The sequence below is a fragment of the Lygodium microphyllum genome, chromosome 17 (assembly GCF_053477565.2).
Source record: "Lygodium microphyllum isolate KBCC chromosome 17, Lygodium_microphyllum_v1.1.10, whole genome shotgun sequence".
In the NCBI taxonomy this organism is placed as follows: Eukaryota; Viridiplantae; Streptophyta; class Polypodiopsida; order Schizaeales; family Lygodiaceae; genus Lygodium; species Lygodium microphyllum.
Window position 1 is genome coordinate 93106006 of NC_141151.1, and position 72089 is coordinate 93178094.

General features: G+C 41.8%; 1 protein-coding gene across 3 annotated transcripts; it reads left to right on the plus strand.

Moving 5' to 3' along the window:
* Positions 1–30427: 30427 nt before the first annotated feature.
* Positions 30428–54403, plus strand: LOC148022147 (uncharacterized). Of its 3 annotated transcripts, XM_087697783.1 has the most exons (5): positions 30428–31178; positions 31297–32977; positions 34510–34982; positions 52958–53240; positions 53367–54403. In XM_087697783.1, the coding sequence occupies exons 2-5, from the start codon at positions 31813–31815 to the stop codon at positions 54401–54403; spliced, it is 2958 nt and encodes a 985-aa protein (XP_087553909.1). In that variant the 5' UTR covers positions 30428–31178; positions 31297–31812. The 3 variants fall into 3 exon arrangements, with proteins under 3 accessions (XP_087553909.1, XP_087553908.1, XP_087553910.1); XM_087697782.1 differs by lacking the exon at positions 30428–31178 and having other exon boundaries at positions 31188–32977; XM_087697784.1 differs by lacking the exon at positions 30428–31178 and having other exon boundaries at positions 31188–32977; positions 34513–34982.
* Positions 54404–72089: the final 17686 nt, after the last annotated feature.

The window sequence follows — 72089 nt, forward strand, 5'->3', positions numbered from 1 at the left end:
CCTACAGATGGACCAGTTGTCATTTATTGTGACAACATGAGCAGTATACACTTGGAAAATAACCCAATCTATCATGCTAGAACAAAGCACATTGATGTTAGGGTAAAGGCGCCTCTGTCGTGCTGCCCCGTGTATTACTACACTGATAGTACCCGCCACTGCACACTGCAGGTGGTGGGCACCCATCACGTCACTTTATTCTTTATATTTATTTTAGTGACTAGTAAATAAAGGAAGGCCCGGTCACACATTGTGACTGTTGGAGTTCCCATTTCTTGTCTCTCTCTTTCTTGTTCTTGCTCTCCCGCCATAGCTCGCATGCAAGCTTCGATCCTTCTCACCTTTCAACTGGTATCAAATCTTGGCTTCCTCTTGCTCGAGCTCGACTCGGTGCTTCTCTACCTTTGCATCGACTCCCTTCACGCATTGGATCTCCATCCCGGCAGTCATATCCGATCTCCCTGAGCTCCCGTCACTCCCCGATTTCCCGAGCACCTTCCCGGCCTATTGAGGCACCTTCAAGGCATTGGTACTGAGGTATTTGATCATTCTTTCAGGGTTTTATTTTAGTCTATAGGTTGCAAACAGCAAGGGCAGCCATGGCTTCAAATCCTTGAAGCTTATTCCCCTCATATTGTGCCTTACACTTATCAAGGCTCAAAGAGGCTTGTCATAGGCCTTTGATAGGCCCTTCTTGAGCGCCCCATTACCCCCTTTCAGCCCATGTGGAGCAGCAGCAAGTTCAGCACCAACAGGGCAGATTGCGCCATTTTTTCTAGGCTGTTAGTACTCGTCTACTTCAGCTCCACACTTGGCCATTGCTTCTTGCTCTCTACCTTGATCAAGAGGGCTATTAGACTTCATGTTTGATGTCATTCAAGCTTTGGGCATTGGTCTTGATCATTCGGGGATGATTTCTTCAGATTTGGGACTGTCATAAACTGTCATAACAGGCTGAAAACAAGGAAGCACCATTGGCATTAGCATTTGTTGCTTACACTCCATTCCGATTGTGCTATTTGATGCTCGTATGCGGTCTACTTGATCCCCGAATGCCTTGGGAATGTATGCACATGATTATGCCATGATTTTGGCCTGAAATATTGGCTGATTTGGGACTGTCATTTACTGTTATACAGTGCTGGAAATAGGGCAGCCACACTTGGCATTGGCATTTGATGCTTATACTATACTCCGGCTATCTTGTTTAATGCCCGTATGCGGCCTACATGATGCCTAGTGCCTTGGGAATGTATGCACATGATTATGCCATGATTTTGGCCTAAAATATTGGCTGAATTTTCTCAATTTTGAGAGTCAAACTTGGCTATAATAATAGTGGGCTGAAGGTACTTTGGATGCTTTGTCACTTACCTATTGGTACCGGATGTATGCTTTGGGATTTGCCATCATGTATCTGACATTTGGGGACGACTTTGAGCTCATGTTTGAATTTATGGAATGTATTTGAGCTATGCATAAGCTCCATCTTGATTGGTATTCATTGGCATTTGGACAGACTTGGCATGCTCTTGGACCGCTTATGTCTCATGTCTATGCTTGACAGTTAGGCTTCATACATTACATGCTTTGGTTCGTGATATATGCCGCTTGGTTCATCTATGCTTTACCGACATTGGAAGCTTTGCCTTGGATGTATTTGAGAATTTTCGACTCAGTTTGATCATTTACTTGGTTGCTTCCATCAGTTGCTTCATGTATGTCATGCTCTTGGGATGCGTATGATGCATTGACTTGGTCACTTGTCACTGGTACTTTGTCTTGGGTTGCTTGAGCCCTTGAGATCGTTTGTATGCCTTTTGTGCCAGTGGGAGCATCTTGCATGCTTATTTGACCTTGAGCAGGGATTACATGCTATTGGAGCAGTTACATGTATTAGAGCAGTCTATGTCATTGAGCAGTTATAGATGTATTGAGACTTTGGGATTATATTCCGACAATTGGATGTTGCATTGAGTATATGTCTTGGTTCACAGGATGCTTATGAGCTGAGTCTCAGTTTTGGATCCACTTTCCTTTTAGCAGACACCTATTTGTGTCAGGTTTTGGCAGTTGCAGGTACATTTTGCCTGGATTGTCTAGGGGTGTGCCTCTTACTGGTAGATACTATTTAACATCTCTCGGTGTTATGCTCATGTATTTTCACTGTCATTTGGCTTTGCTTTGTCCCCTTTATGCCGGCTTTGGACCTAGCATTGTTTAGTTGACATTAGATCCAGTTTTGGGACAGTTTGCTCTTATTATTGCAATTCTGAAATTTATTACAACAAGCATTTATTGGTGGAATGAGCAGTATTTTTTATGCTGAAATTTCCTGATTTTGTGTACCGCACCTAGTACTAAGTGGGCAGCATGGCACACTTTTCTTGCCATTTGGAGCTCATTTCAGTGGATTTTGGACATTTTCTACAGTAAAACAGCCAGCAATTTTACATTATCTGTGCATTTCCAGCTTGCATTATGGCATCCTCTTCGACTGATAATGCCATATTTAACATCACAAAGTTGGATGGTACCAACTAATCTTATTGGAAGAGTAAAATTTGGCAGGTCTTGGTGCAAAAATCTCAGATTAAGCCACTTCGGTTGAGCCGGAAGCAGCCTGAAACTATGGACAATGACGACTGGCTTGAACTTGATGAGCTATGCAAGTCCACGATTGTATTGTCTCTCACTGAACAGGTACATTATAATGTATTTGAGGAAGCACAGAGTGCATGGGATCTATGGAATAAGATCAAGAATCTTTATGATAAGAAAAGTCCGGCGAGTCAGATGTACTGGTTGAAGTAGCTTATGGATCTGCGCATGAAGGATAATGCGACTATGTCTGCTCACTCGAGCCAGTTCCATGCTATACTGAAGAACCTGACTTCGTAGGATATCACCTTTGGAGAGGAAGTAACTCCTCTTTTCTTGCTTGGGACTCTGAATGAGTCATGGGATGTATTCCGCACTGCCCTATGTGCCTCTAGTGCTACTCTGAAATTGAATGATGTTGAGAGTGCTCTTTTGCAGGAAGAGGTTAATAGCAAAAACTTGGATGCCTCTCGTGTTTCACATGCTTTGATAGTTAGAGGCAGGAATGACAGGAATGAACATGGAAATGGCCGTGGCTGTGACTCTCAGAAGGGTCGGTCTAAATCTCGTGTAAAGTCGCGTAGTAAGTCGCGTGGACACAACGCTAATGTCACTTGTCATCATTGTGGGAAAAAGGGCCATATCAGACCACAGTGTCATGAGTTGTGCAATGAGAAGTGCAAGGATAAGGGGAAAGAGAAAGTGCATGAGAAGTCCTCTGATCGCAGCATAGTACCTGATTCCGATGGTGGTGATGAGTTCATACTTGCAGCTAGTTCTTCTGATGCCTCACTCTTGACTGAGACACCTAGTATGTATGCACAGTGCTGGTTATTGGATTCAGGTGCGTCCTTCCATGTGACGCCTTACCGTGAGTGGTTTCACTCTTACCGTACTGTATCTGGATCAGTTAGACTTGAAGATGACAAGTCTCTTGATATTGTGGGCTGTGGAGATATTCAGTTGCTGTTTTCCACTGGCAATTCCTTTTTGCTCAGGGATGTACGTCATGTACCTGCACTTACATGCAGTCTTATGTCTGCAAGACAGTTGGATGATGCAGGGTTTCATGTCTGTTTTGGGGATTTTTCCTGGAAGATTACCAGAGGCAGACTTGTGATTGCTAGAGGCGCCAAGGCTGGAAGCCTCTATCCTCTTGTTGTATCTGGGTCTTCTGTAGACCATGTTTTGGCAGTGGGCTCTATCCCACATGTATCACTTTGGCATGCCCATTTGGGGCATATGTCTTTGAAGGGAATGAAAATGTTATCTGGTTTGCAGTATCTTCCGCCTTTGGACTATGCACGTTTGGACTCGTGTGATCGTTGTCTTTATGGTAAGCAGAATAGGTCTACGCATAAGAAATCGGGTAGGCCATGCATGAGTGAGCCCTTGGCTTTGGTGCATTCAGATGTTTGTGGGCCCATGCCGTGTATGTCTATGGGTGGCGCGAAGTACTTTGTTACCTTCATTGATGATTTTTCTAGGAAAGTGTGGGCTTATCCCATAAAGCAAAAGTCGATGTCTTGGCAGTCTTTCAGCGTTGGCTTGCTTTTGTTGAGAACCAGGCTGGGTATAGGCTAAAATGCCTTAGGACTGACAATGGAGGAGAATATGTCTCATATGCTTTTGAGCAGTTTTGTGATGACAGGGGTATTAAGCGTCAGTTGACCGCCCCTTACACCCCCGCCCAGAATGGTTTGGCTGAGCGCATGAACGGGACTATTCAGGAGCGTGTCCGCTCTATGCTTAGCCATGCAGGCCTACCACAGAGCTTTTGGGTTGAGGCAGTTAGTACAGCAGTGCATGTCATAAATCGATCGCCTTCTAGTGGATTGGATTTCCAGGTTGCAGAGGAAGTTTGGGCTGGTAAGCCACCCTCTTATGTGCATCTCCGTGTCTTTGGATGTGAGGCATTCTGCCATGTGCCCAAGGACAAGAGGAGTAAGTTGGATTCAAAGAGCATTAAATGCATCTTTCTTGGTTATGGTGATTCAGGAGAGATGGGCTATCGCCTATGGGATCCGCAGGTGCGGAAAATAGTACGCAGCCATGATGTAGTCTTCCATGAAGACAAGATGCACAGGCAGCCTGAGAAGGTGGTTGAGATCCGTAGTGATCTTTCAGGAGGAGCTTAGAGCTCCTACACAGCCAGTTGGACAGTCTACAGCTGCAGCAGATGCTCATGGTCAGGGTGTTGGACAGGCAGTTGGGCAGGCAACAGAGCCTGCAGTGAAACGGTATGCTAGAGACAGACGTCCACCTGATAGATTTCAGCCCTCTATGCATTATGTTTTGGTTACAGATGCAGGAGAGCCTTTCACTTATGATGAGGCTATGCGCAGGGGTGACAGTCACTCCTGGGAGAGGGCTATGCAATCTGAGATTGGCTCCTTGCATAAGAATGAGAATTGGGATTTGGTTGCCTTGCCTAAGGGCAAGAAGGCTTTGCCATGCAAGTGGGGTGTACAAGCTGAAAAGTACCCCTGGACACCCCAAGCCGGCATACAAGGCTAGATTGGTAGCAAAGGGTTTTAAGCAGGAGCATGGTGTAGACTTTGATGAGGTCTTTTCTCCTGTGGTTAAGATGACCACCCTGCGCTTGGTCTTGGCTTTGGTTGCTCAGCTTGACTTAGATCTATATCAGATGGATGTCAAGACGACTTTCTTACATGGGGACTTGCATGATGAGATCTATATGGAGCAGCCTAAGGGCTTTGCAGAACCTGGCAGGGAGCACCTAGTGTGCAAGTTGAAGAAAAGTCTTTATGGCTTGAAGCAGGCACCTAGGGAATGGTATCATAAGTTTGATGCCTTTATGTAGTCACAGGGCTACAGCAGGAGTGCTATGGATCCGTGTCTTTACACAAAGAAAGCATGTGATGGTTCATTGCTTATTTTGGTACTCTATGTGGATGATATGCTGATAGCAGGGAAAGCTCATGATGAGCTAGATGCTCTTAAATCTCAGTTAAAGAAGAGCTTTGAGATGAAGGATTTGGGACAGGCCTCTCACATACTTGGTATGCGCATTAGACGCGACAGGCATCAGGGACTCCTCTACTTGTCATAGAGGGAGTATATTCATAAAGCCCTTGTACGCTTCCGCATGCAGGACGTAAAGCCTATTGGCTATCCATTGCCTTCTTATGTGAAGGTATCACAGGACGATTGTCCGCAGACAGATGAGCAGAGGGCCGAGATGGCCCAGATCCCTTATGCTTCAGCCGTGGGTAGTTTGATGTATGCCATGGTAGCCACTCGTCCAGATATTGCCTTTGCAATTGGTGTTGTGGCATGCTATATGGCTACACCTGGCAGGAAACATTGGGATGCCGTGAAGGGTATCATGAGGTACCTGAAGGGCACAACAGATATGTGTATTTGCTATGGCAACCAGGATACAGGGGTCGTGGGGTACACTAACTCCGATTATGCAGGACATGCAGATAGTAGGAAGTCCACTTCTGGCTATGAATTCACCTATGCTGGAGGTGCTTGTCTCTTGGATGTCCAGGGTTCAGAAGTGTACGGCTTTGTCTACCACTGAGGCTGAGTATGTTGCAACCACTGAGGCTTGCAAGGAGGCCATATGGCTAGGCCGTCTAGTTGCTGACCTTGGGATTGATGCTATACCTACACTGCATTCGGATTCTATGAGTGCCATTCAGTTGGCTAAGAATCCGGTCTTCCATGCAAAGATGAAACACATTGAGGTGAGGTATCACTTCATATGTGGTGTCGTGGAGGACAAGTCTGTTGACCTTGTCAAGATCTCCACTAACGAGAATCCTGCAGATCTGCTCACGAAAAGCCTCACTACTGAGTGCTTTGCCTTCCTCAAGAGATTGATGGGCGTTGGATGAGATGTTGCCTTTCCTCATCCCTTGTACCTATGTATAGTTGTACTGTCTTTTTTCTTTTCTTTTCTCTCTCACTGGGGCAGATTTGCCTTTAAGTGGGAGGTTGTTGGGGTAAAGGCGCCTCTGCCGTGCCGCCCCGTGTATTACTACACTGACAGTACCCGCCACTGCACACTGCAGGTGGCAGGCGCCCGTCACGTCACTTTATTCTTTACATTCATTTTAGTGACTAGTAAATAAAGGAAGGCCCGGTCACACATTGTGACTGTTGGAGTTCCCATTTCTTGTCTCTCTCTTTCTTGCTCTTACTCTCCCGCCATAGCTCGCGTGCAAGCTTCGATCCTTCTCACCTTTCAATTGATGTGCATTATCACTATGTGCGGGAGAGGGTTTTACTAGGTCTTATTGATCTAGTTTATGTCAGCATAGAGGATCATGTAGCTGACATATTCACGAAGGCATTGGGCGCAGAGAAGCTATGCAAGTTCAGAGACCTGCTTGGTGTGGAGGAATTGGGATTGAGCTCGAGGGGGAGTGTTGAGATATCGAGCTCCACTCGTGATATGCCAGGGTGACCGTTGTGCATTTATGTCACCGACTTGTTAGCGCAGATGCGGTTGGTACACCGCCCATGAATAATAGCTAGATGACAGCTATCCTTATCTACTCTAGTTCGTGGCTCAGTTAGTATGCCACCTTAGTTAGTTGAGTTTGGTTTGAGACCCATATATAGAGTTCTTCTATTTCTTTGTACTAGAGTTCTTTTGGCTTACACAACTAAGAAGAGGAAAACTGTTTTCAGCCTCCACATGTGTTTGTATTCCCCCATTGTGTAAGCAAGAAAGCTACAAGTGAGACTCCTTCCTTCTCTCCCACAATCTTGACACCCCATGCGTGTATTTATAATATTAGATCAAGCTTTTGTGCCCAAATTTTATTGAAAGCATCCTTTTTGTGTTTCTTTCTTTTCCTCACTTTGCACAACTTGCTTCTGTGTAAATAAATTAAAACACACTCTATTCTAATAGCTTTATAAATAATTGCCATTGACTTCTCAAAAGTCAAAGTGATCATGGATCTCCCATGTTCGACCAACTAGAAGGGAGAAATCACCCAACTATAAGGGAGTTCAATGCTTCCTTGGCAATACTAGATACCATGAGCGGTTTGTATTGAACTATATACTAATTACAATACCCCTATACAAAGTATTGATTATGTTCGAGTGGATAGAGGAATATCAACAAGTCTATGAGAAGCTTAAATAAACTATAACTTTAGCATCCATTTTAAGAGCCCTAGATTGGTCTATCACTTTCCATGTGCATATTAATGCTTCAAAATCTGCCGTGAGAGCAATGTTGTGTCCACTTTGTGAACATAATATTCATTTTCTAGTGAGCTTTACAAGTAGGTAACTCATCATTGATACTGAGATAAATTGCTTGATGATAGAGCAAGATGGGTTAGCTATGGTATTTGTAGTTAAGAAGTTTAGACATTATCTTTTAGCTACACCATTCAAGTTCTTTATAGATCATCAGGCATTGTTTTATCTTGTGAACAAGTCATGCAAGACAAGGTGCATTGCCACATGGCTACTGGTTTCATTGGAGTTTGACATCTCAATGGTCAAGCATAAAGGCAAACAACACTATATGGCCGCTACATAATCGCTAGAGATGTAGCTGAGCAAGTCATCATGGATTATCTACATGATGCTCATCTTTTCAAGATCTCTAGTAAAGAAGAGCTTTACAAAGAAGATCTTACACCTTACTAACTAGACAATATAGTTCAAATCTTAGAGAAAGGGATTTTAGATCACACAATTGAGAAGGCTAGACTACAGTGACTCATTCTGAAGGTTCAACATTATGAGTTAATTGTCAGTTAGCTTTATTAGTTAGGACAGGATGGCTTATTGAGAAGATGTGTCTATGAAAATGAGTTGCATGATGTACTCACAAAGGCACATAAGGAATTGTAGGAGAACACTTCAATGGAGACACTATTGCACACAAAGTTCTTCATTCTCAATTATGGGGGTCTACATTATTTTATGATGCTACTAAGTTAAGTTTTTAAAGAATTATGATGAATGTCAATGTACAAAAATACCTATACATAAGGAGAGAATGGAGTTGACAATAGGGATAACATGCCAAGCATTTGAGAAATGGGGCATTAACTTTATTAGACCCATTAGCCTTGCATCCTAGTACTCATAAGCCAGATAAATATTGTAGCCATGGACTACCTTTTGTAAGGTAGACACAGACTACCTTATGAAATAGACTGAAGTGAGAGCAACTAGGAAAAACGATGTAAGGACTATACATCTAAGTTCCTTTGGGAGTAAGAGATATCTAGATTTGATTTTTCCATTGAATTAATTAGTGATCAAGGCATGAATTTCATTAATGAATTCATCACCCATCTGCAATCCACCTTCCTGGTAATCCATCAAAAATCACTATCATATTATCCCTAGGTCAATGGTCAAGTTGAAGTGACAAACAAAAATTTGGCGAGTATATTGACGAGAAATGTCTTGGTCTCATGGAGTGACTAGGACAATAAGTTGATGGCAGCCTTATGGGCCTATCAAAGTGCCTACAAAATAACTACTAGACATAAACCATTTAGGCTTACCCTTGCTAATTGAGTTTGCATTTTTCTCATTAAGAGTAGCATTGTTGGGGTTGGAAAAGGAAACTAAGAGCCTCCCAATCATTTTTTACATACTACCAAATACTAAGGGGGAAAAGGAAACGTTGTTGGGACACTAAGAGCCTCCCAATAATTTTTTACATACTACCAAACACTAAGGGCTTGGAAAAGGAAACGTTGTTGGAACAAGCCTTCAACAAACAAACTCAATGTAATGTTGACTATGGGACCCAATGCATCCTCCTCGTTCTAGCAAATGTCATGATTATAACAACTTTCAGCAAGGTTAATCAAGCTTCTACAACACCTATAACACCATCAATGTCCACATCTTGCACCAAATCTAGTGAGGAGAGTACAAAACTACTCAATAGATATAAAACGTGTTGAGAAGAGTAAACAAGATTAAGTGAGTAAGTTATCCACCACCACTCAAAAGCACCAAACCAAATGGGACCCCAAGGGCAATTCTAATCCTTTCAAAGCTCAGTCTACAACCTCGAACCTCCTATTGTAAACCCAAAAAAAAGAGTCAGCATTATGGTAAATGAGTATAACAAAGCCATGATGGGTCTCAAAAGCACCCTACTCTCAGCACTAGGATACTATGAGGGTAACCCTTGGATTTGGCTTCCCAAGAGTCCCACAACACTCACTAGCAAGACCACACACATCATAGTGGCCATCTCAACATCATCCAAATAGTATGAGAGTAGACCAACTCACTCTAACACCCCTACTAGATCTATTATTGAACTCACTATTATGCTCTCCTTTAGCACAAGACAACATGCCACACCAGCCAATCTGGCACCATCTAAATGTGCTTCAACACCATCATAATCAAGCATAAGAGTATCTTAACACTATACTTCCAACTCTTGCTAAAAATGGGATCTTAAGCACCATGGATCTATGACCTCTACAATGACCTCAACTCAAGCCACTCAAGAAGTTGTTGAGAATCAAGTCATGCGGTCTGCTTCTTCTCAAGCCCTAAGGGGCTTGCATGTCTCTCCAATTCAAATCTACTCCCAACCTAGGACCCATCTCCACCCACTGCTACCATCATGCCCACCACAAAGTCTGTTGTGATAGAGTAACAACCAAGCAAATCCCTCAACAAGTCACGTAAAAGTATGCCATGTGTATATCACACTAAACTAGAAACACCCTTGAAACTATTTTCCACATACTTTAGACCTTCCATAGTAGAACTCTACAAACATGGCTATCAATACAAGTGATAGTATAGTCAATATTATCCACTGTCTTGATAATACTCTCACCCTATTCGCTTGCATCAACTATGACCACCTTGGCCTAGATTTATTATATGAAGACATAGCAATGGCATTTGGAAGCCTTCCTTGTTCTTGGGAAGAATTCAAATTTATCTTTACCAAGTATGCTTGTATTGTTCATCAAAGAGCTAATTGTCACATAAGTAAACAAAGAGCAAGCTATCATTGGCTGCTTGATTATGTCCTTCAAGTGTAGCTGCATAGAAAACACAAGGAAAGAAATAATAAACTTAGAGAACTTGGCCAAATTTGAATACCCATTTTTGCCAAAGTGGCTCATTCTCCATGCACAATAGAAAGGGAGTGGGAATGACTTGATTGTCAAATAATCACTATAACATATAGACCCAATACCAACATTTAAAGCGATGGAATTATTCATGGGAAAAATTTTCCCCTTCATTGCTATTTGCTACATGATAGATTCATTGCTATATGCATCGCTATTAGAATCGCTATTTTCGTTGCTACTACTAAGAATTAGCAACGCAAATAGTGACGATTATAAAGAAAAATTTTGACACAAATAGTGAAGGTTATAGAGGGGGAAAATTAGGTGGCACGGCATGCAACTTTGCCACCCTTCTAGCTATATACATTGAATATTCTTGCATAATGGATTGACCAATGTAATGTACACCTAACATCTGAAAATTGTGTATCAGATTTTCTAAAAACAAGGAATCCTATGATTGCAAAAAGCTAGATATAATCAATTTGAAAAAGTATTACTCAAGGAGCTTTTTAATCACTTGCTTAGGCTCGAGAAGAAGAGCTTCTGATTGTAGAAGCTAGATATAATCAATTCACAAAAGTATTACTCAAGGAGCTTTTTTGTCACTCGCTTAGGCTCAAGAAGAAGAGCTTCACTTCAAGCTTTCATGGCAATCAGACCCTGAGGTAACTTTCTTCTTATTATTTTCTTCTACTTGTTTCCATATATTTTGCTCTGGCTTTTCTTTCTCTTTTAACTTCTTCTTCCTAGCTAAGTCAACTTGTTCTTGTATCTCTTTTCTTGTCTCATCTTTTCCTTTTTTATCTTCTCTATGGCTCCATCTAATAAGTCTTTTTCTTCTTCTTCCCTGTCATCATCTTCTATCTCCTCCCATATTTTCATGATTCTCTCCTTCAACTCTCTTCCTATCCTATCACATCATTGAATCTTGTGGGTTTGGTTAGTTGTTAGGGTTGGGGTTGTTGAGGTTGAGGTGTTCCATTATCTAGGGTAAGCTTCTCCTTGCCCTTCTCTTCTTCCAAGATCTAGTATGAGATCATCTTGTCCCTTTTCTTGTTCTTTATCTTCTAACTCTTAATTTTTCTATTCTCCTTTACCTACCTTGTCTTCTAAAGTAGAAGTATTGGATCCATGTAGTGGATGCCCTGCCCAAGGTGCTTTTGCCCTTCCATTCTCATCTTCTAAGTCTATCTCCTCATCTACTTCTTCATCATCATCTTCATCAAACGCATCATGTGCCTCACAAGAGGGTGCCAACATGGCCTCACCCTCAATCTCAATGGGTGGAGGTGTTCCAAGATTAGGATCCAGCTCATCCTCCCCATTCTCAAACTCCATTTCTTGAGCTACAACCTCTGGGTGCAAAGGTTCATCCTTCTGACATGTCCACCTATCTTTGTCTTCTCGCTTATATCCTAACTCCATCATAATACTTTCTACCTTTGAATACACATCCATTCTCCATCCTTCTCCCTTCACATAATGCTCTGTCATTTCTTCCTCTTCTTAGACTCCTTCGAGTTGGCATTCTTCAAGATAGGGGTACCCTTTTGAATATCCATCTCCTTCAAAAGGGTACTCGTTGTAGAGCCATTGGTCTTCAAGGTGGCCTTCTTGGTTAGTAGTCTTCAGGGTAGTAGTCAAGGTAGTAGTAGTTGACTCTTTGTTGGGAATGAGGTGTTCCAAGATCTGACTGAGATCATCCTCTCTCTCTTTTTCTTTGTCATCTTCATCTAAGCAAAACTCTTCTTCTTCTTTCACATGTTTCATCTTTTCTTGGCTCCTTAGTTCTTCTTTGGTCAGCTTCACTCCATTCTTTAGCTCTTGGACTCTTTTGGCTCTCATTTGCTTCAAGTATGGTTAGGCTTGCTCTTTGGCTTCTTCAAATCTAGAGACAACTTCCTAATTCCATCTTAGTATGATGTCTTCTTACAGCTCTATGTCAAGGTCTTGGCCTATCTTCACTTGTAATAAATGGCTCTCTCTCTCTCTCTCTCTCTCTCTCTCTCTCTCTCTCTCTCTCTCTCTCTCTCTCTCTCTCTCTCTCTCTCTCTCTCTCTCTCTCTCTCTCTCTCTCTCTCTCTCTCTCTCTCTCTCTCTCTCTCTCTCTCTCTCTCTCTCTCTCTCTCTCTCTCTCTCTCTCTCTCTCTCTCTCCCCCCTACTTTTCAACAAAATGATGTAGCAGAAAGGAAAAATAGGGTACTGATGGAATTGGCAAGAGCTATTTTGAATGAGAAGAGTTTGCCAAATGGTTATTGGGTTGAAGCAATAGTGATTGTTGTCTATGTGTTGAATAGAATCCCTACAACAGGGATTCATGATGTAACTCCATATGAGATGTTGTATGGTCATAAGCCTGACATTTCACACTTAAAGGTATTTGGCACCATTGCATATGTGCATGTTCTTGATTAAAAGAGGAAGAAATTGGATCCTAAAGCTGTCAAGAGTGTGTTCCTTGGTTATGCACAAGACCGGAAAGCTTACAAGTGTTATGTACCATCTATACATGAGACATTGATTAGCAGAGATATTGTTTTTGATGAGTTGGCATCATCGTATGGTAATCCTACTGCAGTGGCTACTGATGGATCAGCCCCAGCACTAGTAATGCTTAAAATACACCTATAGTGAGTACATCTATGAGTGGTCCTACAAGTGATGGGTCACCTATAGTAAGTCCTTGGTCAGAACGCTTGCGAAGTCATACTCCTACATCCATTGACACGGATATGTTAGTGAGGGGAGATTGGATAAGGGAAAAGAAAATATGCTTGAGGATGTGACAGGTCCACTTACAGCAAGTTATGAGTTATCTAACAACAACAGTTTGGACAGTGAGTTAGGCATTCCATCTATTATGACGCTTGGAGCAAAATGGGTGTACAAGGTTAAGTGCAAGTCAGATGGTTCGTTAGAATGCTATAAGGCCAGGCAGGTTGCAAAAGGGTATGCACAGCAATATGGCCTTGACTATGAGGAGACTTTCAGTCCGGTGGCTAAAATGGCAATAGTCAGAACTGTCATTGCTTTGACAGAATGCAAAGGCTGGAAATTATGGAAAATTTATGTCAAGAATGCTTTCTTGAAAGGTGATTTGGTTGAGGAAGTATATATGGAGCAGCCTGAAGGCTATGTTCACCTGGACTTTCCTACACATGTATGTAAGCTGAAAAAGGCTTTATATGGGCTAAAACAAGCACCTAGAGCATGGAATGCATGGATCAACAGTTATTTACAGCAACATGGATTTAGATTGGGTGATGCAGATCACAATCTGTTCACGAAGAACACATATCATAGATATGTGTTTCTAGTGGTTTATGTAGGTGATCTTATCATCAGTGGAGATGATGAAGATGGCATTGTTGAAATTAAATCATGTTTATAGGCTGAATTCAGAGTCAAAGACCTTGGTGAACTAAAGTATTTTCTTGGGATTGAGGTAGTCTCTACGCCTTAAGGTATAGGGTTGCTCTACAGAAGTAGTATGCTCATGACATGTTCCAGAAGTATGATATGGCTGGATGCAAGCCTATGGAGACACCTCTTGATCAAAATGTCAAGCTACAGATTGATGTTGGAAATGACATAGAGAATGTGACGATGTATCGACAGATGGTGGGCAGATTGATATACTTGACTATTACCCGACTATTACCCGTCCTAACTTATGTTATGCAATGGGACTGATTAGTCAGTTCATGCAGAAGCCTTACAAACCACATTTAGATGCAGTCAAGAGGATCATGACATATGTAAAGGGTACTGCAGATTATGGGTTGTATTATGCATATGGAAAATCTCTTGACTTGACAGGGTTTACTGATGTTGATTGGGCTGGTTGTGCCTATGACAGGAGGTCAAGTAGCAATCGACCAATACCACAGTGCACCTACCACACGAATCTCTAATATTGAATCCACCTATAAACCTAAGAGTAGCCACCATCACTGAGATTGAGGAAGAGGATGAGGAAGCAGTGGCACCTGCCTATCTATGCATATTAGTGTGACTGCCCAGAAGACACATGTTTTTTATGCCCTTATTGACAAGGGAGATAACTATAATATCCTTATGCATAACCATTGGATCCTCATTGGTTAGCCCCAATTGCAACCTACTAATTCAAAACTCAATTTGTTTGGGGGACAGTCTTACTCACTGCTAGGAAAGTGCAAAATGGCGGTCTCTATTGAGACTAAAAGCCTACCTATAATCTTCTACGTGATGCCTAATACCAAAGCCACATGTAAGGAATTACTACTGGGACACACATAAAAAAATTGCAATGTTGACTATGACTTGCAGCACATTCACCTCGCCATTGGCAATGTTCGAATAATGACGACTTTCAACAAGGGCAATGCAACTCCATCAAAGCCTGCAATGCCACCTTTAGAGGAACCTAGTGCAAGGTCTAAGGGGGTCGTGACTTGTCCCACCCTGCCAAGACAAACCACCCGCAACCCAAAGGAGGCACATCCAAGACCATTGAGAAGCAAATCAAATGGGTGCCCAAACGACAACCCGTTGTCGTGATGTTATGAGGACACAGTGTGAAAAAGTATGGAAGGATAATTTTAGTCTATTTTTAATATTATTTATTATAAAAATACGAAAAAGTTAGAAAAAGCTTCTAGATTAGGATGGCATGCAAAAAGCTAGTTGCTTTTTTAGCCAATTAGAAGCTTTTTCATAAAAAAGACAGATTGACGAAATCGCGCGCGTCGTGATCGCGGTAAACAGGCTAAAAACTGCATATTGAATTGAAGAAAGAAGAAGGAGTGATCTGGGAGATTCGTGAGCATGTGTCCTGAGGTTTTACCCCCCTTTTGGAGCCAACGAAGCCATCAGATTTGGGTTCCGGACAGCAGAGAAAGAGCTGATTTTTTTAATCCACGTTTTTGGGCTACGAAGGAGTCCAGGAGAATTAATGCCTGGAGATTGCTTCTGAGTAGTGCGAAGATTCCAGGTTCTTTCAATACATATTGATTCAATTCATTGTGATTTGTTTTTGTCATGTTTACCACTTGGGTATTCTCTATCTTCTCTTCCATCTCCTATGTCTACTTCCTTCTACTTCTGATCCCCAGTGGATTCGACCTTTTGACGAAAACCCCTCCGCCGACATCGCATCAATCTAAAAGCCAAAACCACACGAACCTGTAAGAACAACATATTAGAGAATTTGAAAATTTTCTAAGTTCCAATTTTAAATAAGTGATAAATATTTGACCATGTGGCTAAATCTTGATCCATACTTGAAACTGAAATTTGAAAAGGTAACTTATATAACATTTAGGGTAGACTCCACCTTTAATTAAGACAAAAAGATTTGACCATCTGATCAAATAATAAAGGTATTGGGGGTTCCCAAAGTACATGGAAATTCCCAAATTCTCTAAATATAGTGCTTAACCATGGAAACTCACACCCTAGGCCTAGGAGGCAAAGCTGGCACTACAGAAACAGATGAATGATAGGCCCCACGATGGGTGCCCAAAGGCCTATTGTGCACTCAAGGCTACTACGAAGGCAACAACTAGATTTGGTTGCCCAAAACTACGAGCAGCACGCATGCCCTTCAACCTTGGCCCTCCAAACCATGTCCACAAAATGGTAAGCTAGCCAAGAATGAGAAACCAATTGACTCAAAAAGAACCAAACCCATAGAACCTGAACAAATCTATCGACCAAAACCACCACCACCAGCTCCCCCTAAACCAACTCAACCTAACACTCCCAATGTCCCAACTGCACCACAAGTGAAAAGCAGTGCATCACACCTAAGCTGCAAGACCAATCCATCGCACAAGTGGCTAACAGACACCCCAGTAGTGAACAACCCATGAGGCAATCATTCGTAGTTGAGTTATCCAGCTCAACCAAATCCTAACCTCCCCAGGTCCTAGACCCTCCTATAAGCAAAGATCCATCCTTATATTAGCCTCAGACCTAACCACAAATACAAGGGACAACCTCATCACCTATGTCAGACACTTAGATGCAACCTTTACCACATTTTCTAAAAGCTATGAATGGCTAGACTTAGGCCTCCTCGACGAGCCATTGGCAAGAGAAGTATGCTCCTTGCCATGCACTTAGGAGGAATATGAGTTCATATTTGTTAAGATCCCCGAAGTGGCCAAGGCCTTGATTCCCAATGAGATTTCTTGAGATCAAGCTCTCAAACAACGATTGCTCACCTCCTATAGCAAGAGCAAAGTCTTTTGCAACAATCCAGGAACTCAAAGAGCTAAAACTGTTAGCCAACTCTGACTCTTCCTTTCTACGAAAATGGTAAGCTCTCCATCTCCAATGGGAACAAAGAAGGTGCGGTGAGACAAATAGTCAACCGTTGTAATCTCCAGAGATACATAGAGAAGGTTGGCCAAAAGATTTGACCACGGTAGGTGCATAGAATTCTCGAGGACTTGCAACGTCCAAAGGAACAATCGCACGGTGACCATCATGCAAGGCAAAACCTCTAGAAGGGTGGAAGTTGCCCTTAGTCCAGAGATCGTAGAGAATGCACTAGGGCTAGTAGAGAAGTTGGAGAAGAGGCCCAAGAGGTATGTGTACGGAATGCTAGGGATGGACAAAAGAAAGGTCTACACCAATTATGGAATTAGCCTAGTTGATATTCCGGACCCCACTGTTCGGTTGCGGGCTAATACGGTCCACGCCCTTTTCTCAAGCCAGATATGTAATGCTCTTATGAACATAATAGGCAAACCATTGTTGGAGAGCCTTGCATCCAACGCCTTGGATGAGGTGAATTGGAACACTTATATCTAGAAGACAATACAAGTATCGATAAATGTATTAGCCAACATCACCAAGGGTGGTAGAAGGGGAGTCTCTAGCTACCATAGCAGAGTTTTAAAAAAAAACCTATCTCCAAGGGTTCGATTGTAGGCTTTGGAGGAGTGTTAACTGCCATCATTCAGGAAGCTCTAGGGGGGCAGAAAGATAAGTAGCAAAGGAGACCTCGGAGCTGTCACCAATCTGAGAGGAGCGCCGCTCTCCCACCCAACAAGCCTAACCATCTCACTTTGAGCATGAGAACATGGGAAAGATGAAGTCCACAAGGAACAACAGGACAATACGGAGGGAGTTGCTAATGAAAAGGAGAATGACCAACCACCTCAACAGCAAGAAGCCTCGAGCGAGAGGACAGTCAATGAGCAGCAAGGCTTAGAGTTGTCAAGTCAAGGGGAGATGAAAAAGATCACTCTCAAAATCCCCATAAGGAGAACTTGATCGACCTTCGAGGAAAACAGGGAGCTGCAAAGGGTGGAGAAGGAATCAAAGAGATTAGAAGAATAGCGTCGAAAGAAGCAAGACGAGGAGGAAAAATGACTAAGGCAACATGAGGAGGAGGAGAGTGCCTTGGCCATTCGAAGATCCGTGGAGCAGCCCTCTCGATCTCAGGAATCGGCAATGATGAGCCCAATAAGGGAGGACATGCCAAGCACAAGCACAAGAGTTGAAGAAGTGGGACCTGGTGCCAGCATCCTATTGCACCTAATCCCACCTATCACAGCCGCACCAACAATCACCCCAACACAAGGAACTGTGGAAGAGGTGGTCAACAAAAGCAACTAGGTGTAGTACTTAGTTAGCAAAGTCCAAGATTTTTCACCTAGACCTAGCAAAAAAGCCCCCTCTACAACCACAAGTACAGTCAAAAGAGAAATGGGCTACATGCAAAGCCATGCATTCCTTAGCAAATCTCTTAGCCCTTCCCAAAATGTAACTACTGAAGAGCATCAGGAGGAGGTTTAGTGCACTTTCCCCACAATGTATCTCCAAAAGAAAAAGGAAGGAAAAGAGAAAACAAAGAAAATACCCACACAAAGCAAAAGGAAAGGAACAAAGAGATTTCTCATGTACCATCAAAGTGCCACAAACAATGCACCTAAGGGTTCTCAAGTTAAGTGTCTTCGGTGGCCTTAGTCAGTTGACTCCGTACCTAACCCCCTAGCCCTCCCCATTTCTCTGCTTCACACTTAGAGCACATCAAGGGCAGGACACACCTAGGGAGTTTTGTTCAAAGAGTAGAGAGAGAGAAAGGGAAAGACTCCATATCCATGAGCCTTCAGGCTCTCAAGCTCATTCCTTCATTTCCACACACTAAACTGAAAAGCACACACACACTACAAGATAAAGTGACCTAGTGTAAATGTAGACTAGACTGACTAACTCTAGTCAGGTCACTGACTGACTACTAACCCGACTTATTTAATGTAGTCACATGTAGACAGCTGTACACACTAGCTGTCATAGATGTCAGTCATAGATGAAGACACACTGACGGTGAGCTTGATTTCTAACACTCCCCCTCAAGCTCAAAAACAAAACTCAAATCATCTGCATCACTCCAAGTAGCTGTCTAAAGTGAATGAACTTATCTTTACCAAGTGATTTGGTAAAGATGTCTGCTACCTGGTCTTCCGTCTTCACATGCTCCAAGTCAATCTGATCTGCTAAAACCATTTCCCTGATGAAATGGTAGTGAACCTCAATGTGTTTTGATCTTTCATGATAAACAGGATTGCTTGCTAACATAACACTGCTCAAATTGTCACAGTACAGCTTGACTTTGCTGTCCAAGTGTACTCCCAAGTCATTCAGTAACTTCTGTAACCACTTAGCTTCACAGGCCGCTAAGGCCGCACCACGATACTCTGCTTCCGTACTAGACAATGCAACTGTAGGCTGTTTCTTACTCTGCCAACTGATCATGCTACTACCCAATCTAAATGCATAGCCACTGGTTGACCTCCTATCATATGTGCAACCAACCCAGTCAGCATCAGTGTACCCCATCAAGTCAAGGGTTTTCCCATATGCATAAAACAGCCCATGATCTGTGGTACCCTTTACATATCTCAGAATTCTTCTGACTGCATCCAAGTGTGGTTTGCGAGGCTTCTGCATGAACTGACTGATCAGCCCCACAGCATAACTCAAGTCAGGTCTAGTGATCGTGAGATAGATCAAGCTGCCTACCATCTGTCTGTATATAGTAACATTCTCAATCTCTGTCCCAACATCAATCTGCAGCTTGACATTCTGCTCCAAAGGCGTATCCATAGGCTTGCAATCAGCCATACCATATTTCTGTAACATGTCATGAGCATATTGCTTCTGTAGCAGCCATATGCCTTGAGGTGTAGAAACAACCTCAATCCCCAAAAAATATTTCAGCTCTCCAAGATCCTTGACCTTAAACTTAGCCTGTAAACATGTCTTAATTTCTGCAATCCCATTTTCCTATTTCTTCCTTCACTAGTGGGAAATATTTTAGCAATTCTGGGGGATACTATGGTCATGATAATGCGTGCCAAAATGAGCCGCATCTCCTGTAATGATTAAGTCATCAACATAGACAACTAGAAAAACATATCCACTATCTATCTTCTTCGCAAACAGACTATGATCAGCATCTCCCAATCGGAAACCATGTTGCTGTAAAAAACTGCTGATGCGAGCATTCCATGCTCTAGGTGCCTGTTTCAACCCATATAATGCCTTTTTCAGCCGACATACATGTGCTCAAAATTCTGGATGTACATAGCCTTCAGGCTGTTCCATGTAAACCTCTTCCTATAATTCTCCATTGAGAAATGCATTCTTTACATCCATCTGCCATAGTTTCCAGCCTCTAGCTGCTGCCAAAGCAATCACAGTTCTAACTATAGCCATCTTTGCTACAGGGCTGAAAGTCTCCTCATAATCAAGACCATACTGCTGCGCATACCCTTTTGCAACCAGCCTGGCCTTATATCTTTCCAACGATCCATCTGATTTACATTTTACCTTATACACCCACTTGCATTCCTCATCCATAGCAGCACGCCAATTCTCATCTGAAACTGCCTCATCAAACTTACTTGGTTCTCTAAAACCTGTTACTTTCGTCATATAAGCATAATGACGGGCTGAATATCCAGTGTAAGTATACCTGTCAACAAGTCGTCTGACCCTCTCTGATCTCCTGAGCTGTGGCTCACTGTGAGCTTGCCTCTCATGAGGCGGCACATAACGGCTTTGTCTAGCACCTGGCGTCATAACGGACGGAATCCCCAATTCACTATCTAAGCTGTCACTGCTAGATGAATCATAACCTGCAGTGAATGGACCTATTACATCTTCAAAAACCTTTTCTTTTCCCTTATCTGTTCTCCCCCTCACTGACATATCCGTGTCAGTGGATGCAGTAGTGCGACTCCGTAATCGTCCTGTCCAAGGACTCACTGTAGATGATACATCACCTGTCTGACCAGTCATGGAAGTACTCTTTGTAGGAGTATTTTCAGCATGACTCATACTGGGTGAGCCATCAGTAGGCACTGCAATAGGATTCCCATACCAAGATGCTAACTCATCAAATACCACATCTTTGCTTATGAGTGTCTCATGCATAGAAGGTACATAACACTTATAAGCTTTCCATTCCTGTGCATATCCAATAAACACACTTTTCACTGCCTTAGGATCCAATTTCTTCCTCTTCTCATCCGGTATATGCACATATGCAATGCTGCCAAATACGTTCAAGTGTGAAATATCAGGTTTATGACCATACAGCCGTTCATACGGAGTGACATCATGAATCCCTGCTGTAGGAGTTTGATTCAGCACATATACAACAGTCACCACTGCTTTAGCCCAATAACCATTTGGCAGACATTTTTCATTCAGCATAGCTCTAGCTGACTCCATCAAAACCCTGTTTTTCCTCTCTGCAACACTGTTTTGCTGCGGTGTATAACTGCATGTGAGCTGTCTTCTGATCCCATGTTTAGCAAGATACCTGTCAAAGTAGTTTGAGACATATTCACCTCCTCCATCTGACCTCAAACATGATATGTAACAGCCCAATTCATTTTCAGCATGTTTCTTGAAGTCTTTGAATGCATCAAACACATCATCCTTATGTTTCAAGATATAAAGCCAAGTGTACCTGCTGAAATCATCAATAAATGAGACATAATACCATGCACCGCCAAAAGAAGCATTATGTGAAGGACCCCAGACATCAGAGTGTACCAACTGTAAAGGCCTAGTGCTATTTTTTACATGTCTCATGAAAGGAAACCGTGCCTGCTTCCCAAACTGTCATGCAGGGCATACATGACCAAAATCATTATACTTGAATTTAGTAATCCAAGTACTACTTCTTTCTGCTGCATAGATTTCAGCTTTTGTACATTGACATGTCCGATTCTCTTGTGCCAGATCTCTACATCTCTGATGGCACTCTCATCATGAGCAAACATAGCCGCTTTAAGTTCAAGAATGGTCGCTTCCAAAGTAAACATCCTGCCATCCCTTCTGCCCTTGGCAATTAGCTTGCAGCCATTTCCATACTCCTCAATGAAACATCCATCCTTGTTAAACCTCACTTGCAGATTCTGTTCTGCCATTTGACCCACAGACAACAAATTCTTTGTTATGGTCGGTACATGTAAGACATCATGCAGGTCTTTCTTCTTGCCATCAGGCATCATCAATGGAACAATCCCTTTATGCTTTATGTCATGTTGGGTATCATCCCCAGTACATACATGACCATGTGTACCTGCAACCATCTCATCAAACCACTCTCCATGCGAGGTCATGTGGTTTGACGCACCAGAGTCAATGTACCACCTATCATCTCTGTTCTGCCTTGACACAGTCTTGGACACATGCTGCATGGCAAAGAGTCTATCAACCTGATTATCTTGACCACCACTAGAGGATGCATAATGCCCATGCTGTTTTCCTTTTGTCTTCATGTCATTTTGCTTTTTGTAACATTCCTTCGGTATGTGCCCATACTTACCACAATAATGACAGTCCTTGTCCTTGTTGGACTGATCAGTAGACTGCCAAGATCCAGATCCACCTCCTCTTCCTCGAGGTGATCTCCCCCTGCCTCTAAAACCACCAGATCCTCGCTGGCCCTGTGTATTGGCACCATGCCAATTTCCTTGCTGCTGCTGCTGTCCATAGGCATTACGAGTGTCACCACGACCTCGAAATGAACCACGACCTCTAGATCCTCTGCCACGCTGGCTAGAGTACAACACAGTGTCTCTACTCTGAGATGCACTAGAACCTATATTCAAACCAAGTTTGACTTCCTCATGCAGCAACAAAGCAACTAGCTCTTCCCAGCTAGGGGGCTCTTCTCTGACAAAAATGGAAGTGTCAAAAGCTTTGTACTCTTTGTCTAAGCCATTCAAAGCAACAGCAATCATATCATCTTCTGATACACTCGAGCCAATAGTAGCAAGTTGATCAACTATGGTCTTAATCTCCGTGGTATACGTGTGGATGCTCTTGCCATTCCTAGACATGTTGTTGAACTGCTGTTTCAACTGGATCTTTCTTGCATGTGTCATGGTTCCATAATTTTTCATCAGTATGTCCCAAGCATCCTTCGGAGTCTCATATCCAGTGATTTGGATTACCATAGCATCAGATATACATAAGGAAAACCAATGCAGCACCTTGCATGCTCTTTCATTCCATAGCCTGTAGGCTCTTTTCTGTTCATTTGTTGGATTGTGTGCAGGCGACTCAGGAGCAACATCATCTCCTGTACATAAATCCCAATAACCTCTGCCAACCAAAAAGTTTTTCATTCTGAATTTCCATAATGTAAAGTTCTTATTATCCAACTTCTCTCCAACTATCTGAGTGATATTGTCAGTCCCATGTGCATTAGCCATGATGCAATAGACTGTCTATCAAGTGCCTGACTCCCTGCAGTCCAATAAGTATGACTGACTAAGTTCAGTCCGTAACAGTTTATGACAGTTTTCTACACTAAATTGCAGAAAAAAAACCAGGGTATTTCAGCCCACTGACACCCCAAAACAACCCTCAAACAAGTGGTCTCAACTGTAGATATAACTGTCAATACATAAGCTATGTGTTTGCTTCAGCTTAAGCTTATGTAACCTCACTGCCAGGGTACATACATGCAGTCTGAAAACTGTAAACTGTGAGTAACCAGCAGCAATTTCAAGTCCAAAACTGAGTGTGTCAACAAATTCAGTTTCAGGTTGCAGTCAACCAGAATTCAGCATACCAAGCTCCAAGCAGCTCCAAAATGTCTTTTGACCATGTCATACATTTACTTTGTAGTGGCAAGTTCAATACATGCGCATCTGAGTAGGCATAGACAACCTGTCTTCATTGACCAATGGCATAAACCTCATGAGATGTTTGTAATTAACCAGGACAGTGTAACTGCATTTATTTCAGCTTCAAAATTCAGTTTTCAATGATGCTCATTGCTTGCTTCAATTCTCCATGCATTCACCATGTATAGGCCAGTTCATATAGATGATGGAACCCCCAAGATGACCTGTATTGCTTCAATAATGCACAGTACTTGTCATTGACTGTGTATGACAGTTTTCAGCCTGTCATTGATTTTCAGATCTGAGTATTCTTTCATTGACTGTGTATGACAGTTTTCAGCTTGTCATTGATTTTCAGATCTTAGTATTCTGAGCAAGAGATCTCAGCTCCAAGACATTTGATCCAATGTATACATGCTTTGACACATTCTTGTGCTCCAAAGATGCCTTCTGAGTGTAGTACAAGGCTCCTGTGTGTCAGTAATGACTGAATGCATGCTGTCCATTCATGTTTACATCAGTTCAAAAATGATTACAAGTCTGTGTCTGTCACTCCAGCTCATAACAGAGCTCCCACACAAGCATTTACTCCTTGCACACTTCAAATACCTTCAATAGTGAGCATACATGCTCTATGAACCTTGTCCAGGTGCCCCACTGAAGATTGACAGGTTGCTGTCCACTCAGATCAGCAGGCGCAGATTTTCAGATACAGGTTGCTGTCCATTCAGATCAGCAGGGGCAGATTTTTAGATACAGGTTGCTGTTTTTCAAGAGGCAGTCCACGATTTTCAGACACAGGTTTCAGGAGGCAGTCCACGATTTTCAAACTCAGGAGGCAGTCCACGATTTTCAGAAGGCAGTCCACGCTGATTCCTTCCTTTGACTATGGCTTCATTTGCAAGTGTCCAGCTTCTTCCTCATTCCTTACTTCCATCTCCTTTGCACTGCAAGTTGTCATGCCCATTCTCCCACAGCCTCATGGATGAAGCTCTGATACCATGTTCAAAGAGTAGAGAGAGAGAAAGGGAAAGACTCCATATCCATGAGCCTTCAGGCTCTCAAGCTCATTCCTTCATTTCCACACACTAAACTGAAAAGCACACACACACTACAAGATAAAGTGACCTAGTGTAAATGTAGACTAGACTGACTAACTCTAGTCAGGTCACTGACTGACTACTAACCCGACTTATTTAATGTAGTCACATGTAGACAGCTGTACACACTAGCTGTCATAGATGTCGGTCATAGATGAAGACACACTGACGGTGAGCTTGATTTCTAACAAGTTTGTGCTCGGACATGTCTTCGTAATTCACACCCACAGAATCTCCCCTTGTACAAACTGGGTCCTCAAGTGTGGGACAATACCACAGGCTTCCCTAAGGTTTAACTCAACTCCCAATTCCACTGGCACAGACACCATGCACTACACGGTGAGGTAGACACACCCTCAAGTATAGTACACTTTCTTTTTCTTTTTCAGGTATACTCAACAACTATGATCAACCACCGACATCAAAGGCCCCCATTACCCACTCAAATCTATCCTTGACCTTTGCAATCTCTCATCCATTTTTGTTATACTTCTTCCCCACAACACCAATCTCCCCAAAGCCTCATCGTCGACCCACATAGCAACCCTTTAATCCCCAAGCCCTCATCAACAAGTGCCAACAAGTGGCATGGGACTGTGGCACTCAACTAGAAGGGGGATAATGTTAACTCCAGTGTAAAGAAAACAAAAATAAGATTAAAAAGATATAGGGAAAAGTGAAAAATGTGACACGACTGAAGAAATAGGAGGAAAAAAGGCTAAAAGCATAAGGACAACCTTAAAATTTCAAGGCAAGTGTGAAAGAGGAAAGGCGAATTTTAAAAGCAAAGACACACCCTAAATCCTTGTAAAAGAGTGTTAGGATCTGTCTTGTGCAATTTTTAAATGTAGAGGGGCATGGGTGAAGGAACAATATAAATAGAAAGGGAATAGGGAAAGAGGACCTAGGCTAAAATGGTTGGTCATGTGAAAAAGGGATGGGTGCCCAAAGGGGATTAGGGTTTTGTATAAAAGGCAAAAAGTGAATGAAGAAGCTCATTCTTGTGTGTGGCCAAAACTAGTTCTCTTCTTCTTCTTCTTCTTCTTCTTCTTCTTCTTCTTCTTCTTCTTGCTTGCTTGCTTGAGCTTGTATTTGAGAGAGGGAGTGTGAGGGAGTGAGGGAGTGAGTGTGTGAGGGTGAGGGACCATGGTGGAGAAGCTCTCCATCTTCTTCTTTTCTTCTCTTATCTCGCACACGGCAATGGAGCATAGAGCATGGAGCTTGAGGATCGAGCTTGCTTGAGCTTGCAACTTGGATCATGCCGCCATCGGAGTGCTTGAGGGAGGAGGCAACTCAATTGAGCATAGAGGTAAGCTCACTGCACTCATAGGTGCAAGAGCACATACGGCCATGTGAGAGGTAGCCATTGCACTTGGTTTGAAATGCTTGAAGCAATAAGTGGTTTGTGGATCTTGGCAATCGAGTGAGAAGCTCCCACAAGTGGTCTGTGAATCTTGGCAGTCGAGCGAGAAGCTCCCACAAGCGTTCATAAAAGCCCTTCTTCCACCACCTCAAGACAAGGGAAAGGAGAAGGAGTAATGCTTATATCATATCCACACAAAAAAAAGAGCACATGCACATATACGTAGGGGTCCTCAAGTTGAGGGTATTTTGTGACTTCACTTAACTAGCTCTATCCTCGATCCCCTAGCCCCTTCCCCCACAGATTGCTAGGATCCTCAATGGTAGGACATTTCAAGAAATTCATAGATCTGTCTCCTTGACAACCACCTCATCACACCAATAACCCTCCAAGCGTGGAATAGTCCTAAGAATTCTTGGCTCTCTTCACTCGGCTATATCTATCCTCAATACCCTAGCCCCTTCCCCCATGGATTGCTAGGATCCTCAATGGTAGAATATTTCAAGAAATTCATAGATCTGTATCCTTGACAACCACCTCATTGCACCAATAACCCTCCACTAGTTGCGTCCTCAAGTGTGGAATAGTCCTAAAGATTCTTGGCCCTCTTAGCATAGACGAATCTCCCAATTGCATAGACCACTCATTCTTCCCACATAGCACGCACAATTTTCTTGGAGGTACCTTGAAGTGCTAAGAAAAAAGACCATTGATAACCACCTTCACTTGACATCATATGACCTCTTACCCTTTCAACTACCATTCCAAGTGCATCTACCACTACCATGGGATTGGCACTCAAATAGTGACAGGGGTAATGTTAACCGGTTATGAATTCCAAAAAAACAAAGAAAATGGCTAAGAATCAAGAAAAGGCAAAGAAAAAAGAGAAGCAAATCAAAAGATGGGCATTTAGGAAATTCAAAAAAAATTTAAGCCTTGGATACAACCTTGAGGCATCTTGCATCTTTCAAATTTCAAGCCTTCTCCAAAAAAAAAGGCATACACAACAGAAAACTCAAAGGATTGCATGGCACAAAAAATGAGAAATATGTTGACCTTGAAATATCATAGGGTTTGAATGAAAAAGAAAAGATGTAAAAAAAAAGAGAGTATCGAGCTCACTTTTGTGCAAAATGTAAATAATGCATGTTTAATAACGCATGAGTGAAATGAGGTGGGTTTTTCACTGAAGGCAGGCTCGAAAGGAACGGGTGGTACACACTAATTAGAATTAGGCCCTACCCAATGTTTAAATTTCAGAATACATATATAAGGTTTAAAAAACCTTAACATAAGCATTCTAAATGACTAGTAATCAAAAGCTTATCTCTTTTCTCTTTCTCTAAGTCTACCATCACCGAAGCTTTCTCTATCGCATGTGAGCTAGGCTATGGAGGATAGGAAGTGGTTTCCAACTAGGCTTGTAAGCTTTTCCTCCTATATCTTATCTATAACTTCTCCATCTCTTCTTCTCTCCTTCTTGGATTTTCCCAGTTTGAGAGGTAGAGAGATTGAGAGTTTGTGGACATAATTTAGAGAGCTTGAGGGTGCTTAGAGGGTGAGATTGAGAGAGAGAGGATGAACTCACTTTAGCTTGGAGGAACAAGTGGAGGAGATCAACTTCTTGCGCACGAGGGACGAAGGAGTGAGAAGTGCGAAGCTTATAGGCGCAATCAACGCAATTGTCGAAGCCTTGGAGCTCTCATTAGTGGATGCCTAGACTACATTAGTATTATGAGCTCTTGGAAAACCTTGTAAGGAACATCCTTAAGGAGAAAACTGAGGAACATCACTTGGTTCATACCTTCTATGATGGAATTTGCTAGCAAACTATTGAGGAAGAGCAAGAAATGGAACAAAAAGTAGAGGAACAAAGCTAGTTGAAAAATACTTATATTATTTGAGCTTTGATGGTTGAAATTAGAAGCTAGCTAATTATCATTTTAGAGCAAAGATGAGTAATATGAAAGTCCCAATATGACCCAACATATGTACCATCAACTTCCATCTGAATACTTACCAACATATGCGAGGTGTGGAGATACACAAACCAATCTTATACCACCCCTTACTTTATAAAATCCTCACATAAGAATAGATGTGTGCCAAGAGTAGACAAAGCTAAGCCTACATGGTACTCAACATGATAGGTCACCTACTAGTTAAGATAACATAACTTATCAGTACCCATGCTACATTTGAATATAATCCTAACTTTTTTCAAATGACTTGTTTCACATCCAAGTAACATTAGACCATAACCCATTAACTTGTAATATAATCAATTTACAAATCTTATATATAAATAAAATTTCATTAGAAAAAATTCATGCATACCAGAAGAGTAATATCCCTATAATGCTCATAAGCATTGCAATATTTTTGTGTTGGGGAGAAAACGAGGTACACATCATGTAATATGGTTATATTTTAACTGATAGTCAAAATTTTCCCATTTTTGAAACTAAAACAAACTACATGTACTCTCAAGTTTTTATCAAGTGAATGCCGGATAAACATGTGACAAGTAGTAAGCTTGAGTCTAAAAAAGGCATCAAGAAGTAGCAAAGTTAACAATTTCTAAGAGCCCAAGAATGCAAAACATGTTGAAGACATAAGGAAGTGCATAAGCCTTACCTAACCTTGAGGGCACACAAGAAAGTCAACATCAAGAAGATGAATCTACCTTGGCATCCACCTCAAAAGCTATCAACATCTTTAAAATTATGTGTCCCTCATCAATGCATAAAGTTCTTCAATGTCAACACTTACTACAATGAAAAGGCTCATGCTTCAATAATTTTGTCTCGACATTCATTTCATATGTGTCGCAATGCATTAATGGTGTTATTAGAAAAATTACATCATTGTGTAAGACATCCACCACAAAGTAAAGTGCATTGTTAACATCAATTAGCTGGTTGTACATAACAACCATAGTAAGCAATGCAAGTTGCATAATGCATGGGGAACAACTCTAATCACTAAGGTCCAAAGTGCATGTAGGTAAATTTTACCTAGACGAGTCCATGTAGTTAGGTTTGAAGGCACATGGACATCTAATTTGACCATTGTTGACTTGTGTGGTCTAGCAAGTTGATGGGATACCTCCAAAAATAGAGGTACTCAATGAACTTACTGGAGTTCAAAGGAGCTAGTAGCCTGAAGTTGATAGATATTGTATTCTCTCTCCTTTGAGTGTACTCTCTCTCTCTCTACATATATATATATATATATATATATATATATATATATATATATATATATATATATATATATATAAAAGGGTTTCATGGAACCGACTACAAATGGTGGGGTCCAAATGAACGTAACCTGTGTGTGGATGCTACAACCTGAAGTCTAGATCGCACACAAGTTCATTTACTTGTGTGTGGCGTGACCCTAATATGCTTGGGGGAATTCAAAGGAGCTAGCAACCTTGAAAAGTGTGCTCTAGAGGTTTTATGGCACAATTTGCAAATGGTAGGTTTTAGACGAACTTAACTTGCGTGTGGATGCTACAACTGAAGCCCAGATAGCACAACCATGAGCGCATTAAGCTTGTGCATAGTGCAGCTATTATGCTTTATCCATAATACCATTTAGCAACTAAGAACAACTAGCTCAAGTAGTAGCAAAATGGTATAATAAATCCAAGGTTATGGGTTCCATTCTCACTAACAACAGGACAACACTATGGATGATGTAAGAAGTTGATTATGGCTGCACTTGGTTGGTCACCAGGAGTAGGTTACCCCTTAACCACAAGTATCAATGTAAACTCTGATATTCAATTAATACAAAATCATTTCACGTCTAATATTAGCATTTAGTATGCATAGCATTCCAATGTTTTGGAGAATCTATCATGCTCTTTGTGCTCTTGTGAGAAAGAGACCGAGGTAAAGATGGGCCGTGAGGTAGTTAATCCCACATGGAGTGGTTAAAGCCGGACCCATGCTCTCGAAGCGTCACACAAATAGTAAAGAGCAATTTTAGGAAACATTAAAAAAACAGCCAAAATGATTGGAAGAAGATCAAGACAAAAATTTAAACAAGAATAACAAATAAAACAAGAGAGAGAAGACTTCCAGCTCATCAGTGTCTTCCGCGACTCACACACTCAATGCCGCAAATTTGAGGATGAATCGATGAAATTATATTTCATCGTTTGGAGCTTTGATTTCTCCTGTCAGCTCTCGAAGATCATCAATCCTTCTTCACTGCCCCCGCCTGCAGCATTTGCCTTATTCACATTAATCTCTCTCTCCATCCATTCAAATTCATTTGATCTTCTTCTGCCTTGCATCGATTGAAATCAACAATGGCGGGCCGTTCCTCAGAATGTTCTCTCATTCTGTAATGGACCTATCTCTTTGACCTTCTTCTGCCTTTAACGGATTGGATACACCATGGCGGACCGTTCTTCAGAATGTCCTCTCATTCCGTAATGGACCTTTCTCTCTCTCTCTCTTACTCCAGTTCAATGGAGCCGACGGAGTCCAGTCTCATCAGAAACACCGCCGAGGTTCTTGAAAGGACCCGAGCTTTTGTCATATCCATGACCGGTCGCTCGCAAGCTTCAAGTTGTTGGATGAAGCAGGCGTTTACCCGATGGACGGCGATACGGGCCGAATGAAGGCATTCGCTGCAAAATGCTTTGTCCCAGGATTCGGATGTACGTTCTTTTCCAAGGCGAAAATGGATATCCTGTTGCTCTCGTCTTCCCAATCTAGGCTGTCAGAAGATGAGGCATTGAACTTCAAAAGAGCTACAGGGATCCACGAGGCCTTTCGTTGGATTTGACTGCTCAACCACGTTACCTTGTCAGCGTTTCTATCGTCTTTTCCACCTGCCTTTTGTTTTGTTGCTGGTGTCCTCAGCCTAGTACGGAATTCTTCCAGTGCTTGTTTTTCTGTCTCCGTTTTCTTCTCATTTAAGGTCTCTGCATCATCGTTCGGAATAACAGAATTGGAATTAAGATGTTGCAGCATTTTCATGATAGGTACGCATTAGCCTATTCCTTCGGCTCAGAGTACGTGTTTAAAATAGAACATTCCTTCGCATGGACTCCAATGGAGGTTTAGCACCGTTTGTTGGAACGAGGCACACTTCTTTCATCGACCTTTGGAAACTTATATCGGCGCAGACAATGTCGTGGCGAACTCCGCTTCAGCGTCCGCTCACTACCCGTTCGGTTTCATCCTATCATTGATAGACAAATGCCGCATCAACCGGCGTGAAGCATGCTATCTCATTATCCTGCTTCTGCAATTCAATGTTTTTCAGTGGCCTGGTATTGGTTTTTGCATGATTGGCAGAAACATCCGTCGCTATCTCTTGATAGAGTAGCTCAAACTAAAGAAACTCCTTTGCTTCCGCATCCTTGGCGAAGGCTGAATATACCGCATTATAATTTGCTTGTTTCCATCGTTCGCAAGATGCACCTATCATCCTCAATGAGTCTGGATTCGTGTTCTAGATGACAGTGCTCTCGTTTGATGCATCTGTTTTTTCATAGATGGAAGTGTGGATACTGCTAGCTGCTGCTGGTTCTGGATATCTTGCTAGACGTTGGCAGATTGCTCATCAAGTAAAAAGTTTATCTACACATAATTCAGATGAACAATGTGTTGGGCAATCTAGGCTTTCTCACTCATGTAGGGAGCGGAATTGTCATCTTCCTGCTCCTGGAAGACAATCGAGAAAGTCAACACCTGGTAAGGAAGAGTCTGCACAGGCCTGGGATTCAACAAGAAACAGATATGCCACAGATACAGGATCTAGTGCTGTTGACGGAGAAAAGGGATCATGCCAGGAAGTTCATAACCTATGTGAGAGCTACCAAGAATATGACACGTGTAGCAGTCCAGCTGCAAAGATTGGCCATCAAATGCCATTGGTAGACTCTAATATAAAATTTTTCCAAGATGAGCAGGTTTCTAGTGTTTGGGCCAGACAGTCTATATGCCAGAAAGAAGATTCGGCATTCTCTTTTCAGGACAGAAGTCAAAAGAAGTGGGAAGAGGATGCAATGGCGCTCAGACCAGATATTCTCTGGGAGAAGAATAGTGACAAAGCAGCTATTTCCGCAGAAGAGTGTGTGCATTGTGAAACATCAATGCCTAGCTTTTGGAACCTTCCAAAGCATATATTCATGCTGGATTCTTATGGGCATGGTGAAGCTAGCAGTCAAACCAAAGTATTAAGCTCTGACAAACCAAAGGCACCAAATAATTGTGGTAGCAACAGAGTCTCCAATTCAAGGAGGAAGTTCCGTGCATTGCAAAAGCCAATGTCTTCTCTAGAGAGCTGTCTTTCTGCTCAACTAGGTGAAGATTATTATCAGAAGACAACAGGTGGGCTTTTACCCTTTTTTGTTGTGCCAAGCAGAGATGCAATTTTGCATTCCGTAGGTGGTCTTGATACAAATGTTGGGAACCATTTAGCAAGAGTTGTGGTGGAGGTCAACAGGACTATGCAAACGGATATTGCAGTTAGTTTGCCAAGTCAAGCAAGCCAAAAATGCTCTTCAGACACAAGGGTAATTATGGACAAAGCCAGTCCATGTAGCAGCAATCAAAGCTGCACCTTTGGGAATGCTCTCCAGGATAGTTCTGCAGTGGCATGTAGAAGTAATAAAGATGGTTCTGTCGCCTTAAACAAAGAAGGGGTTTTTGTCCAAGGTAATGCTCCAATCTTGTTTTCTGTGGTAATGAATTCTATTGAGATACTGTTAAAAGCTCTTTCCTTTATACATTTAGGAGACAACAACTTGCTTACAGGTTAAGTGTTTGTGTAATTGCAGGTTTTGAGAAGTCAATATTATAGCTTGTTTGCTAGTCTATACTGAGTTTTCGATTGTTTTGATGGTCTAGATTGAGGTTGTAATAGTGCTGTCAGCTTGAACTGTTCTGTTTGTAAAGTGAATATTATGTGGTTGTTTCAAGTTTTCTTTGTAAGGTTCAGACCATAGTTGCATTCATACTATGTACGGACTAGTTCGTACCGTACTATACGGTACGTATCTGTACCAATTCATACCAAGAAATAGGCTATTTTTGGCCTATGAAGACTAGACCACATAATATCTTCCAACTCCTAAGCCTTATGTTTATTATCATAATTTCAAGTCTCTCTCTCTCTCCCAACTTCCAAGATGAACATGCAATTCCAAGAGCATCCCTCCCCCCCACTGCCAAGCCTCTCTCTCTCTCTCTCTCTCTCTCACACACACACACACACACACACACACAAAAAAAAAAAAGAATGAAGATTCTTGTTGTCCATCCACCCTACACTTTGCTTTGTTGTATGATTTATTACATATACACTCCCATTTGTCTTCTAGTAGCACATTACGCATGAGGTTTTACCATGTTACCCTCATGTATTCATCCTATTAACTCAAATGACATTGCTATTTTAGCTCTAAACATGTGTTCTATTATCTATAATCCAAAATAACCAGTTTTTTGTTTTTTTTTTCATACTAATATTGTACCGTACCTTATAAAATCATAAGGTACCAATTAGTACCGCATTTTATCGTACCATACCATGCTGTACCTTTCATACTTGACAACCTTGGTTCAGACATAGCAAGGAGTAGATGAGAGTTATCTGGAGTGAAGCATTCTAAGGCCAAGTTTGATCTTTACCTGAAGGAATTATGAGATTTGTCTAGAGTGAAGCATTTTAAGACCAAGTTTGATCTTTACTTGAAGGAAATCAGTGTGTGTGGAAACACTTACATGTGATGCCATGTAGCCTACATGATGTCTTGCTTCCTGGCTGCATTGGATTACCTTGCAAGCCTGCAGACACTTTGCTCTTTAAATGCATTCTTGCTGTATTAACTCTCGTTGCAAACTTAGTCACTTATATGTTAAATTAGAATGACACCAGGGATATCAATGTATTATGGATTATTGCTGATGCCTTACATCTACTGTAATCAGCCAGGACAATTCATATTTTATAAAGAAAAATATGGAAATGGGATTTTGGTATTTTGTCTGGAAGTTAGAGCAGCCAGTTGTTGGATTCAAAGACTGGAAGAGCTCATGGATGATTTTTGTGTCTTTTCTGAATTCCTTGCTGTCCTCTAGAATTAGTAGGGAGACAAGAGGCATGTCTTAACTGTTCCCTTGAGTTTTAACTCTTGAGGTTGGTTACTTATATTTATTGCATCTTAATTCTTTTTTATCTCTTGAAGCAGGATATGCAGGAACGTCACTTCACGGACTGTTATTCAACTTTGGTGTGGGGGTTGGTATGATGTTCACTGCCATGTCAAGTGTGGATGAAGTGGAGAGACTTGCCATGCTATTAAAGGAAACAGAATATCTAATCAGGATGTTAGAGGGTGAGCATGAAGGGAGGAAGAATATGGAAATTGGGTGTGCTCCTTCCAATATGAAAACAGGACGTATGTCATCAGATGATAGACAACTTGCCATAAGTAACACACTTAAGAGAGTCAGGAGTGCAACACAGGCACTGAACAGCATGAGGTTGTCCTTGAATGACAAGATGGAGTCTGCATCAAACATTGAACATTTGCAATCAAAGGACATGACCAAACTGGAAGCTGAATTGGAAGCTGAACTTGAGAGAATGGAACTGAATTTGATTGACAAAAACACATCTTCAGACTCTTACAGTTGGAGTGTATCTCAGTATCTTGAGGTTAGTTGCATGTATCTATGTATACTTGTGCATGCAAATGTTTTAGTTCTTCTCAAATCAAATGCTAAAACAGCGCACATGCTTTGTTTGATATTGATTGTTTTGTTAACTGTATAGTCATTTTCTTCTCATGAACATCATGGCAAAAGTAGCCTTATTAAGCCCAGGGTAGGGTTAATATTTATGAATAGAAATAATGAGAAATATTTGCACACAAACAGGCTCTGGCTTCTTCAATGTTCAAACAGGCTCTGGCTTCTTCAAGATGCATTGCAAGTAGATAAGAACAAAACATTCTATGAAAGTCTTATACAAACCACTCTAAATAGGCATCACTAAACTCAATGCTCAAATAGGTTCTAGCTCTGAGACACATTGCAAGTAGATGAGAACACACCAGTCTTGTTGGGGTGCTAATAAAAAGTGCCATCTTCCAAGAGGACTAGGGGTTACTATAAGCTTCTAGCTAGCCTGGCAGAAAATTTCTTAGTTGAAAGGGTGGATCTCACTGTCTTTCAAGTGGACTAGAGGTTACTAATATCTTCCAGCTAGCCTACCAAAAAATTCCTTAGTTGAAAGTGCAGATCTCATGCGCCTTTGCTTTAGACAATCTCAGCCATAATTATCCTTTCTACATTGCAGGATAGCTGCAATTTAATAACATGCATTGGGACTTTGGGAGAAGCTTGCTAGTTATTGAGTGTTAGCGGCTGCAACAAGTGCATATGTGTGTATTGTGAGAGTGCGCCACAGAAGAAGGAACACGAACATGGAGACAAAGGAACAGAGAGAGACTGCAAGAAAAGAAAGAAATCTGCATTGAACAAGGAAAGAATGCTGAATACAAAAGGAGGACTAATCAGTCCCTGCACGCAGCCCATAGTGTCAGTGAAGGCACCAAATCAGGCTGATGATGATGACAGCACTGGAGACGAAGGAAGATGACGGAGTTGGAGTGTGCACCTGCCAAGGAATGAGAAAGATAAATGAATGATGTGTCAACTATAAATAGCCAAATACCCCCAAATCTGGCTGACCTGAAATTTGGGGCCAAAATATGGACGACCAGCATTTAATGCTAGTTAAATGCCATAAAATCTCAGAAAAAATCCTAGAAAAGGTGGACAATGTCCGGCATGTGAGACAAATTGATGAATGCAAAAATTGCCCAAGAAATGCACACAAAATTCTGACTAAAGGAGAAAATGCACTGAAAGGCAATGAACTAAGTGTTCTAGAATGAGCTATCTCCTCCTTCAAAACAAGTGATACTAGATAGATAGGTCAAAGCTCCTAAAGTCCTGATTCAGGCTGAGGCTCATAGGTAGGAGATGACAAGGCATGACGAACATTTTGCTAACACCTCGTCTCAGATCGTGGATGTGGCAGAAGGCCAAGAAAGAAATGGATCCTAGGGTGGCAAGAGGAATGCCAATGTTAATGAAGTCCGTCGATGTAGACTGCTAATGAAGAAGCTCCTTATGATCTTGGGAAACCCCCTTTAAAACATTCAAGGCCAGGGAATTCACAGCTGCATCACTTCGATTATCCCCTTCTAAAAGGGATGGGGGGTACGAGGGGAACCATCGAAGAAGAGGGTGGGGGATGGGAAGGAGCCTCTGGAATAGATGGTGCACACATGGGAATGGGTGTAGCAATAGACAACTTCTTGGGAGGGCCCTGCATAAGAGAAGGGGAATGGAGCTTGTAAAGTCGCTCTCCTACCAACCTGTTGCGATAATGGCCCCTGTAAAAGAATCCTCAATACAAATGGCCTACTCGATGAAGACAACTTTGATACCAAGCTTAATAAGGCCATAAGTTGAGAGAAATGAAAAGCCTAATTCCGGAATGGATTGTGAAAGGGAGCTCGAAGTGCGGCTGGGAAATGAAGGCAAAGTACCAACACCACTAATAGGCACTAAAACAATGTCACCAACAGTAGCTGAATCCTCAAAAGGGCATAGATCCTACAACAAATCACCTTGTGGAGTAGTATGACTAGAAGCTCCACTATCAACCGATGAAGGTCTCTCTGAGGACGAGACAACCTTTGAAGAAGGCTCCTTCAACTCAACAAAATGAAGGAACAAGGACTCATGGGTAACTGCCAGAGTAGAGGTAGAAGGCTCGGATATTTTAGCTCCAACCTTCACTCTTGGACGAAGGTGAGGGTACTTCTTCCAACATTTCTCCTCTAGATGTGTCCCCTTCCCACAGTATGGGCAGACAAACTTCTCTGAATCCAAGTCAAGAGCTCGAAGAACTCTCGTGTCTTTGAGCCCTTGACTTCCCTTTCTTCTTCCCTTCTCCAAATCTGCAATTAAAGGGATGAAATGGGCTACTTTAGTGAGTCGGTCAACTACCACATATATGCTAGCCTTTGATGGCAAATGGAGACTAATAGCATGGACCTTCTATGAGGCATAGAGAGAACAAGAAGGAGAGGGTTCCCGAACAAACATGCTAGGCGACCTCTGTTCTTCAAGATCTGTGCACTAATCTCATTGCCATTCAAAGGAGTGTTGAGAAGGCTCCTCATCTGTATCATCAAAGCCACAAAACTGGTCGCAAGACATCCTTAAAATCTTGCAAGACACCTACAAGAAATTTGCGTTTTCGTGGTAGACAGCCTTGGAACACAAGGAAACGACTATAGGATCACAAGGAAGTCGGCACAAAATAAGGAAAGAATGCTGAATATAGGAGGAGAACTGATTAATCCATGCATGCAGCCCACAACACCAATGAGGGTACTAGATCAGGTTGATGATGATGGCAGTATTGGAGATGGAGAAAGACGACGAAGTCGGAGTGTGCACTTGCCAAGGAATGAGAAAGATGAATGAATAATCTGCCAACTAAGTGGGGGAGGCTATAAATAGCCAAATACCCCCAAATCTGGCCGACCTAAAATCTTGGGCCAAACCAACATTTAATACTGGTAAAATCTCAGATAAAATCTTGGAAAAGATAGACAATGTCTAGCAAGGTGAGACAAACTGACGAATGCAAAAACTGTCTGGGAAATGCACACAAAATCCCGACTAGAGAAGAAAATGCATTGAAAGGCAATGAATTGAGTACTCTAGAATGAGCTACCTTCTCCATCAAAACAAGAGATAGACAAGTGAGAGCTCCTAAAGTCCTCATCTAACTCAAACTAAGGCTCACAGACAAGAAATGGCAAGGCATGACAAACATGATTGCTAACATGTATTTCTAGTGATCTTGGCTGGCATTTTAGGTGGATCTTTCATTCATCTTTTCCTAGCTTTGCTTTTACTTTCTGTGGGTTTTTGTAGTTAGATTTTATCTTTAGTTTCCATGTATGCATACCTTTACTAATGGAAGGGTGCATACCTTCACTAATGGAAGGGTGACTTTTAAGGTACCAACCCTTAGATATATGGCCTATAGCCAAAGTGGGTGTTCACATGGGGGAAAAAGCCCCCCCTATGCAAGAAGGTAAAAAGTGGCTTGTAATAGAGTGCATTCATTCATTGTGGCTCCTAGTTGCTTCTAAGGTATTTGAATATTGTTCAAGGGGAGTTAGCATTAAAACCCCTTCTTAATCACATATGAGAAAAGTAACCACCTTTAAAAATCCATTTGAAATGCCATCAATGACCAATAGGTATACTCAACTATTATGGTTTCTATTCTACTTCAAGAGTGAAGCATAATACTTACCATAACCAATAGGCTGAAAATAAACCTATGCCAGTGTGAACATATCTAAAATTGACAAAAAAAGAAATGCATGCTTTAAATAGAGCCTTCTCCATCAAAATACATGATAGACTGGGTGTTAGAGCTCCTAATGTCCCATCTAGAATGTGCTATATAAACCTGTCGTAAAGACTAATGCAAATGAAGGACTAGATGCAAGCTGGGCAAATCTTCTAGGGCCCTCCAAAGTGTCGTCTTTCTTGCTGAGTCCATAATGCCTCCTCAGGGCCTCTAGTGATGGAGAAGCCTGATAAAGACATCATGGGGTCTCAAGGTGTCTGTGACATTGTGATTTAGTTACAAGTTGTATTATGTGCCTCGTGCAAAGACTAGCACTCCACAATATCCACAAGATACTCTTTATAAGAGCACCAACTCCAATACCATGTGAAGAAGACTATGGAGGCACTGCTAGGGTTTGCACTGAGGAAAACACAGAGTGTACGACCACAACAGAAGCATAACAAGACAAACATATACACAGAAAGTAAAACTCAAACCGTAAATGCAAAATTCAAAATTCAAACACAGAAACTCAAACACAAACAAAAGAAGGAATAGAAAAAACACAACTCTGAAGTGAACGAATGCTGTAAATGAATGTAAGAGTATACAGTGTGCCCAAGGGCAAAGCAATGTGTCGGAGAGTGACGTCCACCAGAGTCGGATCCCATGTTTGTGACCACCAGTCGGAGTATAGAACAAAGAGGATGCAGCAAATGAAGATGTCAAAAGAGCTTGAAGCACCAAATGCAAGCAGGATAGGTATGGAAGAGTAAAATCAACCTTCCTTCCGTGCATGGGTGGTAATTCCCTGACTACAACTTAGTTACAGCAATAACATTTATCACAAAATTGAGAAATGCAAAATAACTTACAATCTTGAACAATGGACACCCTGTTGCCCCCAAAACTAGTGTCCCTTTCGGTATTTCTTTAACTTAATTGAAAAAAAAGTTGATGCACAATGGAATTCTCCCAATCCCTTTCAGTATTTCAACTCCCCTTGCTGTCCAAAATGACTGGCAAGTCTTCAATATGATTTGCCCCTTGATTTGGGTCCATCTGAATTTGATTGAAAACAGCTTCAGTCCTGTTGAATCCAAGTCTTAGAGCTTCCAATTTCTGGCACACTTCTTGAGGCTACTACTAAACAACAGAGAAATCTGAAATTTCTCAGCCTTTGGTGATTTCAATGCTGTAATCTTCAGAGCAAGGCCATGGAAAGGCTAGGAGATGAGAGACAATGCTGAGGAGAGAGAAAATTCAGACTTCTTCACAAAGAACTAAAGAAAATCAGTCATTTACTGCTGTTGCCCTTTCTCAATAGCTTGTAGATGCAAAGAACTGAAGAAAATCGGTCATTTACTATTGTTGCCTTGTCTCAACAACCTGTAGATGCTGTTACCTACTGTTGATTGGTCTTTTCTTGCCCCTAGCTGCCTCAGAAGGTCCTCCAATGGCTGTAAATTAGACTAGCAGTATCTCTTCCCTCTCTCTTGCAGACTAAACAAACTAAAATGCATCTCTTCAACCTCTAAAGACGTTTTTCAGATCTTGTATCGGCATTTTTGACAAGTGACAGTCTTTCCAAATGCTTTTTCTAGCATGGTCCATAATTAAGTATTTTTTAATTTTCAGTCTTTAAATACTAAAAGTTAATCTAATAATTATTTCAATGCCGAAAAAAATAATCTAACTGACCAATAATTAAATTAGCTAGGCAACTTCCATTCCTGAGTGTCTCTGCACGATCTTTGACCATTAGATTGACATTAGAGGTCTTAGACACATTTTCCTGTCTAATGCATATCTAATGATACCCACTCTTCAAATCTATATGGCTAAAAATGGTTGACCCATACAATCTATCCATAACATTATCAATCCAAGGAATTGGAAAGTGATTCTTTATTGTAATCTTGTTCAGAGCATGATAATCAATGCACATATACCATGAACCATCATTTTTCTACACCAAAAGCATTAGAGAACAAAAAGAAGATATGCATAAGGTGACACTATCACAACCCTCAAATGGAGCAATGAAGAACTGTTCATTGTTCGTATATCCTTGATTATGCAACCAAAGCTTTCCAATGAGCGATATGACGAGCTTTGTATGGCCCTCACTTAACATGTGGATTAATTTTTAATCACATGGTTAAGTGAATGTTGCACATGTGAGGTAATGAGACTCCAAGAAATCACGAGATCTCAAAGGAAAAAGTTGCTATAAGTTATGCCACATAGGTATTTGGTGGTTTCTAGTGCCATTGGTTGACATAGGTCATTCATTTAGCCATAAGTATCAGTTGGTGATACTAGAGAAGTGGCGTTTAATGGTACTTAACACCAATGTGATGGTCAAAGATGACGCAGAGACACTCGGGAATGGAAGTTGCCTAGCCAGTTTAATTATTGGCCAATCAAATTATTTTTTAGGGTATCAAAATAATTATTAGATTAATTTTCAATATTTAAAGATTGAAAATTAACATTTAATTATAAATAATGCTGGAAAAACCATTTGGGAAGGCTGCCACTTGTCAAAAATGCCCATGCAAGACTGAAAAACGTCTTTAAAGACTAGAGAGATGCGTTTTAGTATATTTAGCCTGCAATAGAGAGGGAGAAGATGTTGCTGGTATGATTTGCAACCATTGGAGGACCAAGGTAGCCAAGGGCAAGAGAAGTCCAATCAAAAGTAGGTGACAGCATCTACAGGCTATTGAGATAGATCAGCAACAATAAATGATTGATTTTCTTAAGTTCTTTACATCTACAAGCTGTTGAGATAGAGCAGCAGTAGTAAATGACTGATTTTAATCTACCGGGCCACCATTAAATGCTCAATATGAGAGATAATAGCTGTAGTACATCAGAGAAATAAAAATGAGCGAATGCAAGCATTGAGTTTATCCCAATGTGCTTGAGCCTTTGCCAACTCCACCTTGTCACTAGAAGAGAGTCTAGACTCGTCTCACGAAGAAAGACGATGGATAGCCTTCGTAACAAGCTCCACCAAATCATAGGACTCGAGAATGACAAGCATCATGACCTGCCAAATGCAGTAATTCTCGTCATCAAGCTTTTAATCTGATGGAAGAGGCAGTAAGATGGGCACCTTTCGGTCCATGATCGCTTGAAACTCTGTCTCGGCCTTAGAAGACATCTTCACCTATAATGCCTGCACAAAACGCAAAGAGCAATCCCTTGTGACTATGAAAATACAGCCTGCTAGGGGTATGGTTTGCTCGTCCCGCTCCTTCACTCGCCTTGGGTGATAAAAAGATAAAACCTGGACTTGAAGGCCCAAAACATAGCCTTCCTTCTCTAATAGCAAAAAAGCAGCAACAACTTCAGTAAATCTTCTTTTTTCTCTCATGCCTATGCATGCCTATGCTTGCATCAGCCTTGTTTTGATGTGTAGCCCACTTGCTCGCACTTGAACGTTGAAAACGTAGCCTTGTATCGCATTGAAATCTCCTCTTTAGATGGGTCCACCCTAGGTTAGTCCTTCAATGCTCCGATACCATGGCAAAGTGAAGCAATGCAGAAGCAAATGACCAAGACAGAGTAAACATAGGGAGAAGAGAGAGAGAGAAAGAGATAGTGAAATGCAGAAAATCTGCAATGAAGAATGTTGTATAAGGATGGAGAATTATACACGGACGCAGACAAAATATATATGTATTTCTCCACCTCGAAGATCTCGGTCTCTGTCAGACCCAAGGGCAGTCTTCATGGTCTGCAACCTGAAATTTGTGGTACACAAGTGGCTGAGGCTATTGGTAACAAAGCCTATAAATAGGCTGAAAATAATGCCCAAAATAATTGGAGTCAGCTGCAATTAATGCAGTCGACTGCTCCGATTGGTGCAGTCTGCTTGCATGCCACGTGGCGACTAGCCGACTACCTGCCACATGTCCTGCCTGTCCGGGAGATGACTCTCTAACACGAGAAAGCGATGCTTGCATGGGATTTGGACGATGAATGTGCTCACTCGACCTTGCTTCAATGTATTGCCAAAGGAGTCCTATCTTGACAGTTACATCTTGTAGGACATCTTCTGAAGTATGGACGAAGTTGCAGCTAATGTACGCGGCACCTTCCACCTTAAGGGCAATTACTTTTTATGGACAGCTCCTGCAAATTCTGTTTAAGGCCAAATATATTATCCAGTCTTTTCTACTTTGTGTGACCCAAATCTAAGACTAGCTTTGGCAAATGCAGTCCGCTCTTCTAGAGGCTCATCTTATTGGACTCATACTCTCCAAACTCCCTTTGGTGTTCGATGGAGTGGTAAATGCTTTGAGGGCGCAGACATCTTCAACTCCTCTTTACACATATGACCTCGATGTTGCTTGAGCATGAGGCATCATTGCAATTACAGGGAAGGCTTTCATTAGGTTCTAGTGAGGCTTTTGTAGCTTCAAAGAGAGGTTCAAAGAAGAAGTCGAAGACCCAATGTTACCATTGTGGAAAAAAAGGTCATTTACGAAAGAATTGTAGAGAGTTAGCGGCTTCTCGAAAGAAGAAGGAGAAGAAGACGAGGCGGGATGTGGACTCCTCTAATGAGTCATCATCTACCTCAGACTCAGACTTGGATCCTCCAACCAAGGAGAAGTCCAAGGCGTAGAAAGGAGCAACTTCTTTGGATCATGGGAAGGGATTGATGGCCCCTTCCTCAATTGCTTTCTAGTGGTGGTGATGACAACATCCCTCATGACTCTCCAATGCCAGAGAGGGAGTGTAAGAGGGTGGTGAGATGGGACATTCGTGCCTTATCTATACATCTATACAGATGCATAGGATCCAGAGAGGGACTTCCTTGATGTATCGACTGAAGTCTGGTAGGTTTAAATCCTAGAGCTAGGATTGACATCCAAGTTCACGATGGGCTGTTTATTAGACAGAGAGCGTGATTAGTTCCTAGTTATGAGCTCACATGAGGGAATACTTTGGTGGTCACCAAAGGTAGGGAATCCATGGTCATATATGTTCCAGAGGCATTTTCGATAGGATGGTCATGTATGCTACTGAGAGACATTAGGACAAACACAGAGATATGCTATGATCTTCTCTATTTCAAGAGCTGGTACGATCGACAGTGACATTAGATTCTCTCCAAGGCACCTTGGTGGTGGCTTGATCACCCACTGCTTGGGTATCCATGGTTCTATATTGTATGGTTTATGATTCATTCTCATTGTACCATTGTACTGTATCAGATCACCTATGATCTAAGAGAGGGTGTTGGCAGATATATCAGCTCATGTGTGAATTTGTGCATGTAGAGATCGGGGACATTATTTAAGATATTTTAGGCATTTTTTGTGGTCTTTATTTTGGTAATATTGAGCATTTATTGCTAGCTGGCCGGCATTAAATGCTGGCCGACTTGATCATATTGAGGACATATTTTTGTCCTATATATTTAGGCTCCTCCTCCTCACTCAGTTACTCATCTGCCATCATACGTGTGGAGACTCCATGGAGAGAGGAGCCACGGCCAATGCCTACGTAGCGAGTGATTCACTGTTGTATATGATTGTCTCATGTTGGATATATGGATTCCATTTCCCAAGCATACGTTTGAGTTCTCATCTGTATTGTGTTCTTCATTGTTCTTTCTTTCCCTTTCTTCTTTGTCTCATGTTTCAACAGTTTATTACAGCAGATGTTTATGCTTCCATTGCTCCTCCACTTCTGACAAGCTTATGCAAGATTTTGGCATATCTCACTTTCCCACTACACCGATAGCCCCACGTAGATTGACTAGAATACAAGCTAGGCAGGATAGTTCACTATGTGTGAACTATGCTCTTACGTCACGTATATTACAAGATGATGAACATAATACTATTCATGAGGCTCTTGCATAGGATGTTTAGCGCTATTCTACATGGAGAAGCTCGATGCTATCAAGGGTAATCAGAATTCGGAGTTGGTTCCATGTCCAAGGAAGGGGAAGATGATTGGTGTAAAGTGGGTCTATAAGACCAAATACTTGGCTAATAGCACATTGGACAAGCACAAAGCTAGGCTTGTTATGCGAAGGGTTTTGCGTAAAGGGTAGGCTTGAACTACTCTGAGACATTTGCACCCACAGTCCATATATCTACCACTTGGGTCATTTTGAATCTTGCAGCTCATCATCAATGGCTAGTTTACTAGATGCATGTATAGTCTACCTTCTTGAACATCTTAGAGGAGGAGGCAAGGAAAGGAGAATCATATCTACAGGTTGCAAAAGGCCCTTTATGGCCTGAGGCAAGCTCCTAGGGCTTAGTACCAGCAGATTGATTGATTCTTTCTATAGACAGTAGCTTCCATCCATCAGATCATGACCCCAAACTTTATTATAAGGTTGAGGGAGGCAAGTGTGCTTTGGTCCTCTTGTATGTGGATGAGTTAACCATCACAAGAAGTTGCTAAGCTAATAATACATTACATGCTGATTAGCAGCTAGCCACTTTGAACAACCCCAAAACAAGCTAAATTAATCAATTTTTACCTAACTTTTGTTAAACAAAAACATGATACTAGAGAGTGTCTATGTCCCACAAGCCAAACACTTATTGGGGAGGAACCAACCATCTATAAACATATAGGTTGCCCACCACTAAGCCTTAATCTCGTTTTTGCAGTTTCCAAGTGCCTTCTCTCTACTGTCCACACCTTGTTCATGGAGGATAGCGCAATTTGAGCTGCTGTCCATCATGAGGCACCTGTTGCCCAGCCTTCCCCATTTGGCGAACGTTTCCAGCATATCTACATTAGTCAACTGGCTGCGTTCTGCCACTGTCCACCTTCTCCAGCCTGTTCTCACCACTCAGCACCTTGATTGGCTGCTTTTACTGCTGTGGGAGTCTATCTAGCCTATGTTTGATAAATAGGAGCAATTGCCCACTGCTCACGATACCATCTATTGCTGTGTTTTGCTGTCCATCCTTGCCATATAGCTGCCATGTCATCATCTACTGCTGCATTTTAGTGCCGCCGCTGTCACCTGCTCTTTTCCAACAGAATTCCGCTGCCTGTTAGTTATCACTAATTCAGCCTTCCTAAGGTATGTAATCTGCTACTTGACACCTTGGAGATTGTCTACTGCATTTCACGATCCATCATAGTACAACACACTCTTTGTCCTCAAGACAAGAGTTTTGGGGTCAATTTTCACCTTGCATAGTGTGTTTGTTGCATTGAGAAAGTGTGACATGCTAAAAGATAGTCATTGTTGTACTGTGAAACAGTGAAAAAAAGCCAAGGTGATGTACAAGACAAAATAGTACCCATGCAGGGGTACACAATAGGAGGATCAAACAGTAAATGTCTAGCTACATGGAAACTAAATGAGATATAGATATCTAGTTCCACCTAGTCAAGATCGGTGGGTATAGCGTGTCATGCATCCCTGAAGAAATAGTACAGGGGTAACATTTGGACTGATCCCTCATCTTTGTCATGTGTTGTTCATGTCATAGGCGAATCTCCCTCATCTCTCTCTAGTGTAGCATGTGTCTGGTAGCCTTGTATCTATGGTCGACTCATCTCTATGCACTCTCACCCCTCTTTGGATGGTTGTGTGGAGTCACTCTCTAGAAGAAGTCGGTAAGTACTTATTCATTCATTATTCAAATTTCATTATCTTCTATGTTCATCTATGTTAAACCTAACCCTAACTGTCTTTCTTTATCAATCTGTGGGTTTGTCTCATGATTGTGTTTGTATTCTATAGATGAGCATTTCTTTACACGAGTGATTCACAGCAGTGGATTGGACTTCAAAGAATTTGCAACAAGAGTTTGAGATGACAAACTTTGGGATTCTCACTTGTGGTCTTGAGATTTATTAGTTGACCCAGAGTATCTTTATTTTCCAACATAGGTAAATCTTTGAGCTTCATTTGGAATTTACTATGAGTGCAAGCTCATTTCATGCCCCATGGACCCTAAGTCCAAGTTTGTGACTATCAGAGATCCCCTACTAGATGCTACTCAATACAAGTGTCTTGTTAGCTTCTTGATCTGGCTTATCCATACTAGGCCCAGATATTTCTTTTATGGTGGAATTTCTGTCTTCTTTCACCAAGTCTCCTACATAGGCTCACTATAGAGTTGCTTTGAGCATCTTGCGCTATTTACAAGGGACTTGATTCTATGGGATCATATATGGAGAGGGGCCACTCTTGTCGAATGGAGAGATTTGGATTAAGCAGGAGATGTTGAGTCTAGACGCTCCACTACAAGTTTTACTTTCTCACTTGGATCAAGAGCCATCTCATGGAGAAGTAAGCAACTGCCTACGTGGCTTTAAACAAGACCCATTCAGTTGCACATGGATAACCAAAGTGCCTAGCTTTGGTGAAGAACCCAAGGTTTCATGCTATGCGGCATCACATGATGTCTTTGGGTTTTCAAAAACTCCTAGGATTTGAGAGGTTGTGTTAGATTGTATTTTGTTAGTCTACCATCTCTTGGTTGTCAGCTCCCTCAAAGTTTGACACAAGCATAGGAGCTCTGACCATTTTAGCACATTCTTTTTGTGTGTATTTTTTTAAAGCGGGTTTGGGTGTATTCACACTGTCAATGGATAGTTTCCAGCCCTTGCATTTCTTTTTCAATGTGGCTAGAGCACTTGTTTACACTAGGCAAGTGGTGATTTGATCATTGTATTTTGTTAGTCTGTCATCTCTTAGTTGTCAACTCCCTCAAACTCTGACGCAAGCATAGGAGCTCTAACCGTTTTAGCACATTCTTCCTGTGTGCATTTCTTTTCAACAAGTTTTGGGTGTGTTCACATTGTCAATGGATAGTTTCTATTGGGATAAAGGCCCGGTTTAACCCCTCGTGTATTATGTATAGTACATGCACATTGTACGTGTGAATGCACCCTTACGTGTCCTAAGTATAAATACATCTATACATTTCCCAAAACCAAGGGCTGTTGATAGCGCAGGTAGCTCGCGAATAGATTGTCGTGGCCTATGCAACATAGGTCGTGCTGACCAAATGGCATGTGAGAGTGGGCGCCATTGACAGCAGCTGACTAGGCGGCAAGTGAGAGTGGGCGCCATCAACAGCTGACCAGGTGAACAGTTCAAGCAATAGGTGGCGTGTCGGGCCAAGGCAGAAGACCATGCGCGCAGGGAGTGACCAGGCGTGTTGGTCACGGCTGGCGATGGGCAGGCAATGACCTGCAAGCAACCACGGGGGCTAGGCAACGACCTGCAAGAAATGATGGGTTGAAGACCGAGTCTAGCGCGTGGTGAGGAGACGCCACCTGCATGGTTGCGACCCAGGCCAACGAGTCAATGAACCCCCCTCCCTGTCATATTTTTTTTCTAAAGAAACAAGATTTTCTTTTCAAAAACCATTTTACTCCCTTTCCTTTTGACAGTGTTCATCCGTAGAAGCATAGTTTCTAGATCTGTACAATTCTGAACCGGAAAAATTGGGGCTTTTTCCAGATTTGACATTGCTTAGGTCTGTCAGTGATTTGGAAGTTAGGAATTGCAGACATTGCGTGTGGTGACCTCAATTAATTTGGAAATTTTGCTAAATTAGTATGAGCAAAATTTCTTAACATTGGATCCCAGAAATTTGGGGCTTTTCATGTATTGGGAAATTTTTACTCAGCTAGGTTAGATTGGCTAACATTTATGCACTTTTGGACTTGAAATTTTGGGAATTTGCACAGAATTTGGTAAATTTCTGCATTTTTGTCAGTGTGGTGACTGGTTCAGCTTATGCTTCTGCAGTTTAATGCATTAACTCTTGTGTTCGTGATAAAATGACTGCAACTTCTTCCAGTTCAGACATCATGAGTTTGATGGAAATCAAACGGTTTGATAGTCATGGTTTTGACCTTTGGAAAGACCACATGTAGGGCATTTTGTTTCTAAACGATTGTGAGGATGCTTTGCAGGAAGATAAACCTGCACTAGTGTCTGATACAGATTGGGCCAGAGTAAACAATAAGGCTGTGGCTTACATTAAGATGGGTGTCACTGATGACATCTTGATAGACATTAAGGGTTTAGATACAGGTTATGCAATATGGGAGAAGCTGAAAACTACTTATGAGATCACCACACCTATTAATCAGGTGCATTTAATGTGCAAGTTGATGAATATGCCACTGGATGAGTCAAAGTCTGTAGGTGAGCACTTGAGTGCATTTACAGGGATTCTAAATCAGCTCAAAGATGCAAATTTGGACTTTGATGATAAGTTGAGGGCAATCTTTTTGATCGTGACACTATCTGACTCTTGGGAAACCTTGGTGGTTTCACTCAGCAATAACCCCAATCTCTCATATGATGGGGTGAGGGGTTCTATGTTGAATGAAGAAATTAGACGTATGTCTAGTGGAGAAGGCAGTAACTCAGCTTATAATGTAAGAGGCAAGGCTAAAAAGAAAAATGCAAATGTAGGATAGAGAAATAGGAGTAAGAGCAAAGGAAAGGAAAAGAGTGACATTACTTGCTATCACTGTGGTCGAAAGGGCCACAAGAAACCTGATTGCAGGTATTACAAGAAGGAACAAGAGAAAAAGAAGAATGTAGAAAAAAGAAGAAGGAAGATAAGACAGATGTATCTAAGGCAACCAAACGCAAAGAAAAGGCCATTGTGGCCTCTAGTGTGGTCATAGAGGAGCTTTCAGATACAGAGGTTGATGTATTATATGCAGTTGATTATGATGCTCTTGTATGTCACATGTAAGATATGCAAATTACCAAGGCTGATGTAATTAATGCACTCTTGTCAGTTGATAATGGTGTCACTCAGACTTGGATTGTAGACTCTGGTACCTCTTTCCATGTAACTCCTTGCTTGGAGTGTTTTGCTATGTTCAATGCAGGCAGTTATGGAAAGGTATATCTTGGAAATAACCATGCTTGTAGCATTGATGGGATTGGCACTGTATACTTGTCTTTAGACAATGGTCAAGAGCTTGTGTTTAAAGATGTCAGATATGTCTCTGGCATTAAAAAGAGTTTACTATTTGTTGGTCATCTTGACTTGCATGGCTACACCAGACTGTTTGGTGGTGCTTTGTGAAAAGTGAAAAAGGGTTCCATGCTGATTGCAAAAGGAACCAAGAAGGGCACTTTATATTGTTTGCACTGTAAAGCCTTAAATGTCAACTTGATGTCCTTACCTCTCTGAAGAGGATTGATGGAAAAGGCTCTAAACTTGACTTTTGTAATGTGTCAATTTGGAAAGCAAATAAAAAAGTCATTTTACTCTGGTGTCTCTTGTAAGTCCAATGTCTTGGACTTGTTGCATTCTGATGTATGTAGTATGTCCGTAAAATCGTTGGGTGGTGCTGTATATTTTGTCTCCTTTATTGATGAGTATTCCAAGAAGATTTGGATATACTTCTCATTGTTGTCTTAGACTTAGATTGTATCAAATGGATATAAAAACAGCTTTCTTGCATGGTGACATTGATAAGGAAATCTACATGAAACAGCCCGAGGGTTTTGTAGTTCTTGGAAAAGAGCAAATGGTGTCTAAACTAAAATGCAGCCTGTATGGGCTGAAGCAAGCACCACGGCAATGGTACAAAAAGTTTGACACCTTTATGCTATCTCATGAGTTTACACGCAGCCATGCAGATCATTGCCTGTACATGAAAAAGGATGCAAATGACAGCCCCATCATTCTTGTTTTGTATGTAGATGATAAGTTGCTAGCTGGGAAAAGAAATGCTAGCTTGGATACTCTCAAAAATCAGCTAAAATCAGCCTTCTCCATGAAAGATTTTGGGAATGCAGAGCATATTTTGGGCATGAGGATTCGTAGAGATAGAATGCAGAAATTGCTGTTTTTATCTCAAGAAAAGTACATTGAAAGGTTCTAGCCTTTTGGGGTACCCTTACCTCCTTACCTTAAGCTTAGCAAAGCCAACAACCCAAAAGATGTCGTGGAAGCAAATGCTATGAAGGGAGTCCCTTATGCATCAGCTTGTGGCTCTCTTATGTATGCTATGGTTGCTACTCGTCCAGACATTGCTCATGCAGTGGGAGTTGTTAGCAAGTTTATGTCAAATCCTAGCAAAACACATTGGGAGGCTGTGAAATGTATTCTTTGATACCTTAAGGGTACACAAAGAAAGTGTATTTGCTATGGGCAGGGTGCACTTAGTTTGCAAGGTTATTGTGATGTAGACATGGCAGGTGACTTGGACACTCGTAGGTCCACTAGCGGGTATGTCTTCATAGTTGTTGGTGGAGCTGTTTCTTGGTGTTCCAGGTTGCAGAACATCATTGCATTGAGTACCACTAAAGCTGAATACATATCAGCTACTGAAACTTCTAAGAAAGCTGTATGGTTGAGCAGACTTGCAGAAGATCTCGGCATGTCTATGGATACTGCAGTTTTGGGATGTGATAGCCAGAGTGTTGTGTATTTGGCTAAGAATGCCCTATATCATTCACGCACAAAGCATATAGATGTGCGATATCACTTCATCAGACAGATTCTGGAAGAGGGTCAACTCACATTGACCAAGATCAAAACACAAGACAACCTTGCAGATATTCTCACTAAAAGTCTCAGCAAAGCTCAGCACGAGCATTGCATACGACTAGTGGGAGTTGATTAGTTAGAGGTTCACATCGGACCCTTAAGTGGGAGTTGTTGGGATAAAGGTCCGGTTTAACCCCCCGTGTATAGTACATGCACATTGTACATGTGAATGCACCCTTACATGCCCTAAGTATAAATACATTTTACTCTTTGTGTACCAACACATTGTTGGTACACTCTTATCAAATCGTACTTGACTCTGCTCTCTCTCTCCAGCTGACACACTCTCACGCTCACTCCTCCTCGAACTTCCATCTCTCTCAGCTGAGCCCTCCCCAACAGTTTCCAGCCCTTGCATTTCTTTTTCAGTGTGGCTAGAGCACTCGTTCATACTAGGCAAGTGGAGATTTGATCATGCAACCTATGATCAGCATTTTTTCTAGTGATTTCATTATTCTATTCTCCAAATGCAGGTTGGCCAGTTTTGAGCAGTTCCTACTATTTATAGCAAACAGATCTAGTTGGCAGCATTGACTCACATGTTTTCTACTGCAGCACACTCCGACATCAGCCTCTCTTTGTCTCCAGTGCTGCCATAGTCATCAGCTTGATCTGGCACCCTCACTGATGCCTTGGGCCGTGTGCAGGGACTGCCCGCCATTGTATTCAGGATTCCATTCAGATGTTCAATTGGTCAACTTGAGAACCTCAGGATCAGTGATCTGTCATGCAACCCCTGACAAGTTACACCCAATTATCCCAATCACCTTCCACCAAGATAAATAAAGCCAAGAAAAGCTCAAAATAAAGTACATTTACAAGCTCTACATATCAGTATTGAGCTTGGTGGGAATCTCCCAAAGCATCTAGTCAAAATCAACCAATTTAAAGAGTTAAGAGTCCAGAAGCATGTTATAACTTGTAGACAATCAAACAAAGTTTTTGAGCCTGAACATACTTGTTTTCTGTAGGTAAGAATTCGTATACAGATGATTTGGGAGGAGATTGTGTGTGCTAGAAAGCTTCTTGCCTCTTTTATATAGCATTTTATCAAATATATTGGAATGCACCGGTGCAGCATGAAAATAAATATTCATCTTCCACAACCTTGATTCCTCTTCAAATATAGATAGTTTAATATCCGACCACAGGGGCAGATGAGTTATGCCTAATAAAGTTTTACAGATACTAATGAGGAATTTGTCTTTGGATGTCTGATATGTTCCGTCTTTTCATCCTTGCTTTTACATTTAGGATTTTCTTGAAAACATTGGAAAAAGATGGGGTAGTTCTCCAAAACAAATATTACCTTCTGAATAGATACTTGCAAATACTTTGACGAGTCTTGAGCTGACTTTGACATCAAGTTCACATAGAAAAACCTGTCTGATCACACCTATCAACAATCACATAGAATATTTTTGTTCACAGATGTACAGACTCCAATAGGGTCTATGAACTCAATGACATAATCAGACTTGAGACTGCAACTGGAATTATTGCTGAGATTCCTGAATTGAATAGGGACGTTACTGTGGAATAAACATTGACTGTTTTCCTAGATTATGACATGGATCAACAAGAGTGTGTCAATGAGCCATTGTGCTTGTGAGAAGACTTCACTTACAAGTAACAGGAAGAGTCTGTGAAGTTAGTGCAATTTATTTAGAGACCTTAAACAAGGGGTGTTACTCTTTGCAGCTTGGGGCCACTGGAAATCTAGTGCACGGTGAACTAAAAGTTACGGGTCTGCCTGGTGAAGGTAGACTCAATTCAGAAGATTTGGTGGGGAGTCGATTTTTGCATGAGAAGTATGCTGTTTCTCCTAGAGAACTTGCTCTTCGTTTGCACGAAGTTCTACAGGCACAGCAGGAGGAAAGGATCTCGGAACTTGAACATGAACTGAAGTGCATTAGCAGCAAGTTACAAGTCAAAGAAGAGGAGCTTCAATGGTTGAAAAATAAGTTGCCAGGAGTTCCATCAGGTAGTACTGCTCTTCTTTGTAATAATGTCACATGCCTGGCTTGTTTGAGAAGGTTATGCTTTTTTGAATTTAGCACTTCCAGTTTGTGCTTACTTTTTTTGGGACCTTGTTGCTGATTTGTGTCAGGTGCTGATGTCGGAAGTCCTTCAAACCCTGAAATGAATGATAGTCGCTCTTGTTGTACACAGATGGAACCTGTTACAAAGAAAGGGTATACAACTGTGCATGTTAAGAATAGCTTATCTAGTCCTCGTTCACCCAATGCTTCTCCTGTGTCTCCCCAATTTGATGGAAACTTCGGCCTAAATAGCATGGAATCTTTAACTCTGAAGAGGGAAACATGTAAAAATAGTACAACTATCATCACTTTGCAAGGTGAAGCTGTAGAAGCATACAATGAAGCTTGTAGTGAAATTTCAAAAGTTAGGAACAATTCAGCTGTAACTCATTCGAGTAGCATTGGCAGAGTACGAAAGCACACATATGAATTTCATAAAGCTACGAGGGTGAAGAATTGTGACACCACTGACTTGCAGCAGGTTTCCTCTGATTATTTGGAACACGTCGACTTAGTTTCCTTGGCGGAGGATCTGTATGCTTGTGGTGACTCTCAGATTCAAGTAGATTCAGCGGAAAATAGCAAAAAATCAGCAGGGAGAAAGTATTTCAGAAACAGAGGCTCACGTAAAAAGGGCAACCATCCAGAACCTGAGCATTTGTGCTGGTCAAAAGCTACAGATTCAACGGATGAGTCAACAAATGATACATCTGGAAGCACTCCATGTTCTGTGAAGTTTGTGGATATGACCACTCCTGGCCGCTATCACAGTGATGAGTTATTTGTAGATGAAGTGGGAACTGACATGGATATTGAATCAAAGCCATCCTATCCTCGCTGGAGAGGGGAGGAATCTGTCCATGAAGCAGAAAGTAACCCTAGTCAAGAGAAGCTTCTTTGTTCTTCTAGCCCAAAGAATCTCACAGTCTTAGACATGAGCAAGCAAGAAGAAAACGACTCTACTTCAGATCTAGATGAACAGCTAGGGCACCTACTAATCAAGCGGATAGTTGAGAAATGCAGAAAGGGCTCACCTATCATACAGGATGCTGAAATGATCCTAGCCACTATGGAAAATAATGAATCGATATTAGCTCCTAGTTGACTTGCCAAGGGTTAAGCTACAGAAGTAGCACTTGCAACGATGGCTTGGGTTCGCATATCTGGTAACTCATAACAAGGTAGGTTTTCTAAAATTTCGTGCAGAAGTGGGCTTGGATCAAATTTGTACCGTGCACTGCCACTGATTGGGCAAAATGACAACATCCAGCAGCCTGCTTGCAATGCATATTATAGCTTACTAGGAACGGGATTTTTAAGCTGCCTTGTGTTTTTGCCTGTGCAGCATATCTTCGTCCTCATCTGCAATAAAAATGATTGATGATACAGTGGAAATTTGGTGCTTGCCCCCCCCCCCCGAAAAAAAAAAGAAAAACTCACCCCAAACAATTTTGCCAATTAACTTCCCTAACGATTCAACATTACGCTTCAAAAAATTCATATGACACATAAATTTAACGTTAGTTAAACAATTGAGCCATGTAAAATTTTTTATATTTTAAATTTTGTAAAACTTCAAAACGATGCATCTTTGTCACTCTATGGCCTTGCATTATCACTCTTTTGTAAACCTTTCATTTGTAACTAGGGCTATTTGATAAAAATATCAAAATGGCCTAAAGTTTTTTGGTGAGCTCCATACGATATATATATATATATATAGTTGAACTATTCAATAAGCGTTATATAACTCACTTTGAAAAATAAGTTTTAATGGACGATTGATAGAGACACTCTATTGGCCCCTTTACCCTAATGTGCACAAACATGTCTACTATTGGGCAAGTTTTCAATGTAGCTGAGAAAATTTATGACTTGGACTTCAGAATAAAAATCACTTAAATACTATTTTCAATTAGCATTGAGCACATGAAGAGCGATGATGCCATAGCGAAAGTAAGGAGACCCCATCAATCTAACCTTGTAGGTGGTTAACACATGCCTTGCGGCAAGCAAATGGAAAACAATATTTTGTTGCAGTCTTTCCTTTCAAAGTCTTCGGTTATGATCGGGATTAGTTGCAATACAAAATGATGGCAGTTGCATGGTAGGCAACCTTCAGTAGTATGCCCATTCAGTTTGCAAAATTGAAAATCCGTCTTCTTCATGTGCTCATGGCGTGAGAGAGAGAGAGAGAGAGAGAGAGAGAGAGAGAGAGAGAGAGAGAGAGAGAGAGAGAGAGAGAGAGATTTTCTACCTGTAGCCCAACCGTGATAGTCAACAACGATCGTCTTTATGCAATTCAATTTTAAACAAATATTGTTCATACTTAGGACACTAAGCCTCAGAAAATCTATATTTATATATACTAGCGTTTTGCGCGCGCTTCAGACGTATGGAATGCTAGGCTGATTCTCTCTCTCTCTCTCTCTCTCTCTCTCTCTCTCTCCTCTTTTTCCTTTTTTTTTCTTCTTCTCTATCTTCATTCTTTTTTTTAAAGTTTATTCTTTCTTTTAAATTTTATATTTTCTCTTTGTATAATTCTCTCTTTGTGTTCAAATTCTCTCCCCTTATTCTTATTCTTTTCTCTCTCTCCTTTTCTTCTATCCATGCTTTTCTTCTCTCTGTCTCTCCCCCCTTTTCTTCTCCCCTCGCTCCTCTCTTTTCCTTTTTTCTTTTTCTCTCTATTTCTCTCAAATTTTATATTTTCTCTCTCTATAATTCTTTTTCTCTATGTTCTCCCTCTCTCTTCCTCTCTCTCCTCTTCTTTCTTTTTTGCTTTCTTTGTATCTTTCTCTCAGTTTCTCTCTCTTTCTTCATATTTTTCTTTTCCTCTCTTTCTCTTTCAAGTTTTTTTCTCGCTTTTCTCTATTTTTCTCTTTCCTCTTTCTCTCCCTCTCTTTTTCGTCTCTTTTAAATTATATATTTCTTATGTGTAACTCTCTCTCTCTCAATAAAAAATTATATTAAAATATTTAATTTAAAAATGACTATTCTCTTTCCTCTTTCCTCTCTCTCTCCATCTTTTTCTCTTTCTTCTTCTTCTTTTTCTTCTTCTTCTCAAATTGTGTGAAAAACTAATACAACACAAAGAGAGAGAGAGAGAGAGAGAGAGAGAGAGAGAGAGAGAGAGAGAGAGAGAGAGAGAGAACCTAGGCCCTATATGTTATAGAATCCGAGATACACACTCGATTTTTTTATATACTTAAAATATATATGGCGAATATTATGTTGGCACAGAGGGAGAATAGATGAGAAAAGAAAGATGTAGAGAGAGGTAGAAAAATTGGCAACACACTAGGGACTGGAAGATGGGCCAGTCCCCCACCTTGTGGAGTTATATTATTAACAAGAAGCAAGCTCCTTCGTTACACATAAGAAAGTTCTTACTTGTAGATCTTGGAAACAAGATCACGTTTCCTTGCACGGTATACAATCGGCTAACACTTGCATAACTTGGAAGTTCGGTACCTTTTGATCCTTCTTGAGTCTCCTTCTCTCCTACACAATATGTGTAGGGCTCTCCTCTTGGTGCTTGATTTCAGCTGAGCTTCCGCAGCACTTGCACCTTCTCTTCTCCTCTTGGAACTTGATTTCGGTAGAGCTTCCGCAGCACTTGCACCTTCTCTTCTCCTCTTGGAACTTGATTTCAATAGAGCTTTCGCAGCACTTGATTTCAGCAGGGCTTCCGCAGCACTTGTACATTCTCTTCTCCTCTTGGATACATGCAAAGTGATGCTTCCTTTACCTCTCTCTTGCACCCAAGGAGAGCCTCCTCTTTTATAGGCTTTCAAGAGTTTCTCTTCGAGAGTTGAGTTGATCTTCATGCAAGATGTGGTTGTTCCACTATGTAGCGCTAATATCGAGATATCTCTTTGTGTGTTGTTTGGATGAAAAAACGTCCAACACAAAAGTTGTAGATCTCGTTGTTTCTGATAACTCATGCGGCCCGTTTTTATAGATTGTTTTTCTATTGCGAAATATTTTAAAAATGGATTTGTCAGAAAACAACTTTTTAAACTGTACTCTTAACTTGTGGTCCATACAATCACCTTGAGTCAAAGATAAGGAGAGTTCATTAGATTGCCTTGGGTCTCAACCTTAAGATTGAAATCCACACAAAAGCTTGTGTCATTTTAGACCTTAGAAAGAGAAAATCACTTCTCTCCTCACTTCCAGAGGATCGCATCTCTCGTCTTTCTTAGTGAGATAATTCTCTCCCTCGTCTTTCTTAATGAAAGAAAAGACCTTAAACCTTGACTTGTAGGGGAGAGGATAATCCCAAAGGAATGCAATGCTCACACAAGTAAACATTCCCAGGCATCCCTGAATGCACACATAAATACATATACACAATGCTAATGCACTTTCTCTTCTTAGAACTCAATCCATCTTCATTTATGTGTAACTTCTTGGTTCTTGCGTACACTCTTATACTCGGCATACACTTCTTTCCCTCTTCATAACTTGTACTGCGTGTACCAGATATCCCCGTCACAGTGCTTTGATCACCCCATTAAGTGATGCACTAGGAATACTGGTCTCTAAATGGTCTCATGGCCATGCTAGATCATCATCAACACTTAAAGAAAAGTGAGTCATTAATTTAGTGACATGAATTTATTAAATAGAGTGTGTAATAAGCAATCAATTTAGTGACATCTCTTTGGCTTCTAAACAGTTGACCTCAACTATAGAGGGGATACATAGTCCTTAAGAAGTTCTAGAAAGTCTTGTAGTTCTCTCCCAGCCATAAACTGAGTGTCCAATGGGGGATAATTCTTAAACTTAACCAGATACTTCTGTAATACCTTAACTAACATTAGAGTATTGTCCTAATGGTGTAAAATTCTTTCAAGCACAAGGAACTCTTCTGTTTCCTCTATGTCAAGTAAATATTCCTTGATTGGTTCCATTGGAGGTTCTTCAATATAGGGACATAGCAAACTTATATGGAAAGCATTATGAATGTTCCAATGACTTGGTAGATCCAAACAAAAAGTCACATAGTTTATCTTATCTGTGATCTTGAAAGGGCCATAATAGCGATTAGAAAGCTTAACCACTTTACCCTTTTGACATTTATGCTTCTTCAAGTGAGCCTTCTCAAACTTAAGAAGAACATACTGTCCCAACTTGAGATCTAACTTATAACGATGCTTATCTGCTTCGCGTTTATGCTTCTCTTGTGTCCTTTGGATAGCAGCTTTCACTTGAGTGAAAGTTGTATCAATTTCTCTAACAAACTCATTTGCTGCAAACATCTTATCATTCGTAAGAAGAATGGGTGGTAAATGAGGCTTACCATAGATGATCTCAAAGGGTGCCTTACGAGTACTAGAGTATACCGTATTATTGTATGCAAACTCTACTAAAGGCAAATACTTTTTCCATTCTCTTTAATTATCAGAGACATAGAATTTTAAAAAGTCCAAAATAGTAGAATTAGCACTTTCACTCTGCCCATCCATTTGAGGATGATAAGAGGATGAAAACTTTAACTTTGTCCCGAGGTTCTCGAAGAGAGCTTGCCAAAAGAGGCTGGTCATGTGGGTATCTCGATCACTTATAATGGACTTAGGCATGCCATAATGCTTGAAACTATGAGCAATGAATAGCTTAGCCATATGATCGGCTTTGATTGTCTTTCGCACAGGTATAAAGTGAGCTTGCTTATTGAATCTATTAATGAAAGTCCAGATTGCATCATTGCCTGCTTGTGTGTGAGGAAGCTCCATGATAAAGTCCATTGCTATACTTTCCCAAGGCTCATTGGGAATAGGTAATGGCTTCAGTAGACCAAGTGGTTTATGCGTGTCATACTTTACTTTTTGGCATATCTTGCACTCGCGGACATATTTTTCAATGTTAGCTCTAAGAGTGGGCCAAAAGAAATATATTTCCAATGCTTGAGTAGTGGGTAGAATACCTCTATGTCCAGCATATGGAGATGCATGTGCTTCATCCATTACCTTGTGTCGCAATGGTAATGCTACACAAATTGCTTGATGATGATACAAATAACCATCTCGAATCGTGTAAGGTGTAATCGACTGACCTGAGTTAAAAGTCGATCCCATATGGTTGAGAAGTTGGAATCAGTTGCATACATTTTGGGTAAATCCATGAACTCGTTATGGTAAACAGTTGTGATTGCATTCACTCGAGGTCACCGTGATAGAGCATCTGCTACCACATTCTTAGTTCCAGATGTATGAAGGATTTGAAAATGAAACATAGATAAGAAATTTGCCCAACGCATCTGTTTCTCTAAGAGCTTCTGAGTGAGGAAGTATCTTAGACTTTGGTGATATGTTTTAATAACAAAATCTACACCAAGTAAATAGCGTTTCCATACTTGAAGAGCATGTACCACCTCCATAAGCTATTTCTCATATATTGGAGCATGTAGCTCATGGTTCTTGAGGCGTCAACTCTTAAATGCTACGGCATGATGCTCTTGCTTAAGCACAACTCCAATGCAATCCCCAAAAGCATCGCAGTGAGCTTCAAAAAGTTTTTGAATATCCGGAACTATAAAAACTGGTTCTTGAGTCACAAGAAACTTAATTCTTTCAAAGGCTTGTAGTTGCCTTGAATATCCGGAACTATAAAAACTGGTTCTTGAGTCACAAGAAACTTAATTCTTTCAAAGGCTTGTAGTTGCCTTGATCCCTAGCAAAAATGCATTCACTTCTTAGTAAGGTCATGTAGAGGAGATGCAACATACGCAAAACCTCGTATGAACCTCTTATAATATGAACATAGGCCCAATAAACTTCTAACTTCATGTACAGAAGTAGGTGTAGGCCATTCAACAATGGCTCTAATCTTCTCAGGATCCATTCTCACTAAATTGTGAGAAACAATATGGCCTAAGTAATGAATTTCCGAAAGGAAAAATTCACCTTCTTAGTATTGACATATAGTCTATGCTTGCGAAGCTCTTGAAAAACAATAGATATATGTTTTTAATGCTCTTCTTCAGACCGTGAAAATATTAGAATGTCATCAAAGAAGATACCTGTGAACTTTGAGTGAGGTCTGAAAATTCTCTCCATCATTTGATTGAATGTGGCAGGTGCATTAGTCAAACCAAATGGCATGACTAAGAACTCGTGTAGTCCAAATGTCGTTCAAAAAGCTGTCTTATGAACATCTTCAGGTGCTATCCGTATCTGGTGATAGCTACTCTTGAGACACTTCAAGATATAGGCCTTATACTGACGTTAAAAGCGACGAAAATGTTCATAAAGAAATTTGCCCCCGTCGTCGCAAAAAATGTCGTTATTGGTGACGCTATAGAACAATCGATATTAGCGTCGTTATCAACGTTGCTACGCAAATAGCGACGCTGATAATGATGCTTTGTGACACATTTTGCGACGCTAATAGCAACGCGTATAGTAAATTTGTGACGCTAATAGCAATGGTAACAGGAAAAAAAATATTTTTGTGGCAGGACAGCAAAAATATTTTTATGGCAGGCAGCAAGCTGCCCTGCCACATATAGCACTATGTGCTTTATTTGGGCCATAAAAAATAGTTTCAGTAATGTGTACAATGCTCGTGTAAATAAAGGCAAAGTGTACTTAAATCATAACACTGATATATGAAATAAATACATGATCGCGTAATGAAAGCGACCGGTACAATCATGGCAAGATACTACTACTACATAGAAAATGTCTACACAGATCACGTGACAAAAAAGGAAGAGTATGTGAGTTCCAGGGATCCAAGGGTGAGCTATAGATCCTCGCTATCCGAAACGTCGTCCCGCCGCAAAGGAGCATCGAATGGACTTTGCAAAAAAAGAAGCAACTACACATCAGTCCACCATACAATAATGCATTTTAATTAAACTTAGTAACTACGGACAAGAAAGATGAGTGACTTATAGGGCCGCTGCGTCCATACAATCAGTCAATCAATGCAGTGAGGCCGTGTCTCTCTGCATATTGAGTCTCAAGGCCGGCGGGATCGTGATTTATAATGGAGTGTTGCAAAGAAAACAAAATACAACTATTAGAAACATGATTGTCAGTACAAAGGATATTGCAAAAAAAAAAGCAAGCAAAACAAAAGAAAAACTTACAAAGTCCTCCAGATATGTCCTGTGGCCGCCACTCCCAAGATGATGGACCACTCTGGCCTCTAGTTGTGCCCTTGCCGCCTCGCGCTATTGTCTCCAACATCCTCGAGAATTTGTAGCCTCCTCCCTGAGTCGGCGCCAGTCGTCCGCATCTAGCCACTCGAGCTTTGAAGCGTCCCACTCTTGAGTGCCTTGCGTGCATCCGATCGTCTGTGTGACATGTATGCACGCATGCATTTCATCATCCAGCCCGTAGAAAACCTATCTGTTGCGGCTAGTACCTGAAAATTCTCATGCAAGGATGCTACTATGTAGTCCTTGCTCCCCTCCAGTATGTTCTTCCAATGATCCAAGATGTGTCGAAAAACTTATTGTCACAACTCTCTCATACGAGCCATCATCCTCTTCTCCTCATCATTCATAATGATAGCTCATGTCCTATCATCTACAAGGTAAGCATACCCCTTTGGGGTATGCCTAAGATGGGTCCTCTCCCACCTGCGACCACGCTCCTGGACATATCCAGGAGACCCAGGTACATCTGGTGTACCTATGGGGATAGTATCTCTCGAAGTAGCACCCATAGGAGTGCCACCTGCGGATGACTGAGCAAAAGCTGGAGTGACTGGATGTCCCCACACGTGTAACAAATCTCGGAGGTGACATAACTCCAGCAGAACGACAAGATGGAGACACTGCATCGGTATCTCCACAGCAACCACCTGAGCCATGCTCTCTCGAATTGTCAACACGAGAGTGAGAAGTAGCACCTGTATCCCGAGCCGACCGTGGGCTCACTGCATCCAGATCTCCGTAGCATCACCGTGAACCACTCCCTCCGTCTGGCCCAAGTCTGGAGCATCGACCTCGTCTGCTAGAAACTGAAGCATCAAAGCGCGCCAAAGTAGATCTAATAGAACGGCCTGATGGTGTCCGAGACAGCTCTTGGTCCGCCATATCTCTGAATCTTGCCATCTAATCTGGAGAAATACACGTGAAGATCTCTTGTAGCTCCTCGTCGCTCATCCCTCGACTTATCGTGACGATCTAAATATCCAAAAAGGTCACCTGCACAGACAAAAATTGATGTTAGCATAATCAATATAAATCATACAAAGCACGGTAATATAAATTTTTTAAAAATGATCTTACTTAAAATGCATATCTTATGTATCCTTATAAGCGATTCGTCAATGAATTGAGTAGGTGGATGCTCCAAGTATGAAGTATCCTATGGTCCCATGTCAATCTCCTGACATAACTCCGCATACACTGGAAGGTCGATAGACATGTCACCACAAAAGGATGAGTCCACCTCATTCTCATTGGACTCCTGTATTTCCATCATTTTTACCCAATGATGGCTCCTCTACATGCTCCAAGCTTTCGGTGGCCTCCACCCCTTGCAATATCGACCCCTCTATTTGCATACTATCCTGATCTATGCTCAGAACATCGCTCTGATTATATACTCTCGCACTTCGGGGAGCTGAAGGTATAACGTACCACCATCGAGGTTGTTGGAGGTTTGGATAGAAAATTACCTATTCACAATCACGTACAAGAGAGATTTAACTATTGTGACATATACCATGTTGTAATACAATTAAAAACCACATGATTTCATGCACCTGTTCACAATGGGCCGGCAACACAAACGTGTCGCGCAAGTCCGTCTTTTTTTTTTTGAAATCTATTTTGAGAAATCTAGACGGACCTCGTCGAACTGTTGCTCCAGCTCCTTCAAGTACCACTTTGAACCACTGCACATTGAATAGGATCATGGAGAAGCTACGGTAATCCACCGTGATAATACTTTGCAAGTTCCCAAAATACTCCATCTCATCTATAACCGTGTTTGGATCCGTTGCTCATTGTTGGCTCTCTTGCTCGAACCTTGTCATGATACCACAATCTGTTGTGGAGCGCATTTTATGAATATGCTCCCCACACGGAAATGCCATCCGTACGACCACACCGCACTATATATTTTGTACTGTACATTAAAACACTCAATTAGTTGTCGCATATAAAATATAGATACGACAAACCCTAAACACGTCATCACCTTGGACTACATCTCCTCGAGAATTCCCACTCCTCGGTTGAGACCTCCGCCCCTTCGTGAGATGCTGCGGTCAAAGCTCCATGCAACCATCGCGTTGACATAAACCACAGCATCTCCTCCATGTCCTCGGGATATCGAATTGGTCGATGGCGCGTACTACGTCAAAATTCAGATCGCGCTTCCTCTCGATCTTTCCTAGCTTGCTGATACCTAGCGAGCCACGTCTCCATAGAGGCATGGTGTAACATACAAAAGCAATTCACTTTCTCCTCCATTGCAGCATCCATTCTTATTTCTACCCCATTTCCAACCACCACATCTTCGGTCAATCTATCATCGTCTTTCAGTGACCATAGCATAATGTTGTCTAAATCCACTATTGGTAGCCATTGTAAAATATGCACTAATGCCTCAGACATCAACCAAACTTCAGCCATGCTACCTTCTTGCCGAGCTCGTTGTCGCACAAAGCCTTTCAGGGGTTTCATGAAGCGGCCCAAGAAGAACATCCATCACGTATGGACAGGTCCAGCAATCTCCACTTCATCTACAAGATGCACAAGAAGGTGGATTTGTATCGTGAGCATGCTGATAGGCAGGTATTTCTCAAAGAGACAGATCGTCTCCACTGCTCCTCGCCTTGCAGATTCAATAGAGGACGTCTCCTTCTGTGAGATCCATTGCACTAAAGTCGACAACCTGTAAATCGCCCCGCGTATTTCTGGAGTAAGGTATCTTGCGATCGTGATCGATAGTACAAATTGCCACAAATGAGGAAGCATTATGAACAACGACTACACTCCAAATAGCAAAATACACAGGCCACTTACAATCCATTCGTAGTACAAACCTAACATATCTTATGCCAATCATGGTATTTTAGCTCTGATAATTGGTCGTCTTTAGAAAACGCAAATCTGAGAGAATGCATCATACCCGTCGGAGTGCGGATAGACTTGACTATTTGCTTCACAATGCGCTCTTCTTTAGTGGACAAAACCCAAGGAGTGCGAGGTAGTTGCAAGCAACCATCAACAGTTGACCGTAGCCAAAGTGCCTCCATCTTGCCTACCTCCTTTAAATTCATTCGTGCCCCTACAATGTCTCTCTTTCCTGTGATGTGGTCCCATAGCAAGTTGCCCACGTTCTTGGCTGAAAATATGCATGGGATTCAACAAGTGGTTGATCTGTAAGTGGGTCCAATATGGCAACTCGTAGAAAATTGAGAACCGTCGCATTCCGTTTGGATGTTCCTCCGTGTGGACCATTTTCAGCTCATACCAGCTTTGGGCATTCATACGTGCTGGAGGTCATCCAAGAAAACCTTCCCTAAGTTCATGACCCTCTGACAAAAAAGCGGCGTGTCCTTGATATACCATCTTCTTCATGGTTCGTGATCTTTGGGAGTCTAACTGTGGCCCACACAATAGACATGCATGATAACCTGAGGTAACCAGACCTATCCCAACACCTCTATCCAGTGAATACAAACTTGAACAAGGTATGATAGATATTACCAATGAGAATGGAAGCCTACATACCTGAGCACTCTCCGAATCTGGGAAAGTCATACATGGTCCACATGAGAATGGCTCAAATATTGGCAGACCGTCGACCATCGTGCTTGCTCATATCTTGCACGGTGATCCCCTCCTCCCACAAAATCTTAAGCTCATCGACTAATGGACGAAGATACACGTCCATATTTTTGACTTTGTAGCAGCTGGGAACGAGCAAGCTAAGGATGAGATGTCATTTCTTCGTGGAAATCCATGGAGGGATATTGTAGTTGATAAGGACTATAGTCCACACACTGTAAGAAGTTGAGCGCAGACCAAATGGGTTCACACCATCCATCATGACCTTCATCATTTTTCATTTGATTTACGTTACGACAAATAATTTATTTTTGTTATCATTCATTCATTCATTCTTAAATTGTTTGAGAAGGGATTTCTTCTCTTGTAACTCAATAAAATTAACGTATGTAAAGTTTCCACCCATCCACAAATTAACATATGTCGGAGTGTTTCCTGTCTCGTGGTATTGCACTGGACCTTGCAACCACTCTCTTTGTTTTTTATCCATTCATTCTCTTCTCTCCTTCCATCTCTCTCTCTTTTTCTCTTTCTTTATTATGTTGTATGTTTATTCTTTCTCTCTCGTTCTTTCTTTCTTTTTCTCTTTCTCTCCCTCTCTCATTTTCTTTAACAAAACATCTCTCTCTCTCTACTACCAATTTCCTTTAACAAAACATCTCTCTCTCTCTCTACCACTACCACTACCACTACCACTACAATAAACAAGAAAAGAAGAAAAAAAAAACAATAACAACAAACAAGAAAAGAAGAAAAAACTACTACTACTACCACAACAACAACAACAACAACAACAAACAAGAAAACTAAACAACAATAAACAAAAAAAGAAAAACTACTACTACTACTACTACAATCACAACTACGATAACGACTACGACTACCACAAAAATAAACCACTACCACTACAATAAATAAGAAAAGAAGAAAAAACAACAACAACAACAACAACAAACAAGAAAAGAAGAAAAAAATACTACTACTACTACTACTACTACTACTACTACTACAACAACAAACAAGAAAACTAAACAACAATAAACAAGAAAAGAAAAAAAACTACTACTACTACAACAACAACAAACAAGAAAACTACTATTACTACTACTAGTACTACTATTACAATCATGACTACGACAACTACAACCACGACTAGGACTACCACAACAACAATAAACAAGAAAAGAAGAAATTAAACAACTACCACTACCACTACCACTACTACGACTACCACAACAACAACAAACAAGAAAAAAAGAAAAGAAGAAATAAAACAACAACAACAATAACAATAACCTCTCCCTCCCTCTCTCTCTCTCCCTCCCTTCCTTCCTTTCTCCCTCTCCCTCTCTTTCTCTCTTTCCCTATTATGTTTAATGTTTTCTCCCTCTCTCTCTCGTTCCTTCTTTCCTTTTCTCTCTTCCTCTTCCTCTCTCATTTCCTCTCTTTCTCTCTCAATACACATGATTTTTAACAAAAACAAGTAAACTAAAATGAGAAAAAACAAAAACAAAGCAAGAGGGAACAATGCACTCACCGTAAAGGCCCGAGGATGGATTCAGCGGCTCCTCTTCGCCCTCTGTACATTTCCTCCTCTTCTTCACAAATGGCGGTGGTGCCGGTGAGAAGCTTTCCTTCTCCCTCTTTCTCTCTTTCTCTCTCTCTCCCTCTCAAATGTAAGATGGAGTTCATTCTCCCTTTCGCTTTCTCTTTCGTTCGTTTTCTTGCCAAATAATGTGCTCAGGTTTCGGCCCACGCTTTTTCATCTGAGTACCATCGCAAATAGCGACGCTGCTAATTTGCGTCGGAAAGCGCCGTTGCTATGCCTCTGTATCCTTGTAGTGAGATCAATGTGACTAAAGATACTAGCACCTTGCAACTTATCCAAGATGTCATCTATCCTTGGGATAGGAAAACGATTCTTGATTGTGATCTTGTTCAAAGATATGTAGTCTATGCACATACGGAAAGAACCGTCTTTCTTTTGAACAAGTAAGATTGGAGAGTAGTATGGAGAAGAGCTAGGTTGAACTAATCTTTTTTTCAACAATTCGTTTATTTGTGTTAGGATATCCTCTTGCTGACTTGCACTTACTCGGTAAGGCGATTGGTTAGCTGGTGAATTGCCTGGGACAAGATCAATTGTGTGATCTTCCGGGCGCTTAGAAGGTAACTCTCCTAGGAGTGAATCACTAAAACAATCTTCATATTGTTTAACAAAATCATGTCTAGCTTGATTAATTAAAGAGAGGGGTTCCTTTAAAGTCAGAGACTTAGAAGCATTAGTTGGTATTGTGTGTTCATTAGAGGCACCAAGTGCCCTTGAATCATTCGTTTCTTGGCTATAAATGGTCCTCCAAATTGTGCGTGGCTTTTACCGTAACGGCCCTGTGGGCCGAGGGGACTGCCCCCCCCCCCCCCCCCCCCCCCGGACCCCCGCAGAGGGGGCTCTGCCTCCTCCGCACCTCCCCCGAGTAGGTTGGAGAGAAAACACGCGCTGTGACAGGTCCTCCAAATTGGACCCTAGTGTAGCAATGGCTCTACACGAGCATGGAGTCTCACTTGCAATAGAGCAACCAAAAGCCCATACCCGAACAGAGAGAAACAGAGACCCTAGAACATCAATGGGCCAATCTAGCCATCAAGGGCAAAAAGGCCACACCACGAGAACACAAAGACATTGTGTTCAAACCGTGTCTAGTTAGAGCAAAATGCAACTTCAGCAAGCTACAAATGCGAAGATGACTAGACACGACACTCTTGACGAGAGATGTACCTTGAATAGCACTGCACTGACGATCCAAGATAGCAGTGGAGAATCCACATCTAGTTCTGCAGTCGAGAACTCAAGGGCATCTGTCAGAAGGCTTAAATTTACAAGCCAAGACCCGGAAGATGAAGACATAGTACCACCTGCTTATCTTAGGGTCAAACTCACCGCGAAAAGAGAGCATACTATTGATGCTCTAATTGATGAAGGAGCAGATTTTAATATCTTGACCTATGAATCATGGACCCTACTAGGCCAACCAGAGCTCACACCGACTGATGCAACTCTTAATCCTTACGGGGAACACCCACAAGCACTTCTAGGGAAGTGCAGAATCCTTGTAACAATTGAAACAGAAAGCTTGCCACTCCTATTCTATGTTCCTCCCAATAGCAAGAATGGTGGAAAGGAAATCCTCCTAGGAAGGCCCTTCAAAAGGGCGACCAAATGTGAGGCTGACTATGTAGCACAGAGGATACACCTGACACTACTGGGTGTGAGGATAGTCACGACCTTTAGCAAGGGTGACCTCAGCAAACCTCGAGGGAAAGGCAAGGAAGGGGCTGACGTAACAGTCAACAAGCCCATTAACGAGAGCAAGGACTTGTTGGAAGAGTTAATACAAGCACAGGTCGAACAACGAGAGCCAGCGAGTGAGGCCATGCCTGAACCAAGAAGGTCAAGAGACAATGCCAAGGATAGGCTTTGGACTTACAAATATTGTAGAAGACCCCAAAAGAAGCCCAAGCCTTATAGACGCAAGCATCGATGGAGAGCTAGCACAACGCCACGATGGATATCCAAGGCGTGGCTTCAGGCTCAAGGGTATTATGCAGGCAATCGATGGATTTGGGTGCCAAAACCCCTTACTAAACCTCCGTGGTCGATTGAAGGCCAGATCATATCAAGAGCAAAGAAGCGTAGAAGGAGATCTAAGCGAAAAACCAAGTCTCGAGTCAACAACAGTGGAGTGACCGAGCCCCTCATGGTCGAAATCAAGAAACCAAATGGGACCAATCGGAGGGTAGATCCTCGGCCTAGCGTGCTTGACAAGCAGATGCCAGATGTAATCGTTGAGGATACGCAGAAGCCGCTAGTGCCCAAGGAGCTTTTGATTCCCCAAGAGGATAGCAAGCATCATAGGCACAACATTGCTTAGGGCAAGGTTAAATGCTCAACAAAGCAAATAGCACAATCATCTAACAGCCACGAGCAAATCTCCTAGCCAGTGTCAAAGCCACTTAGGAGTTCCAAGCCTCCTACACCCTCTTCCCCTAAACGGACACAGGAAGCACAACACTCATCAAGTGAGGCTACTCAATCCCAATCTCTACCTACATCAGAGCTTCCAAATGTCCAAGAGACAGGACACGACACCAACCTTAGCTCTCAACCTAAGGATGTGCCTATGCAATCCACCGTGGCTAGCTCAACCGCTACTCAATCTGCACAAGTGAATATGCAAAGGGCAACAAAAGGCACGACCACTTTTGATCTGCCTAAGGACTTGGCACCGCAAGCTACCAATGGTAGCCAGTCCACTGAACTAGCCACCACTACTTCCAATCAGAAATCACAGCAGTCACAGCCCTTGGCCATGACAATGCCCCTCGTGGAACATATCCTTAGTAGTTTACATGTGGAGGAGGTGTCGCAACCAACTTCCTCAACAACTCCAGCACTTTCAAAGTGCCTAAAGCCTAGGACGGAGGAGTTAAATGCAAGGGAGTTGGTTGAAAAGCTAGACTCTTCGAAAAGAGCGGCAGTTGTGCCCTCACAACCAGGCAAGGCTATTTAGCAAACCACAACTATGTCCCATAAGGACACACTAGAGAAGGGAAATGCTGAGGCCCGACCAAGCACATCAACGGTCGATATAGCCCAGGGTCCCGAGATGTTAGATGCACCTGCGTTGACCAAGAAAAAGAGGAGGAAACAACGAAAAAGACAACAGTTGCAGGTGGTTGTGGACCCCAAGAACATTGGGACGAAGAGTGCCGGAGAGCTGATGAATAGAGCATCGAGTCCATCCACCAATGGAACCATTAGTGCCTCTCTTAATAATGGTGAAACCTCAGACACATCCGTGTGCTCTGAAAAACCAAAGCAATCGTTGCCATCAACAGTTGCTTGCAACACTCTATCCACTAACAATAGAACTCGCATTGACTAATCAAGAGTGGATACAACGTTGTCACAATAGGGTGACAAATCTATACCAGTCACATCCGAGAAGAACCATGACAAAATAGCAGCAAAACCTCATGAGAAACGTGAGAACCCCAAGAGCATAAGAAATCCTAGCGTTGACCAATCTTGCTCATCTAGGCCTGAGCCCCCAGCCATGCTAAAGCCTAAGGAAACTCTTAGAACTTTGCATGAGATAGCAACCGAGCAAGCCCTCATTGAACAGAGAAGTGTCACAGAATGCTTAACTGAGTTGGATGCTAAGCTCAAAGTGGTCGCACGTGTCTACGTCCTTGCAGACATGGGCACAATCCCCAAGGAGCAGCTTGGAGATTACTTGTCCTTCCCCTTATCTTGGGAAGAGCAGGAACATCTTAACGAGCACTATGACAGGCTCTTGTATGAACGCATGCGACTCATCTCTAACGAGGAAGCCGACGAACTGCGCTTAACTGTCATGTTCAATGAAGTGCTTTGCCAACCGAATCTCGTAGACATAGAGCAACTAAAGCGACTAACAAAGGGCCGAAGTCAATTTGAATAGCGTTGGTGTGAGAACCGCATTGCAATGGCCGAACTAGGGGCTCAGATCATGATAGTCTCAGAGGAGCGATTGGCCAAATGGCGGTCTCAAAGAGACCCAACCTGTGTGGCACCAACTTCCCTTCGAGTGCTAACTGGCATTCGGGGTACGGATTTAGCTAGAACTAGCCTAGAGAGCCCTTTGATTGATAAGGTTCTCACTGAGGAGGAGTTACACATTGCTAGTAGACTCGGACAAGGTTCCATGCTGCTCGATGTGGCAAAATATCTATCGGTACTAAGTAAGCTGCCACGAGTGCTGGATGCATGTGCCACGCTCTAGTACAACCCTGAGTTCTACAATTGGTTCTTATCCTCGTGAAGTGACAAGGATTCATAAATATGTATATAAATAAGCACTGATTTTTGTGTCACCATGTATAAACAATATCAACACACACAAGCAATGATAGTCAAGCGCAGGGAGAAGAGTTGGATCTGACAGGCTAAGCTTCTCAAGTCCTCCTCTCGTCATGCATTTAAAAGTCGTGTGACCATCCCCACCTCCAAGTGAAGGGCACGGCTATAGGAAGCCTTGACCAACAACTCTGATGGTGTAGATAGGGTATGGTCCCTTTCTATATACCTTCTTTCCTTTCCGGTCTATCCTTCCAAGGAGGGGCTCTGCCTAAATCCATGACCACCAGCCGAGGTAACTCGGCATGAACCAAGATCTGCTAATGGCAGGAAACTAAATATACATCATGGGGGCCATCCCTCTACAACAAGCACTACATGCCCCACCCCTCCCCTTCTCGTCCTATGCGCTTGATAACCCACACTATAATCCCTTACATATGAATGGTCTTATCATGTAACAAATCCTAATCCTTGATTCGCATCTTACAGGTCCCCCTACAAGGAAAACATGGAGAACCAAGGACAGCTAGCTTGCAAGGACACTCTCCGCAGCCGATGGGAACATGCATCACATGCCCCTCTGCCGGTGTGTTACGTGCCCACTCTTAAAAGGTACGCCAAGAAACGCGGCCCCAAGCTACACCGCCCCGTATGAAGGCCGAAGAATCCGCGGGCCAGGGGAGCGGACGCTCGAGGAGGCGCACACAATGTGGCAACACCAGTGGTACAAACCCCCAACATACGCTCGGGCACCAGGTGCTCACGAAGTGACAAGGCGGCCAGGGATAGGGCAGAATTTAATGAATTGTTTGAAGACATTCTGGAAACGGTAGCAGCCCGGGACTACACCATTCATGTCCCGGCCGACATGTTCCCTGCCCAGCCTCATGGGAGCCCCGCACTAGCTCCACCCCAGTCGCCTAGCCAATCGGACTCATCCTGCCTCGTACCTATCGACTAAACCTCTATGATGTACAACTAGCTCGACAAGTCAGCATACCAAAACATTTTGTTTTTTGATGAGTAAAGGGGCAAGATCCCCACTTGTACACGTTCCCGTTGCCTCTCGTTAATGTATGTGACCTTAACAAGCAATGAAATAGGCATCCCAATAGGCATCATAGCTTTCTG

Coding starts and splice junctions, on each gene's coding strand:
- LOC148022147 (XM_087697783.1), top strand. CDS start 31,813: ATGGAAGTGTGGATACTGCTAGCTGCTGCTGGTTCTGGATATCTTGCT. Junction 34,983..52,957: donor GTGTATCTCAGTATCTTGAG/GTTAGTTGCATG, acceptor TACTCTTTGCAG/CTTGGGGCCACTGGAAATCT. Junction 53,241..53,366: donor GTTGCCAGGAGTTCCATCAG/GTAGTACTGCTC, acceptor GATTTGTGTCAG/GTGCTGATGTCGGAAGTCCT.